Source organism: Puccinia triticina, chromosome 12A (assembly GCF_026914185.1).
Source record: "Puccinia triticina chromosome 12A, complete sequence".
Lineage (NCBI taxonomy): Eukaryota > Fungi > Basidiomycota > Pucciniomycetes > Pucciniales > Pucciniaceae > Puccinia > Puccinia triticina.
In genome coordinates this window covers 5,344,514-5,414,449 of record NC_070569.1, presented here as the reverse complement: position 1 = coordinate 5,414,449, position 69,936 = coordinate 5,344,514, and the positions used below count along the sequence as shown (strand labels likewise).

The window sequence follows — 69,936 nt, the reverse complement described above, 5'->3', positions numbered from 1 at the left end:
CGTTCCAATTCACGAAAGAGAGCAAAGCTTGGGCTTACAAATACTTACCAAAGCCTCGTAAAACCTTCCTTTGACAAACATACTTGCCAGGCCAGCCATTATTGATTTGTTATTTTTTTTCCTGTCCTGAGTATAGCACATCTTTTTCAGTTTCAGATCTGCATTGACTTGTTCAATTAAGCAATACATACTTGATAGCTAAAAATGTTACTGGAAGCTCCCTAATTGATTATCAATACACTTCTTAGCCTCCATCTTCAGTTTGTTTTTTGTTTATTTATTCTTTGCTTACCATCAAAAATCTAGGATGAAAAAATTGATTTCAATTTGGAATTCATTGGCATTGGCAAGTCAATGGTAGAATATCATTCCAGAAGGTCCCTGAGCTTACCCAAGATTATCAAAACCAATGACGCACTCCGTTGCTTTACTCGTGACTGGACCCGTCTTTGAGCCAAGATAAGCCATTGGAAAAGTCGCATTCAAGGTAGGATGCCATACATTGATGTCTTCAGGCGTGAATTCATCTGGGTGAAGTTCCAAAACAAATATGCAGTGATTTAGCTGCCGTCGAAAGACTTCAAGCTGTACATGCTGGGCTCACATATTGGACTGTCTAAATCAAGATCAGCCCCTTCTTTCTTTCTGGAGGTTGAGACTAGGATTGGAAAAGGAAATGTTTGGTTGACGTATTGAGATTTATATCGCAGTGATGATAATGCTAATCTACTTCCAACGTGCGGATCATTTCTGAAAGCAATGCTTGGTTAGAACTTTTCCGCCAAAAATTCATCTGGAATTCCACCCACAAGAAATTTTTTGAAAGTATCCTTCCCCATATACTAAATTATTTTAATGGTTCAGAATGTTTTAGTTTCAACTCTTTTCATAAGCTCTCACACTCATGGGACTTACTCAACCACACTGACGCGGAATCCGGCCTTTTTCTTTTCCCTGAGATCGTGATAATGGTGGGGATAATGTTTCAAACGTCTCCAGCTGAAGTAGCCATGTGTGAATGCCGAATGCCACTCATTCTCCGCCAGTTCAGGGAATCTAATAAAGTCAGCATTCGCCCAACTTGCAAGAAACCAAGAAGAGCTGTAAACATCAAGTGTTTTGGTTTAGTTTTCTCGAGAACCTTGTGTTAGCACCAGGAGAAACAGCAAAGAAACCTACGCGGATAATCCTGAGGCAAAATTAGCCAGCTGGAGTACACCACCTGTACGGGCTTGGGTGGCTTGAGGATTTCTGGCATCAAAGGCATCCATAATCGAGGCTGCATAGAGGAGTGCTCGATTTCCACCTCCCGATAGACTGAACGCTATGTTTGGTAGATTTCGGCCAGCAACTAAGCCATCGCGCGTCGAGTTTTTCAAAAAGTCTTGCACATTAAAGTCGGTCAGATTGACTCTTGATAAATAGTCTTCCCATGTTTTGAGGGATTGGGCAGTCTTGGATGAGACATAAGCTTGCTCCGCTGAACTTGCGGGCCACTGCGAAGCGCGGAGGGGACAAAGGTAGCATAAGTACGTGTCGTTTTGTATTTCTCGTGGGAAATTGTAAGAGATGAGATGTGGTGCCGTACTGGGTATGTGGATGAAGTTAGCACGGAAAGGTTTGCAGGGCAAGCAATCTTTTCGGGAGCATAGCTTCGAGGTTTTGGTATCGGTGTGCTGGTTGTGCCGGAGTCAGCTCCGAGGGATTCCGGGGCGAAGTTGAAGATAGTCTGTCCCCATAGTAGAGTCTTCCATGTTGAATGAATGTTGAGAAGGCGCATATCGCCGGAAAACACAAACCAGATATCGATAGATAGACAAAAAAATAATTATTAGACAGGGGCAAAGCGGAGGCTAGTACCACACGGCCGAACTTAACACAGGTGCGTGGACATTGACGAACCACCAAGAGAACACGATGAAACACCCCATATCATCAGGAAGAACCTGGGATGAAGTTTCATCTAGTTAGGCGCTGTACTACGATGTACAATCGTTGAGAAATGTATGCCAAGTAATGGTATCAGCAGCTGCGAAAGAATGCCATGTCTAGCAAATGTCTTTACCTTGTGGAGACAGACTGATCCATCGGGGACGTGGGCGGTGTTGCCCGGCAGGGCAGAGGAGAGAGCAGTTAACTTGCCCAGAAATAACCATCCGCGGAAAAATAAACAAAATGTGCCTGGTTTATCAGAATATGAATATCCAACAAATTGGCACAGGTGCCCCTTGTTTAGATCCCGGACAAGATGACACGCATAGTGAGTACTGATTGATGTATAGATTGACCGGAAAGAAAGCATCGCCTAGGGTTCGGGAATCTGCACGGCACGGGGCGGGGAAGCCGCCTGATCATCACCCTTTCAAAACAAAGGGATTGTGGCACAGAGAACTCTCCAACCGACGAACCATCAGGTGCCTCCCATTCAGACTATCAGGGGGGAACTTGAATCTGATGATCTTCAAATCTGGAGAATGGTGGTAGATGCTGGTGGTTTTCAGATCTGTGGGATGCCGATGATTGTGAATTCTTTACTATTGAAATCAAGGTATCGTTGTAAAAAGTCGGTAGCACTGAGCAGCTTGTAGTCTGTAGTAACAGTCCTGAATATATTATTTCCACAGATTGAGGGTACAATCGAACAACTTAATTTCTACTCGAGTCCCACGTTTGTCATACACCAGAACTGTTTGGATTTGAATAACATTGCTTAGAAGGGAAAGAGAAAAACTAGCCGTAGCGACTCTCAAGAATTGGTCTAGGTGGCGAGGCTTTATCAAATGAGGACGCAATGGAGGATGTGGTTGAGTAGCTTTGGGTTCAAGCTTTTCAGATGACTACATATTATCTAGTACATTAAATCCTCAACATTATCACTCGAAATCAGTTTGACTGATTTATCATCGCGAACTCTCTAACGATAAGTCACCCTGTACGATTTCAGTAGAAAAGATGTTAGAGGTGGACTGGAAACGTGTGCAATAAAAACGAGACACTGACATGGGGAAATGGGCATCCTTGTTGTGAGGGGGCTGTTCACTAAGGCTGTAGCGATCTGAAAGTTTGAAAAGCCAGATTCATGTCTAGGTGAGTAGTGATATCACATGTAAGAAGATGAACCACCGGGAGAAAGGAGACACTTACGAGCTTTGCCTGGAGGTGTAGGGGGAACAAAAGTGGATGGCGAATCTGGGGAAGCAGCCGAAGAGAGGTACAAGGATGCCAACGAGGCGCTATCATTTGACCCGGAAGTGACCGAAGTAACGGAGGGGGATGAGGATGGTGAGGGTAACCTGGATGGAGTCGTTTCCACAACCCGACACCTGTCAGTCTTGGACAAGACTCCTTGGAGAGAGGATGCACACTGACTGCATTTGTTCAGGTGCCGCAATTAATAAGCTGGCAAGGTCGGTCTGGGTGACCATTTCCAATCGAGGATACATTCGACGGAAGTCGCGCTCATGGTACGGGTTCTCAGCAGGATCCGAAGCCTTTGAGGCCGGCGTTACTTGGACCGTCTTGACAGACGCAGGTGGGGGTGATCGGAAGACCTCGTTTAGTTGCATTCCTGATGATGAAGATTCCCTAAATACCACCAAGCAATCATCACCAATCTTTCAGTTCTCGAATCTTGTGCAGAGTGTAGAATTTGAAGGGTACGTCACTCACGGGTTGATGGCCATCATTTTTCTGAACTTCTCCCAAAACGCTGTTGGTGGTTTGGTGTGATATAAGAAGGGGTCTGCAGCCGTAGGACGCTCCTGGGTGGCCGCCTTCTTGGCCTCATTGGAGACTTGACGTATGATCCGGGCCGCGCGCATGATGATTTGAGGGTAGCGACCGGTGGAATTGTGTTGTTGACTGCGGCCAAAGGGTGATGTCTAGTTGTGGTGGCCTAGTGGTTCTTGGTGTGAACCGGATGACGGGAGTGGACGCCACCGGACAATCCCCCGCTTGATCCGAAGTGTCCCCACCGGGTTATGTAGCAATGCTCCTTGGCCTGTATCACTACGGTCATGGATCTCAGTGGATCCTTTGCTTGCATTTTTTGTCGGGAATGGTTGTAGTCAAATGGGACATCTCTTATCACTAGCCATAGCTTCTACTCTTTGGTTGATACCTCATAGTGCGCAATGTCAAAACAAACTGCACTCAAAAAAAACAATTCCAGCTGCTTCTTTTTTGCCTAACATATACACCGCAACAAGCACATCAGTCATCAGAGTAACAATCAGAAAAACCACAGCAGCAGGGCATGCCTCATCGGATGAGGGCAACACCAGTCAACATCCCCATGGTTCATGATACTCTCGACGCACTCCGGCTGAATATCATTGAGACGGCTTCAAGCTCTGCGGATTATATGCACATTCACATTGGCAGCTTTAAAATCACTCTTTTACGCAGGTGTTGAACATGATAACTTCAAAAAGTCTGCGATTTGTATTGTCTGACCAAGACCCATTAGTTCAGCTAAAAACGGGCTCCACCTGGCTCCACATGTGCCAATTCAATCCCCTACATATTGAATTTACCAGCTTGCAGCTCATTGGTTAAGCATATCTGGTAATACACTTTAGGGCCTGTACCATAGCCGGGAAAAAAACAGTTTTTCCCCCGGAAATTAATTTATTTGCAAAAAAACTGTTTTCACCAAAAAAAACGTACCACAGCGCCTGTTTTTTGACATATCCGGAAAATAGTTTTCCTCGAAAATGGGTGCTTTTCAAAAACAGGTCTGACCCTGTTTTTTGGAAGCTATTTTTCCACTTCTCTGCACTGCACCAACATCCAAGCAGCATGCCCAAGTCCATCGACAATCTCATCGACCCTGTTGTCCTAATGGACACCATCCCACCACCCACATCGGAACCCAACCTGCCAACAACGCCTGCTCCAATGCCTCAATCCAAGAAATTCAAGCCCAATAAAGTCGTCCGTACTCGAGAACGACGGCTATTAATAAGAGTACACTCCCTCCTTGATGCCCGGTCCGTACCTGCCATCAAAAGTCACTCGCCCAATTCTCGATGACCGGCTTGTTCCGATCCTTGAGAGGAGTATGTACTTCCCAAGATGACCGGAACGAGCCGGTCATCAAGAGGAAGATGTACTGATCAAGATGACCGGTTCGTTCCGGTCATCAAGGAAGTATGCACTCCTCCCGATGACCGGAACGAACCCTTCCCTTGATGACCGGGTCGTTACGGTCATTTGGAGGAGTGCATATTCCCTCGATGACCGGAACGAACTGGTCATCAAGAGGAGTATCTACTCCTCAAGATGACCGGTTCGTTGCGGTCATCTTGAGGAGTACATCTTCCACTCGATGACCAGTTCGTTCCGGTCATCAAGGGAGTATGCACTCCTCCCGATGGCCGGAACGAACCGGTCATCTAGAGGTAGATATGATGACCGGTTTGTTCCGGTCATCTTTGTAATTTTAGGTATAATTCGACCAGGCAACCTTAAAGATGAATAGAAAATATGAATGACAGCTCTTTTGGACGACGACGACGGACGGACTACGACTCTGATTCTCACACACCTGAAACAATAAAAAAAATATAAGAGATAAACGATAGAAGAATAGTCAGAATGATAAAAGAAAACATTTATGAATATAACAAAAGGAGCATTGGTTCATACCTGCGTGAGCGCAGTGAAGGTGAGGATGGGGAGTTTTTTTTTTTTTTTTTTTTTGAGTGTTCGGGTGAAGGACGCGCACAGAGATTTTTGGTCTAAAAAAAAGAAAGGGATGGAAAAGAATGAGTGGGAAAGATAAAGGAAGTGTTAGTCGATTGAATTGGGATTGTTCTTGATGTTGTTGATGACGGAAAGAAATGCTTACTAGTCTCTTCTTCACGGTTATGATGATGTAAACGCGTGAAGAAGAAACTAGTCCGCGCGGGGGTTGAGGGATGTCGGTTTTGTTGATGATTGAAAATTTGGGTTAGGTTTCGATTCGGTATCTTCACGATGCATGTGAGAATTGAACATTTGCTGCGTATTCATAGTTGCTTGTCGAGTTTCAGGGGTATTCTATGTAACTCAACAGTCCCCCTCAATTCGAACATGCATCATTCAATCCAATCATGTGCCTGAATTTTGAGAAGGGGGCTTTGCCGAGGTTCTTCGTGAGGATATCAGCAATCATGTTTGAGGTATATACGTGCTTCATCTTGAAAGTGCCTTCTTGTACGTGTTCTCGGATCCAGTGGTGTTCGATAGACACGTGTTTGACGCGCCCGTGGTGAACCGGATTTTGTGCAAGGTGGATGGCGCTTAGGTTGTCGCAGATTAGCTCGAGAGGAGTTTGAACAGGAATTTTCAGTTCCTTCATCAGTTTCATTAGCCACAGCGCTTCTTGACCCGCTTCGGTGATGGCACGGTATTCAGCTTCGGTGGATGATAGCGCAACGGTGGGTTGAAGCCTACTCCGCCAGCTTACAGCGCCCTCCATGAATTTGAAGACGTATCCCGTGGTTGAACGCAATGTCGATTTGTCACCGGCCCAGTCCGCATCACTCGCCATTGTCGGAAAACACCATCCTGGATTTGCAGATAGATCTTCCCCGTGACGAGATTGATATGTGATTCGGTATGATAAGGTTGATTTGAGATATCGGAGAACATGTAGGAAAGAGTCCCAATGTTTTTGGTTGGGTTTTTCAAGGAATCTAGATAGAACCCCGACAGCAAAACTAATATCTGGACGGGTGCATATGGCAATGTACATGAGGGAACCTATTGCCTTTCGGTATTGTTGGTTTCTCAGGGTGAAAGTTTTGGATTCTTCGTCCGAGGATTTGACTAGCTTGACGTTGTATCCGAAGGGAGTGCTTGCTGGCCGGCAGTCAGTCATGTTGAATTTCTCTAGAACGCTTTGAATCATTCCTTTTTGATGTAAGCTGTAATTACCGTTGTTATTCCGTTCAATTTCGATTCCCACAGCGAATTTCGCAACACCTAGATCTTCCATGGCCCATTTGTTGTGGATTTCAGATTTGACGGTCGATATTTCATCACCGGTTATAATCATATCATCGACGTGTAAGTATATGATACTCTGCTTGTTGTCTCGAAATCGGCAAAACACGCAAGAATCGGCCTCCGTTTTGCAGAAGCCAATAGCTGTGAGGTATTTCTCCACCTCAATATGCCATAGTCTAGCAGATTGTTTGAGTCCATAGATGGATTTATGCAGACGCCAAACCTGACCTTCTTTGCCTTCGTCGAAACCTTCGGGTTGTTCCATGTATATTTCTTCCTCTAGATCACTATTGAGAAAGGCGGCCACTGCGTCCATTTGCTCAATGATCCATCCTTTCTTCGCGGCCAGAGCTACGATGAGTCGAAGGGAAGATGGTTTTCCCGTTGGGGAGAATGTTTGATCGTAATCTATGCCTTCCTCCTGGGTGTATCCTTTCGCGACAAAACGGGCCTTATATTTAGAGATACTTCCGTCTGGTAGAGTTTTGACCTTAAAAACCCATCGCCCCTTTATAACTTTCCGGTTTGTTGGGCGGGTAGTCAAGCTGTACACCTTCTTATCGCGCATCCCCTTTATTTCCTTCTCACATGCTTCGAGCCATCGACTCTTGAACGCGGATTTGAAAATGTCCTTGAATCGTTTTGGCTCGAATTTCGGGTCCGGTGAAACTGTTGTGACTTCATGATTCGGGTTGGAGGCGAGGTAAGATCGCCCAGGGAGTTGACTAATTCTGGTGGACCGTCTTTTGTAGTTTGGATTATCGGGATGGTTTATTGGAGGTTTTGGCGGGATAACGTTGATCTTGATTGGGTTGCTTGGGAGATTGCCGTTAATATTAATGATCTCATCCTCATCTGATTCGGAATCAACACGGCCTTCTTTTGGGATGTTTAAGGCTTCAGGTTCATCGGTCCTTGTGGTAATATCCTCTTCTTCGATGATAAAATTCTCCGGATCACCGTCGCCTCTCTCTGGAAACACATTCTCATCGAAAGTGACGTCGTGTACATTGATGATTCGATGGCTGTCATAGTCGAAAACCAGATAATTTCTATTGAATTCGTCAAAACCAACTAGAAAACCTTTCCTTGACGTTTGACTGAACTTGTCTTCCATTTGCGATTTCCGATTATGAATGTAAGCTAGGCATCCAAAGGTTCGAATGTATTTTAAATTCGGTTTATGTCCATACCATAATTCATAGGCGGTCTCAGGGAAACCATTCCTGGATTTGTTGAAGATCCGATTTTGGATGAAAACCGCTGCGTCGCAGGCGAGGCTCCAATAACGACTAGAAAGTCCGCTTTGCAAGAGGAGACATCTCGCCTTGGTTGATATAGTTCTCATGAAGCGTTCGACTAGGCCGTTTTGTTGAGGGGTATACGGCGCGGTGGTGTTTTTGACTATGCCGAGAGATTCGCAAAATGGAATTAAGAGGGAGTTAAGGAATTCACCTCCTCCATCGGTGGTGATCATTTTGACTTTTTGATCACAATGTCTTTCGGCACGAGTTATAAATGATTGGATTGCATGAAAAACATCCTCCTTAGTTTTTGATTTCAGAAAGAAGATAAAAACCATTCTAGTACATTCGTCGACAATCAACATAAAATAAGAGTGGTCGAATATACAAGGAACTCTGATAATGCCGCTTAAATCGATATGAATGTTGTCAAGAGGGAATTGGGAGTATGGTTTGGTTCCGGTTAGCGGGAGCTTTGTAGACTTTCCTAGTTTGCATGTGTCGCAGTTTGCATCCTCTTGATTCTCATGAGCTAGAGTCTTCTTCATGTATGCCGGGTTCAGGTGTCCTAAACGGTTATGATCTGTATTCAATGCGGAGACGTCAGCTACGTTCGAGTTTTTATCTTGATTTGAATTGTGACTGACCGGTTCAATTTTGACGACCATTAAGTTGTTGACATATCTGCCTTGGAGAAAAGTCTCATCGTCGAAAGCGACTATGAATTTCGACGGGTCGTTTGGATTGGGGACTTCTATTGCTCCTTTTTGCTTGAGAGCACCGGCTGCAATAAGATTGTTTCGGATGCTTGGAATGTACAGAGAGTCTCGTAGAGTGAACTGTTCGACGGTGACTCCTTTAATCACAACATCTCCTTGTGCTTCGACCTTGAGTTCTTCGGCGCCGGCTGTCAAGATGTTGTCGTTTTTCATTGAGTTATTCTTGATGTTGGTGAAAAAGGAGTAATCATTGAACATGTGACTGGAAGCTCCAGTATCCCAGATCGCTTCGAGCTTGGGATGGACGGTGTTCACCTCATTGCCGTAAGCCATGAATACGTAATTCTTTTTCTTCTTGACGATAGTGGGCGCGCTCGTATGGCTAGCGATGATGACGTTCTCAGTTTGATTTTCGGTTACATTAGAGTCGGTGTTGGCTTCTGTAGTCATTGTTCGTGCGACGTTGGCGCGATTCTTCGGCGCATTTAGTCCTCGCGATTCAAACCACTCGCGTTCGGCCTTCGCATTTTCCGGTCGTTTGAAACATTTGGATGCTGGATGTGGACCGTGACAGATATCAGGGGTACATTTCAATCTGGGAGGGGCGTTTTGTGAGTTCGCTCTTGATGTGTTTCCGGCCAACTTCAGGTTGCTGATTCCGTCAGTCATCTTCGAATTTGAAAACTTGAATTCATTGTTTTCGTCTTCGTATTGCTTTAGAGCGCGAATGACGCTTTGACTGGTAATCGGTTTCACGCTTCTAATGATATGTCGTACTTCGACTGAATGCGAGCTGTGCATTGAGTGGAGGAGTCGTCGTCCTAGACTTGATTCCTCGGAAGATCCGCCTCTGTTATGGAATTCGTTCTTGAGTGTGAGAAAGTTGTCGATGTGAGTTGAAATCGAGGTCTTATAGTCCTGCTTGAAGCTTTCAAGCTTGTTTTGAATCAGGAATAGATTGGCTTCATTGTCCGCTTGGTAAAACTCTTTAACCAACGTCCATAAATGTGCTGGTCCGCGTCGTGTGGATGGGACTAATCTTCCGGGTCTTGGTTGCGCTTCTGGATTTTCGGCTAGCTCTTCATCGGTGGGTTCAATCATTTCACGGATAAGGGGCACTTCTACATCGCCGAGTGCAGTTCGAAATCTAGTATAATTAGTTTGATCCATTCGTGAGAACATGAATTCGATGATACATCTTCGATTAATTTCGTTGATCTCGAGTCCGACAGTGAGGTCAGTGAATTCCGTGTCCATGAGATATCCAGATAGATAGATTGCGTCTAAAGCGCCTCCAAGTTGACTGCACCATGATGTATAGTTGTCGTTCGTGAGTTCGTCGATGCCTTTTATTTTTGTGAGCATTGATGTCATGGCGAAAGCATGAGCTTGGTCTGATCCAAGAACGAGACCTCCACGATTTAACGCATTTTTGGCTGCTGCTTTTTGAAGGTTGCGAATTTGTGTTTGTTCGGCTAGAGCTGCGTTTTGATTTTGAGGTTGAACCTGGGGTTGAGGTTGTATTTCGGCCATTGATCTCTCGCTACCATGTAATTTTAGGTATAATTCGACCAGGCAACCTTAAAGATGAATAGAAAATATGAATGACAGCTCTTTTGGACGACGACGACGGACGGACTACGACTCTGATTCTCACACACCTGAAACAATAAAAAAAAATATAAGAGATAAACGATAGAAGAATAGTCAGAATGATAAAAGAAAACATTTATGAATATAACAAAAGGAGCATTGGTTCATACCTGCGTGAGCGCAGTGAAGGTGAGGATGGGGAGTTTTTTTTTTTTTTTTTTTTTGAGTGTTCGGGTGAAGGACGCGCACAGAGATTTTTGGTCTAAAAAAAAGAAAGGGATGGAAAAGAATGAGTGGGAAAGATAAAGGAAGTGTTAGTCGATTGAATTGGGATTGTTCTTGATGTTGTTGATGACGGAAAGAAATGCTTACTAGTCTCTTCTTCACGGTTATGATGATGTAAACGCGTGAAGAAGAAACTAGTCCGCGCGGGGGTTGAGGGATGTCGGTTTTGTTGATGATTGAAAATTTGGGTTAGGTTTCGATTCGGTATCTTCACGATGCATGTGAGAATTGAACATTTGCTGCGTATTCATAGTTGCTTGTCGAGTTTCAGGGGTATTCTATGTAACTCAACAATCTTGATGAGTACACCCTCTCGACCACCGGTTCGTTCCGGTCATCTTGAGGAGTACACCCTCCTCTCGATGACTGGTTCGTTCCGGTCATCGGGAGGAGTGCATACTCCCTTGATGACCGGAACGAACTGGTCATCGAGTGGAAGATGTACTCCTCAAGATGACCGCAACAAACCGGTCATCGAGAGGAGTGGATCCTCCGGTCATCTTGAGGAGTAGATACTCCTCTTGATGACCAGTTTGTTCCGGTCATTGAGGGAATATGCACTCCTCCAAATGACCGTAACGACCCGGTCATCGAGGGAAGTGATTACTCCTGCGGTCATCGAGAGGAGTAATCACTTCCCTGGATGACCGGTTCATTTCGGCCATCTGGAGGAGTAACCAAAGGACATTGAGGGGAGCTCTCAATGATCAAACGGACCTGTCATCGAGGGGAATAGTCTCGCATCTGATCACATGGTCTTTTTATTGGGTATTGGTCAGCTGGATCTCCGATGATGTCGATGCAATGGTGATTGATTGTGGATATCCTGGAGCCATGGTGGGATGTTTGTGGTACACGTTTTTCACATTCTGTTTTTTCAGAAATGTGTTTTTCAAAAAAACGGAAAAGCGCAAAAAAAAAAACTATTTTACCTGCACCAAAAAAACAAATTTTGTATGGTACAGGCCCTTATTCTTGATTTGTCGGTATGTTACTTCTCTGCCTTTGCTCAATCACACAATTTCTTCATTTCTTTTCCCCTTTTGGATAAATCACAAGAGTCATTAATTTATACTCACAGAACAATCATGAGACTATGTAAGCACTGTGTATGATATGTGGAGTAAATTCCACTACATAAGATCTACATCTGACTACCCTGACAGCTACATACCCCGATCCTATAGATGACTGTAGAGTCATAATTCGACCTCGCTCAGCCTCCCGCAACCATGCTACACAACTTGGGGACTTACATGTGCTCGTACCTCAAGCTCGCGCGGGCCCAGGCTTGCTCACCTCAGCACCCGTTGATCAGCTCGAGGGGCTCGGATCCCCCAATATCCTGCCGTGGCAAAAACCTAACCGGCATCCTGCAAACGGCACCCCCATCCCACTTCCTCACTGCAATCCTCCCCTGGCTGCTCTCAACCTTGACTGGTACCAACCTCCATCAACCACAACTTGCAGATTTAACAATCAAACTCTCAATTCCAAAATCAATTAAATCATTTAATTTTCATCGCGCACTCAACCAACAATTCCGCTCCACCCCTCACTGTAAGTTCACACTTTGGAAGTAACTGATTCATTCTCTATTGGCCTGTCCCGAGTTTTCGAACCCTTGATCCGCCAGTGTCTTGAAGGTGTCTTTCTTCAGTAGCGTGATCCCGTTCTAAGAACTTGGATGGGACATTATGCTGGAGTTAACATCTTCTACCGCTGGTGTATCAAGGGTTGATGGCTAACCATGCGTTCTAACATACTCAGTCTTTTTTCCATCCAGATAAGTTTGTCAAGTTTCATGCTTGTTGCCACTAACAATTTCTCTCTATTTTTTTACTTTCAGAGCGTCACCGCATCCTTCCACCTGCTTTTTTGCGTGCTTTATCCCTACCTCCTTCAACCATGGTCGAACAAAGTAGCTTTGCCCCTGCCATCAACTTAGCTGCCCTCGAACTCTCTGCTGCAGCCTTCACTCAAAACTCTCAACGGATTTCCGAATCAAATAACATGCCTGCTCCCAACCGTTCTTCTACCGTTTTGGGCTCCCGCCCGCTCGCTATTGTCACCAAACCCGCTCCCAAAAAGAGCCAAAAGCGCATGCGCACTGAACCAGAAGACAATGATGATCCTCACTATCCCCAACCACTTGAGGAATTGTTGAAGATGACCATCTTCCAGCTTAGGAAAGTTGCACAGGAACACTCGAAGCACGCCATGTCAGCTGCTGATGAGCAGTTTTTCCTTGATTTCTATGGCGAACAAGAAATCCAGCTGGTGATCAAAGCAATCGAGCGTGGAGTTTTGATGTCAATGGTTAACTCCCTCTTGTAAGTTTTTTCTCCGCCGAAACTATCCAGCTGAGGATGATTTTCATTTTTGTGTGTTCTTGAAACTACAGGGGAAGGCGGTTGGCGTTTAAAGAGGCTAACCGATGGAACCGATTCCTCCAAACTGACCAGGCGCAATTAATATTTCAACAGAGTACGTTCCGCCTGAAACTTTGGAAGACTACATCTATCTGACACCCATCCCGCCAGGTGGCTTGGGAGTGAATGACAAAAATGTCATGAAGGCACTTTCTGAAGCCTATCACCAATTGTCCGACGAGGAGAAGGCTGCGCTTGTGGCAGAACCAATTGCAACTGATCTGGCCGCCGACGGAACCCCGCTACAGGAATCAAGCAAGGTGCAAGCTATGAGTGACACAGTCCCTCAGGAGTCCGCCACCCACCGCCGGGTGCGTCGGGGACTAGAAGCTGGGCTGACTGACGCCAAGCTGGCACTTGATGATTTGAGTGAAGACGAGTCTTCTGCTGTCCCCGCTCCTGGCGCTCCTGCTTCTGCTTCTACTGCCAGCCCTCCTATTCAATCGACCATGACGCGAGGGACCGTTGGCCCCAAGATTCAATGGGAAAAAGCAAACAAAGCCTTAGATTGATGGCTCATGGAAGTAAGACCGGCTGCTTCCATTGTGACCGTTGCCATATTCAACTGACAACTCCGCCAGGCCTTGAATGTTGCAAAGAGCTGCTCCTGCGAATTTGTATTCTTTGCAGTGTCAAACCATCTGGGCTCGCATAGTTTCCAGCTTGTCCGAACCACCCCTGGCGCTACTGCTATCCAGAAAGTGATCCTTGACAATGATGGGAACAACAACTATTCAGCCCGGCTTCAAGCCTACCTAACCCGTGGTAGTATCAGCCAGGTTGCTGCTGCCAAATAGGTATCAGCAAACCCAAGTAAGTTGCCTCCGCATCACTATGCCATTGCTGTCAGCTGAGATGAACTTACCACCTGTTCTCACTGCAGACTCTCTGAAGTCCCTGCTCTCGCAGCTCACCCACGCAATGTCAAAATTCACTGGCAAGTCTTTTTGCTATTAATTAAAAGACCTTCAACCATACTTATATTATTGCTTGTAGATCATGAGACAGGTGGAGTTTTGACCGAATGGCCATGGACAGAAACTGAGCACAACTTATGGACAGCAGGCTACCGGCTTCGAATCTCTGCCTCGCCTGCATTTTTCAAGGACTGGCTCATGACCCCTACACGCGGACGAAAGATTGTGGAGGTGCGCATTTTCTTGCGGGAACTACGTGAGAAACAAATCCGTCTGGTTGCAAGAGTAGCTGGCAAAGTCAAACCATGCTGGGGTCTTGGCCCTACCATCAAATGTGTCACATGCGGCCACAAGTCCCCAGCTACCCCGCCAAAAGATACAATTTTACCAAGCAAAACTAACGTGCATGGTACCCCAACCAACCCTCCATCAGGAGAGGGCCTGCAAGAAGGCACTGGAGATAGCAACACTGCTACCGAAATGTGATACTCTTGAAGATGCTTTTTCATATCTTTGCTCCTGTTATCTATGAATTACTTGCTGTTTAGACAAACACTCTTGAGTTTGTAATCGGTTCCTATGTCACCCCTGTTTTTACCTTGGATTCAATTCGCATATCTCATGCTGATTTTTTAGATCTTAATTTAAACCTATGATTAAACCAATAGATTTTAATCTGAACATAAAATATATTCTGTCTTTTAACAAGCTACTATGAACTAGCCTTGGTTCTTCTCACCCTTGGCTTTGCTTTGTCAAATACCTTGAACTGGCTGGTAAAATCCATGCAAGCTGCTTATGAGCTCAGTGTAGACGCTGAGCGACTGCAGTGGTAAAAGTGGAACAGGAGAAGAGATTGATAATTTTTTAAAAGCATATGATTACAAACAATTCAATTAAACAGTTTACACACATTCATCTTCAATTGTGTTCAGTTCCTCAGCGGTCTGATTGGATCTCTCCTTGAATCATTTTGTCTTTATAAAAATCCTGGTGTGTTGGATTAGGCAGATAGTGATGCAGATGATGATGATGTACCGAGCTCATCAAGATAACCTGATCAATCTTATTGTTAACCTTTGCAATGGTATGGTCATGATACACATTGGCGGTCAACAAACTCCATCAACTGTGACTTCTGGGTGTTTGAATTCTTGAATTAACTCTTTCTCTCAATTTTCCTGGCCATTCAAAAAGTAAAAATATGGGGAAAGCAAAAATGCCCTTGTAATACTTCATCAGGATACAAGTTTACATTTTGGCTGAACAGCCCACAAAAGGTCTGTTTAGAAAAGTGGGATCATCATCCATTGCAACTTACTTGGAAGTAAGATGAAAGCTCCATGTGTGATTCCAAGTAGGAATTCTTGGCCATGTGACTCAGAAATGAGACAATAAAAATTGAACCAAAGAGAGAAATCTAAATGATGCCCCTCTAGAGCATTGAAAACAAAAACAAAAATTCTGACCCCCACAAATCAAGAGTTTTGGGGATCATGTTTTGAAACCGTATGACTGGTTCACAAACTAATAGATAATTATAAAACCGTATGACTGGTTCACAAACTAATAGATAATTATATAACTGTGAGATTCACACTCAGACTCTCAAATTATTTGCTGCAGACAAAGTAAATGGTTGGAGTAAATATTAAATAATTTCATCAATTACTATTTACATATCATCCATTGTACTGGTTTCATTTACAAGTTACTCTATCATGGTCTGATTTACCAACTCATCAACATCATTAAGGTAATTGTTCTCATCAAATGTGTCATCATCATCACCATCGTCATTTTCAAGAGCCGTATCAGCCGCATTTCTTTCTTGAGGAACTGGATCAGGAATGCGTCTTTCTAAAGCAGCTAATAAATTTTCGTTGTTGCCGGGTATCTGGGAAACATTGATAGCAAGGGTTTCCATTTGGGTAGACCATTCACTGCGAATTGTTGCGTCATCCTGGTGGCTTGCAGTATCAGCAAGAACTTGGAGACAATATTTGTTCCACAACATCTGGAGACGACATATACCAATAAATTTTGAATGAACTAGTGACTTGGATGATAGTATGCGACTAGCTGGTGAGAGAGATTGCAAGATGGGATGATTGGTTAGTCTGGCAAATTCCCGGTCTTGCTGGATGGGACCGGAGAACTCGGCGATCAAGTTCCTTAAGCGATTGTGCTCTCCAATTGCCCATTTCATTGCTCTTCGTACCTCCCAGCCAATGCGGCGCTGCTCTTCCAGACCACGATTGAGAGATGCCAGCAGCCAAATCCCCTTTTGAGTATTTGGATCCACTGCCCATGGCTTGTTCTGATTGGTAAAAACCCCGTCATTGCAGAACGAATCTTCCAAATCCAGTTGCATTAGTTGGGTGTATTCAATTTCCCGCAGTCAAGGTTGGTCAGGGAATAAAAAACCTATGACTGTATTTCACTAAAGAATAAGACCAGAATCTGGAGAAAAACATAAACGTGAGAACAATGAAGAAAAACAGAAAGAAGATCAAAGCAAATAATGAAACCAACCCTGAATGTAAAGCAGTAAATCTAAAAATAAGGAATTTGATGGAGAATTGGGGCGAGTCTGATGATTCTGGAAGTGATGAATAAGGAAGGATTAGTTGTGGATATTGAGGAATGTTAAACACGAAATAGACAAACCCTATGGCAAGGAAAACAAGAGAAATAAGATTTGAAATAAAATAGAGCGCTGAAAGATCTGAGATATAACTGATGGAAGAAAGAAAGGAAGTTAGTGTTGATGATTTGAGGGGTCGAGATGTGAGGATGATGTATGGAAATGCTGGCTGCATTTCTCACCAAGTTGGAAGCTAGTGAAGGCTGTCCAAGTTAAAGCTTCACCGGACTTGTGCGACACACGAGAGAGGAGCGGCGTCGAGAATATCTTGATCTTTTGAGGGAGCAGCGGATCGATTTGAATCGGAGAATCAGTATTTTGATGTACTTGATTGATTCTGATGAGTTGCGGAGGGCTATCGTTCCGGGAGTACGAGGAAGGTTTAGGTTAAGATTGATGATCGTGATATGCGCAGCAGAGCCGCGAAGCGCGGAAATGAGAAAGCAAAAGCGGAGCGCGCGCGATGAGGAGTGCAAGTTTCAACACCCCCCTCAACTTGGAGAGTAATGCACCATGAAGCATTTTGTGCGAAGACGGTCGAGGGATTCGGCGTTGCTGGCTTTTGTTAATGTGTCTGCGATCATGTTGTCCGAGGGAATGAGGGTGACTGTGATCTCATTTCTATTTTTCAAGTCTCGCAGCCATTTCATTTTGATGTCTAGGTGCTTAGTTTTTGAGTTTGAGCCGAAGTTCTTGATTTTTTCATTTAGTCCTTGATTGTCAATGTGAAAGTTTGAGGGTTCTAGCGATTCGTTCCAGAGTTCTTCCACTAGGAACTTTATCCACTGATTTTCCTGGACTCCATCTGCCAACGCATTCAACTCGGCTTCGGTAGATGATAGAGTTATGTTCCGTTGCCGCTTGCTGTTCCATGCAATAGGACAGTTTTTCCAGAAACAGATGGACCCGCTCCGAGATAGACGTGTCTCTAGATCATCAGCCCATGTGGCGTCGGTATAGTGCTGAAGTGATTTTGATAGTGTTGGATTCGGTCGAAGAGTGAGATGAAGATTCTTGGTGCCTTGAATGTATTTCCAGCAGTGCAGAACCTCTTTCCAGTGGTTTATGCCGGGATCATTGTTGAAGCTGGATAAAATGGATACCGCGGGAGCCAGGTCTGGACGAGTGCGACACGACAAATAATTGAGAATTCCGGTAAATGAACGGTAGTTGACGTTTAATTTAGCAAATTCGGTTTTCTCTGCTTGAGTGGCAGGTTTGAGTTGAACTGCCACTGATAACGGCGTATTCACCGGTTTGCAGTCTTTTAGTCCAATAAGCTTCAGACCTTTCTCTATGAGTTTCTCTTGAGACAGACATATGGCGTTTTCGGATATTTTGACGTCCATTCCAAGTAGAGTGTCAGGTTTGTGTGCAGTTGAGTTTGGAAATCGAAGCAGAAATAGACTTTCAAACACGTCCACATTGCCGACTACGACCAGATCGTCAACATGAAAGAAGATGAATGAAATCTTGTCTTGATGTATGTACAGGCAAGGATCAGAAGTGGATTGCTTGTAGTTAATTTCTTCAAACCACGAGGTAAGAGTTTCGTACCAATTTGCAGGTGCTTGCTTGAGACCGTAAAGAGACTTTTTGAGACGGAGATATGGAGCTTTTCTTTTTGATCCTTCGGGAGTCTTGATGTACAGTTCTTCTTTCAAGGGTGCGTACAGGAAAGCACTCTTGACATCAAATTGACGGATGGGAAGATTCTTATCAATAGCAAACATTAAGATAACCAACATGGTTGTAAATTTACCGGTCGGTGCAAAGGTGTCGCCGTAGTCTTCTCCTTCACGCTGTAGAAATCCTTGAATACACAGACGCGCTTTCTTCCTCTCTTTAGCGGAGAGCGTAGCCGGTTTTGTTTTGAAGATCCATAGAGTGTGCAAGAATGAGTCGGGAGTGTCAAACTATCATCCCATACTTCGTGATGCTCGATTTTGGATAGTTCTTCATCAGCTGCAGTGGCCCATAGTTCCTTCTCGGTTGATTTCATTGCATTTTTGAAAGAAGACGGATCGGTAGCCAGATACGAGTATTTGACTGGTTTGACTTGAGACGTACGTTCACGGAGAGTTCGGCTGACGGCGGGTTCAGGGTTTAAACTAGCCGCAATCTCTTCGTCGCTCTCGTCTGACGTTTTTTCATCTTCAGATTGAGTGCGTTCTTCGGATACAGTTGAGTCTTCAGCATCATCTTCACCAACAGCGATGTCCCAGTCTGAATTTTTGGACAAGGGAGGAGTATAGTCCAAGAATCTGATGTTCTTTGTCTTGACAATTTTCCCGTCGTCAGCTAGAATTCTATATGACCTTAATTCGTCCTTGTATCCGATAAGTATCCCAAGTTTTCCTTTGGGTTTAAGTTTGGAGAAGGACTGCTCAGGAAGAATTAGAAATGACACTCTATTACCGATTGGATAGAAGTAATTGAGAGGAAGTGATCTATTTTTGAACAACTCAAAAGGGGATGATTTGGAGCGATGAGTTGGGATTTGATTCAAGGTTAGCGAGCTGACTTGAGCGATTTCGTTCCAGTACTTTCTGTCGAGTCCAGTATCTTGAAGAATGGTCCTCATTGATTCGAGGATGGTCCTGTTAAAGCGCTCAGCCAAACCATTTTGTTGAGGAGTGTAAGCGTCCGATGTCCGTTGTTTTATCAGATGATTTACGCAATATTCGCTCAAACTGGAGTTCAGAAATTCTGACCCTCTATCCGAATGGAATGTTGTGGGATAGTGACCGAATCTCTTAGCTTCAACATCGACCAGAAAAGAGATAGTTCTAGGAGTGTCACTTTTTAGTTTCATCGGTATGGCCGCGCAGAAACGAGTGCAGCTGTCTACGATCGTCAGGATGTATTTGTGTCCTTCATGAGATGGAGGCCAGATTGGGCCGATTAAATCAAAGTGAAGTTCCTCAAATGGTCGAGAAGCATGCTTGTGATCGGATTTGAAAGAGGCTTTGGTGATTTTTCCCACTGCACATGATTCGCAGTCGTGGACTATTTTCAAGGGAATGCCGAGTTTCTTTCTCAAACGGTGATAGCTCACGTGTCCTAATGATTTATGTAGGAATTCAGCGGACGAGAGATGACTTGAGTGCTCAGAATTTTCAAAGTCAAGGCTTGGAAGGTTTCCGATATAATTGCCTTTCATTTTGATTTCATTGTTTTTTAAGATTTCAAAAGAGTTTTTATGAAAGTTGACAACATAATCTTGAAGTAGAAGACATCGAACAGAGAGCAGGTTTACAACGATGTCGGGAACATATAGAACATGATTTAGAATTAGTTCACCGTATTTGTTTTTCAACCGTATTGATCCGATTCCTTTAATTTTAAGTTGATCATCAGACGAGCTTGTTTGTACGCATCCTAGTTCTTTGAGTTCTAGGGTATGAAACAGATGAGAATTTGAAGTCATATGAGCTGACGATCCTGAGTCGATAATGAATACATGAGGCGATTTGGATAGAGAGGTGTGAAAGCTACTGACTGAGGACTCGTTTTTCTGAGCTGCAGCGGCTTTCTTCTCGTAATAAGCGGTTCGCTTGCCGGGGTAAAGGTACCAACAATTTTCCTTAAGATGGTCGGCGTTCGGATTGTGGTATTCTTTCTTGCATCTCTTTGACTTGTCGGTGTATAGAGTGATTGGATTTGATCTTGATCCACTCCCACTAGCTCGCATTTCAGAGTTGTGTTCGTGAATACGAAGATGTTCAAATACAACGTTGATAGAAGGTTCCTTGTCTGAATGCGTGATTTGGTTGACGATGTCATTCATGTCAGCAGGGAATTTGTGAAGGACCATGTGACCGAGAGCGTCGTCTGAAAAGGTCCATCCGACTTCGATGAGCTGAGTTTGAAACGTTTTCATTGAAGTAATGAATCCTAGGACATCGTTAGGAGTATAAGGAGCTCGGAGGAACGATTGAAACACTCTCGACTTATTGGAAGCTTGAGTTGAGGCGAAGAATTTGACGATTGAGCTCCATATCAACTTCGCATTGTCCTCATTGACAGAGTCGATGACATTGGCTTGAACGGTGGACTCCAATTTTGCGACTAGGACGGCCTTGAGGTAAACGTTGTGATCAGCACTAAGAACCCGTTTTTCAGAGATAAGATCTTCCTTGAGTTTGACAACATCGAGAAAGTTGATGACTCGTTGTCTCCAGAGGGTATAATTGTCCATCGATAAGAGAGGGATACCTTCGACGGTGGTCTTGATCAAGGAGGATTGAATGGCGTCCATGGCTTTAGTCGTAGGAGCAGGTTTCTGGTCTTTAGGAGTGATAGTGGTTGATTCTCGCGGTTCTGATTTCGAATCGCCGGACATGCGAGGTTCGGTAGCAGCGTTCGACTGTTAATCGTAAAAAACCTATGACTGTATTTCACTAAAGAATAAGACCAGAATCTGGAGAAAAACATAAACGTGAGAACAATGAAGAAAAACAGAAAGAAGATCAAAGCAAATAATGAAACCAACCCTGAATGTAAAGCAGTAAATCTAAAAATAAGGAATTTGATGGAGAATTGGGGCGAGTCTGATGATTCTGGAAGTGATGAATAAGGAAGGATTAGTTGTGGATATTGAGGAATGTTAAACACGAAATAGACAAACCCTATGGCAAGGAAAACAAGAGAAATAAGATTTGAAATAAAATAGAGCGCTGAAAGATCTGAGATATAACTGATGGAAGAAAGAAAGGAAGTTAGTGTTGATGATTTGAGGGGTCGAGATGTGAGGATGATGTATGGAAATGCTGGCTGCATTTCTCACCAAGTTGGAAGCTAGTGAAGGCTGTCCAAGTTAAAGCTTCACCGGACTTGTGCAACACACGAGAGAGGAGCGGCGTCGAGAATATCTTGATCTTTTGAGGGAGCAGCGGATCGATTTGAATCGGAGAATCAGTATTTTGATGTACTTGATTGATTCTGATGAGTTGCGGAGGGCTATCGTTCCGGGAGTACGAGGAAGGTTTAGGTTAAGATTGATGATCGTGATATGCGCAGCAGAGCCGCGAAGCGCGGAAATGAGAAAGCAAAAGCGGAGCGCGCGCGATGAGGAGTGCAAGTTTCAACAGGGAAACATTGAGAAAATTCTTGGACTTGTCTATTGTACTCATTCAAAATTTTATGAAGTTGCTTGGCCCGTTTTTGTATTGCACTCAAAATTTTCTGTTGCCAGTTAGTTCCTAAAATAAAAATTAATGAGTACATGAAAATTAGCTCCTGATTAGAAAGAGACACCCACCAAGCAATGACTGTTCTCCCGGACGACACACTCGGACCAGTGGAGCCTTTTCTTCAACTAAAGCCAAGAACCGCTGTTGCATCTCAGTTTTGGTGTGCCAGATTTTGAGCAGCTGGTCTTGCTGGGTTTCTGGTATGCTGTACAAATCAAAAACTGAATTCTATTCTATAGTTTCAAACAAATAATAAAAGGTACTTACGAGTCAAGTTGATGAGAAACAGGGGATCTCCAACCTTTGTTCGCTGTGCCTCAATATCCTGCAAGAGTTTTGAAACCAGTTGTGCGCGATGAATTGCTTCTGCCACATTGAATGTATTTGCAGATCATTCTGCTTCAAGCTGATCTTCCATCCGTAGCAGCCGACCAAGCTCTTTCTCTTGCTTCTCCCGGAATGATACATTGGTTTTGAGATGATATGCCTGCTCGTTGTCCCACTGGGCTTGGAAAAATTTGTTTGTATAGTTTCCGCGGGCCGAGTCGTTGAGAACAAGTAGCTGATGAAGCTTTTCCAGGCCTTCGCAAGATGTTTTGATAGTGCTAAGCGCCATAAATAGCTTCCTATGGAGCCATTCTCCTGTTGGTCAAGACGGGAAACAAGAACATTAATTTTTACACCATAATTTTCCAAATCAAACTGCACTGCACGTACCTGTGGATTCATTCAACTCTTTGGCTAAGTACTGTGAGAGTACATGAATTGCATGTAACCTGTGCAGACGAGTAGAAACCCAAAGGGAGGGTATCAGGGGAGACAAAAAAGACCATAATCTTTCCAGTCCTTCCCCATCTGATAGTCCCCACCAGTTATTGAGCCGTGGGTTGTATTTCACTTGACACGACCATTTGTGGACGTAGGCGTGGAATACCAATGTACCAAATAACAGATTTGATTGCTTTTCAACAAAAAATTGGCGCTGTTGATTTTTCACACATTATCAGATGATTGAATCATGTCATATAATATAGAAAATCTTACCTTTTTGATATGAGTCTCTAACTGGCAGCCAATGTCATACAGGATTCCTATCTTTGACTCGGGAAAATCGGTCAATATCCTTCTAAGCAACAAGACTGGGTAATAAAGCCTAAAATATTTTCAAGAACAAATTCATTTTGTGTGAAATGCAAATTTGGTGAATTAAGTAACATTATACATACTTTTCTCCCGTTTTATATATGTTGGCATACAGCAGTGGTACATCATGTCGGCACGCACTCCCAAAAATCCCGCTGTCATCACACTTTTCCCATTTTGTTGCGTCACGGGTGTCATTGGCAACTTTGTGTGACTGCGCACATGGGTCCTAAGGGTCAAATGCAAGCACAGTGGCTTCAGTAACAGCAGGATCCAGTAGATCAATAAGTGGGGACTTACATCAATTCCGGCTACATGAACCTCAGTTTCCTCGCATAGTGTGGTGCTTGAACTGATCTTGGATGGCTGGAGGAAGATTGGCGGGTATTGGTTGTTGAATGGGGAGTCTTTACTAGCATGAGCATAGTGCCTCTGCTGATAGTTTCCATCCATTGCCAGGATGAAGTCTGGCTCTTGAGGGTTTGCTTTTTGCTCATTCTCATTGGGGCCAGAACATCGGGGACATTGATTGGCCCACTTTTGATTGGTAGAGTAGTCAAGTCCTTGCTCAAGTAATTGATCTTTTGCTAAAATAATTTTACAAAACAAGTCTGTACTGTGTGAAAATGGAACTCGCAGCTGCCTTGGTTTCTTGCTTCCTCGAGCTAACATTGGTTGTTGGTGTCGGGAATCCAGAAAGGTTGAGAGCGCTTTGACAAATGATCCAGTCGATATCGTTGATGCTTGCCACAGTGTGTGATGGAACTGGATAAGTCCAACAGAGAATGCGGTTCGTGGTTTTGTTGCCGAGCTTGCAAGGAAGCCAAAGTGTAGGAGTCGGATAACATCGGGTGTACATTGGCAGAATGGAATTTGAAACGCTGCAAATTTCTCTGTAAGAAAGAGTCAAACAAGTAATATCAATATCCATAGTCAAACAGCAATAAGAAATTTTGATTGACTGACCAGGTAGACCAATTAAGTCCACTGATTGATGATGTATCACATTGGGTGGGCAGGTGCAATTGTAGGGTACACATTCTGTGGGGAACTTGACAGTTGTCCAATTGTGGCTTGACTGCTGGCAGAATAGGTACGTGGCTGTTGCTTGGTTGACAAGGCGTTGCCATTCTTCGCTTCTCTGTTGTTGTAAGGCAGCATAGCGTTGAAGTCGGTGATATCTAGCGTGAGCAATGGCCGGGCGGTAGGCCTCTTGATCTTTGGTATGAGTTTGATCAACATCCATGGGATGTTGGTCTTCGTTGGCCACTGGAGGTGGGATGTAAGTTGGCCTATGTTTGCTTGGCGGAATCATCCCATAGTCCTCAGCGATTTGATTCAAAGCGGTGATACGGGCTGCCTCAACCTGAGGATTTGTCCGGGACCTTTGGGCTCGGAATCGTCCCCTTGTGGGTTCGTTGAGGAGCATAGAGCCTGCGGCGAGTTGAAGGTTCCGGCGAGCTCTGGCCATAGCAAACCTAGATGGGCAATGGCCGGAAGTCAAAAGCAATATTTGAGCCGAGTTATTTAGAGGGCCTGGCGGAGTGGTCAGAAATAATACGTACCTGAGTAATACCGCTGTTAGGGTCAGAAAGAATACGTACCAGTAATACCAGATAGCTATTAGGAGCTAGCTTAACAAAGCCTCTTGGGCGGAGGGTCCGGGGGACCCCGCCCGGAGGGCTCTCCGCAGGAGAGGCTTATGAGTTATGTCTTGATTTAAGCAGGAGCAGAAAGGATCTGCTACACTAAAAATCCCAACCAATATAGAAAAACTGAATACACAGAGCTGTAGGTTCTGTTCTTGCAAGGAATTTGAGCCACTTATCTATCTTGTAGCCAGAAAAACAACTCCTGGAGTCCCAAACAAGTGGAGCCTCATTTGGAAGACTTGTGCATTTTTGATCTTTTGAAAAGGTCAACAGATTGAGATAGAAAAAATCTGAGTAGACCAAAATGTAGAGAAAGAAAAGTAGCATAGGGTACAGATAGGGCATATTGGTGGAGAGGCTGGGGGAGGAGCTATAAAAATTTTAAAAACCTCTCAGCCAAATGAACTTTCTGCTCCCGCGTAAAATTTGGGATAATGCACAAGTCCCTCCCTGCGGGAGGGGCGGCTTCGCCGCCAGCCACAGCGCTCCCACCAGGGGGGACTTGTGTTAAGTTAGTATTAGGAGGTACTTGGATTTTGCCAGCGATTGAGCATCCGAGGACCTTGAGCGGATACGGATATCCGTCCGAGTGCTCAGATGAGCAACCCGCGAACTGGAAGTTCGAATACATATGTAAGTCCCCAAGTTGTGTAGCATGGTCGCGGGAGGCTGAGCGAGGTCGAATTATGACTCTACAGTCATCTATAGGATCGGGGTATGTAGCTGTCAGGGTAGTCAGATGTAGATCTCATGTAGTGGTAAATTCAGAGGCGGGTGAGGTTAGAGACATGGAACAACACAAATGATCGAGTGGTTTCTTGAAGATGTCAATTCTCTCATTATTACCGAATTCCTTGTGAGACACTGAAGGTTATTTTCCTTACGGAAACACACAATCATAACCATGTGTCTCCAACGTGATAATGGTGTCGAGATGAATGATGATGAAAAGCTTCAGATTACTGGCAGGGATGAGCACAAAAACGATCTATTTATGTAAATGATTTCCGGTGGGACCTTAGGCCTTCTTTCCCTGATAGTCGATAATCCAATGAGAGCATATGGAATAATTACAAATGTGATGGTCGGTCGAAAAGCGAAGCGAAATAAAGGATAACAAACATCAAACGGCAGAAACAATTTTCATCATGCCAAGAAAGGCCAGTCCAATGTCAAAGAAAGCAAAATCAGTAGATGATCTAGAAAAACAAATCGTGATAGCTTTTTTTCGAGTCTGAGAGAATGGGTAAGTCACTGACCCGGATCAACTTGTAGAGCCCATTGGCAGACCAGAGCATGCTGGCTCCAAAGATGGTGTAGTAGATACCTGAGCAAGTGGGAGGAAGGGTCCGTTTATCAACACGAAATATCACCTTGATACTTGCAAGATAATCACCGAGAGGACTAACCCATGTAGACTCGGGCACGAGGTAACTTCTGATGTACCAAGCGATGATCGCCCTGTCAAACCCAACGCAACAATCGATTAAAGTCAGACTTGAACGGTTCGTCCTGAGTAGGCGGGTCAAGTCACGAAATGGAGAGGGACTTCACTTGAAACATCCTCTGTTTCTCGGGGATTCGGTTGGGCACTAAATATCGACAAACAGGAGTGTGATCAGTCGGATGCTTTCATCGAACTTCCGGGTTGGACGGACGTACGATTGGTCAGGTAGTTGATCATCTTGAATCGATCGGATTCGAGTTTTTAAGCTGATACGAGTACAGGTGGATGTTGCTGAGTCGAACTGCTGCTTTCCTTCTACTTCGCGATTGATGGGGGGTCTGGGTGTGGTGTGGCCCAACCGGGTACCTCCGACTCCGAGGCGAAAGTGCCTCTGTCACACATTCTGTGACATCTTCGAGTGTCCCCTGGGGCCGGGGGCGTGGCGGACGGGCGGCCCTTTGCGCCCGGAGTCAAGACCATTGACTGGCACCACATCTACTTTCAACTCTTCCAGTCTCTCCCTCACGACGCCGCATGCATGAGCCCGCCCGGACGACAAGTGGCTCGTCATCACCCTCTCCTCAGAATAGCAACACGTCCACGGCTCATCAAATGAATTTACCGAGCCATCCACCAACCTTGGGCAAGCTGGGAACGACTGGCGATCCGATACTGGCCAAGCGACGGGCAAGAAACCTTCTCAGAGATTACTATGGTCTCGGAGGCTCGAGTGAGACCACCAGTCCTTCTGGATCAGAACCCGGTGGCTCCAACTCAGCAGGACCGGCCAACGATTCTTCACGCGCAATCCAAGCTCAGGAAAAACTCTCGATCGATTCGCCCTATTTTGATGTCGACGCTTACTTCAACAAACTCGTCGGAAACTCTTCCTTGAAGTCACTCCTCTGTACCGCAAATGAATTGATGTCCGAGATCCGTGAACTTGATGGGGAGCGGCAAAGTTTAGTCTATAATCACCATCATGAATTGGTCGAAGCAAGTGAAACGATCGATAAGGCAAGCACTTCGAATGGCCTGTAATTATTTTTTTCATCACCGAACTCTTTCCTGACAATAGCATTGCTCTCTTTACGTGATTGCATCTATCAAAAATCACAGATGAAGAGCAGCTCGCAAAGACTTGATGGTACTCTGTCTCAGTTGCAGGATTCGCTGTCGGTGATCTCTCAGCTATCTACGAGCCTGACCAGCAATCGAGCACCGAGCAACGTAAAGACCTCTGCAGATCCTAGCTCAGTTACCAAGACCACACTGACAAGCAAGTTCGAGGATGGTCTGCATATCTCCGCCTTATTGAGCTTACCTACCGTCCTCAAGGGTCTCCTGGCCTCTGAGACTAGAGCGGCGGCCGATCAACTTTGGGGTCAATGGGAGCCCGCCTTGCGGTCCTTTGAAGAGGCAGGAGTCGAGGGGGCCAAGCAGGTCGGTAATGAATGTCGAGATGTACTAAGAAATGCCAAATCATTCACTTCTTGAAAACAGCATGCTGGAATATCCTAATCTCAATGTAATAGTCAACAGCTCTCTCTCTCTCTCTCCCTTCCTCTTTTCAATAACACTGAGCATATAGATGGTTTATGGACTCTGTCCCAACTGACACAATGCCTAAACCATTGCTAGTATGTAAGAAGCAGAGCTAGCGCAGTGCCAGGGAGCTCCACTAGACTTCAGTCGAGGCACCCTTGTGAGGATTGAAGCCAAGGCTCAAGACAACCCACTTATCCAGGGCCTTTATCTGGCTTGCTTACTGAACGTGCCGCCAAAGGCAAGTGGTACTTGGGTAATCTTTCATCAGAGCTGAATTGAGGAGAGGATGAACAAGTAACCCAAACTCATGAATCTGAGACAGTCAAAGCCCTAACTAATCTTGGTCAATTGCAATAAGATAAGACAAGAGATACTAGGGGGTTTCAATATTGGCCAGATACGACTTGCATGCACTTTTGAAAGTCAGTGTTCAAGTTCATTCTTGAACACTGAGTTGCAAAAGTGCATGCAAGCCACGCTGTACAACACCCCCTAAGCCTGCTTGAATGTTTTTTTGAAATTTGGTGTTCAATAAAAGCCTTGAACACCAACTTGCAAAAGTGCATGCAAGTCATGCATGGCCAACTTTGAATCCCCCTACTAACCTGTACAAAACAGTCCCATTGCGGTAGCAGTAGGTGCTGGAGGATCCCAGTCTCCAAATCTTGGTGAGGATATATTTGGGTTGGGGACTCAAATATGTCCGGATGGGGCTGTGGAGCTTGTGGACTGCGGGTGTGCAAGGCTGGCGCGGAGCGGCACAGCATGGAGGAGGTTTGCCAAGACGGAGCGCAGGGCAATTGTACACAACACCGCGGTGGAGCTGGACTCAAACTAAGCAGGCCGGCGCGGACTGGCCAGTAGCGGTGGCAAATGGGTGAAGCCATGGCAGATGAAGTGGGTGTAGCTGGGGCAGAGGCGACAAGTGGGATCCCAATATTGCAGGCTAGACAGGGGCGGGGAAGCTAGGGCAAGAGGAGTCCAATGGTGGTCAACAACGTGCAGCAAATTTGTAATAAGGTTGTGTGAGAGTGGAGTGGACACACAGCGTGTGTGGGTGTGGGAGCACGGCTTGGCAGATTGTGTGCGTGAGAGGCAGGCGGAGTATGACGGTTTTCTCTGTCTCATGTTTTCCTTATCTACAGAGGGGGAGGGAGTCCCCCCCCCAGGATTGGAAGGATATTTTGTTATTCTTGACCCTTTTTTATAATGGAAAACGGGCTGGGGATCACACCTGTGATGACAGCAGTATTGCTGTGAGCAACACAAACAGTGAGACAAGAGTGGAACGGTGGAGGCACACCTGTGAGGAGTTGAGTGAAGATGATATGAGTTTACAAGTAGGAAACAAAAGATGATGAATGTCAGGCGCGGTGATGCCAAGAGTAAGTGTACTCTTCTAGCTACACCGGTGACTGCGCCGCAGTGCGGTGGTAAGCGCGATAAGAGCGCGGTGGAAAGGTAAAAATAACTAAAGTTATTTTTTAGGAGAAAACCCAAAAGGGTTGTAACGGAGGGGCCAGGAGCGCCTGGGGTATTTAAGTGCCCTCCAGTGATCTTACAGGGCCTGCGCACGAGATGCGCAGGGGTTTTTATAAAACCTGTGACTTCTGGGGCCCAGCTAAGGGTGTGTTTCAAACGTAAAAACGTTCCCAGGCAAGGGGATAAAATCCCAATAGAGAAAAGTGAAAGAGTGGACTTACTCAGAGAGGAAGTCCACGACAAAAGGACAAGCAAATCAAAGGAACCGAAGTTGAGGAAACGGTCAGGCTAGCGGACAAGTAGAGTAGACGAGGGCGAGGCTGGCGGTCTCGGCGAGGTGGTTGGTATGAATCTGGGGAGGCTTCTACTCGCTCAGAAGCCTCCCTTTATATATTCTTGAGGCAACCGGTGGGGTCGCCTTTATATTTTCAAATTACTCGCGGCTCTTCAACCGCGGGAAAGACTTGTTCAGACAGGAGAGGTCTAGCGTTCTATTACTCGCATCTCTCCTGTCCTTGTTAATCAACTGCGAGTAGAGTTCTCCCTCGGTCCGAGGAAGAGTTCTACTCTATGTATTGCGTTCAATTAGTTCTTCTTTGGCCGGGGGAGAAGCAGTAGTTTACTTCTTTGCTCTTCTCCTCCGGCCGTTTCCAATCAATCAGTTCTTCTGATTCTCTTTTAGAACAAGAGAACAGGAGAGTATCTGACACTCGTTCTCTTGGCTTTGAGAACGTTTTCGCTTTTCGTTCTCTTGTCATGAGAACGAGCTTTACTTCATGGTTTTATTCCTTCTCCGGCCGATACCTGCGGCCGGAGTTTGTGCACTCTCTCCTTGATTCTATCAATCGTTTCGAGGGGAGGTTTATTGCATATTCTTATGCGCGGCGCTCTGCGCCGCACGCAATGCTCACCTGTCGTAGCCGCTAAGGCTGGATGAGTATAGCGACTACTTGGCGCTCTGCGCCGCAAATAGTATGTTCAGTTTTAGTAACATGGAAAAAATAGTCAGCTGGGCTCTACCTTATTATAGTAGCCCGGCTGACAATGAATGATGACAACACAATACAAACCTGTGATGACAGCAGTATTGCTGTGAGCAATAAAAACAGTGAGAAAAGAGTAGCACGGTGGAGGCACACCTGGTGAGAGTGAGGAGAAAGGTGAGACTGAATCATAGGAACGGTGATGAGAGGAAAAGACCTGAGGCATACCAACACTGGGTTGATAAGACACCAGTAACGGTAAAATATCAATATTGTATCAATTTTTGGTATGTTATTGTTACCGTTACCAGTAATGGCAGCGCGTTACCAATATTCAGTTTGAATTTTGGATTTTTTTTCAAGCCGTTACAATATTGCCGCCAATATGAAGTCAATATTGCCGCGGTATTGAGATTTTTTTGGCTCTTTTAGCCTTTTTTTTGCTCTAATACTGCCATTACCATATCGGTAAGGGTATGGTAACACAGATAACGTTTCAATATGCGCAGCGCGCAAAAAAACTTGTTACTGCTAACGGTAACGGTCCAATTAGGTAACAGGGATTGATTTGATAAGAAATTTGGCCCAATATCGTATTGAATTGTATTGACCCAGTGTTGGGCATACCTGCAAGGAGTTGAGTGAAGATGATATAAGTTTACAAGTAGCAACGGTGGGTAGTTACGGTACAGTTAGCGGTAACGTACCAATATCGTAACGGTTTTTCTCTTGTTACCGTTACTGTTAACCGTAACGGAAGTGCGTTACAATATCGCACACCCAGGATGTATGGCATTTAACATCCGTTACAATATCTGCCCGCACGGGCAGATATTGGACTGCATATGATCCAGAGGGGGCCATTTGCCCCTCTTTATCTTGTTAACCAGTGGTTAACGCGTTACGCTACTAGTAACGCAACTAACGCACCAAAAAAATCAGGCCCGTTACAATACAGGCCCGGGGTTACAACTAGTTGTTACTAGTAGCGCTAACGCCTGAGCGCAGTAACGGCAAGTGTTACGCTACGCAGATAACGGCAGTTATCGTAGCGTATCGTAACTACCCAGCGCTGCAAGTAGGAAACAAAAGATGATGAATGAGGTACAACATGTGAAATCTAGTTGGACTAAATACATCATGGATAGGCTTCTACGGTATCATCACTAGTTCTGCTCCGCAGCAGGATGCTCCGGCGGTGGCACTGCTATGGGCCTCAATATTCTATGTGATGGTGACGGTTTTCTGGAATACCAATCCTTATATAGTAGGAGAGTGTATTTGCTTTACTTGCGGCAGTGTTTCTTTCTTTACAAGTGGAGTTGTTTCTTTTTACTTATGTTGGATTTTACTGTACTTGCAGTGGAATTACTCTACATACTTGTGATATTTATATGTTACTTTTTGGAAATCTACTACTTATCACATCTCACTACTCCAACACAGAGTGGAGCGGAGCTGCACAAATCACCCAACTTTCTATAGGATAGTATTGCAGAGGAGTGGTCTGGTCACTTTGTGACAGAGACCATTCTCTTCCACCACATTGGGGCGCAGGAATGTCCAGGCTAAATAATGTCTACAAACCTAACTGGCTAAGTACATGAATGTGCTAATAAGTAGTTTTGTAATCTTGAAACATGAGATTCTGCTGGCTGTACTCAACCCCCCCCCCCCCCCCCCCCCCCCCAAGATTTCAAAAACTACCAGCTGCCCAACTGTCCCAGTGTGCCCATCATCTTTTTTGGACCCAATCTCTTGGTGAGGACATCTGCCAGTTGTGATGCTGGTCCACAAAAACTTGATCTTGTTTTTTCTTATCAATGAACAAAGTCCCTTTCAGCTATTTTCCAATCACTTGCCACAGGGAATTAAATACTGATCAAAACCTATTTAGGTTTGCGGAAGCGCTCCACAAAAGAGAAGTGTCCGTGGTGTGAGGACCGGGAAGGACCCCTGCTGGAATGGATTCCTCCCAGTCTGTGAGACTGCATAGCCTTTCAAATGATGTTGAATATCTCCCGGCCAGTGAGGTATTGGAACCTTGTTGACAAACCGGTAGGAAACCTCCCAAGTCCTGTCCAAAAAGATTATAGAGCCTTGTCAGATGTGTAGGATTTCTCCTGGCCAACCAGTTTTTGGAACCTGGTTGGCCAGTTGCAAGGAATCCACCAAGTGCTGGTCGTCCTAACTTAACACAAGTCCCCCCTGGTGGGAGGCTTGCTGTGTATCACTGGCTGGCAGCAAATCCGCCTCTCCTGCAGGAAGGGTTTGAGTGGCTTTGTAAATCTAGTGGCCAACAAGATTATAGGTCCTCATTGACCGGAATGGACTTCACCCAGCCAGTGGGATGATGTCAGCCTGTAGGTAACTAACCGTGTCTGAGAGGGTTGTTACTATCAAGATGATGGTGTAAGATGCCAAGGATGGGCCAATGGGTTCGTGGTAAGACCTGTAAAAGGTTTCACTCTATCAGTAATCTTGACTGAGAGGCTTGCTCAATTAAGGCGCATCCAGATCAACACAGGGTGTTAATAGGCATCCAAGGAATAACTCAACTTGGGTTCATGGTTTTACCTACAGAAAGGTAAGGGTAATCAAGAGTTGAGAGTATTCCTGAATTGAATGATGGGTGAGAATGAAAGCACTGTTTAACTATAGTATGGGTTAAACTTTGCTGTAATAATATTCTGAGGGATAAACAGTCCTGGGGGGCGTGTTTATATAGAGGGAAATGAGCAGGAGGGAACATGAGGCGCTTGGAGGCGCTTCAGGACCAGGGGGGAACTGGAAGCGCTCAAGGGAAGCAGATCCTCATGAGGATCAACATTGGAAATGATCAGGGCAGTGTAATGATCAGTGCTGATCCTGGATCAGTAGCTGTGCACACTAGCTGATCATAACCAATCATTGATTCCATTCAGTGCTCTTTGAATTGGATTACATCATGTATTGTTTATGTATTTATATCATAACCAATATGTTATGTAAATAGGTACTGAGGCGTAACAGGGGATAAATGAGTGATACCTGTCTTGGGGTATTTCACGTGTACAGTAATATTACAATGTATTGTAATCTTACTGTTTTGCACGTAAATTAACTCTCATAACAACAGTACATTATGGTAACTATATTTAACTATGGTTATCTGTAATGTAATGTATAACAAGAGTACATTCTTAAGCTTGTATCTAATGATGTACATATGTAATAAAGGTGTAAAAGGAATGTACTATGAATAATGTGAACAATTGCAGGTACTTGGTACGTGTAAGGTACTGTGACATGTACTCTGTGGCTGACAGATGATGAATTCTTTTTAAATGTGTGGTGCAACCTTGCCAATGGTGGGCCAGCTAGGCTAACTGTGGGAGCGGCGCTAAAAGCAAGAGGATAAAACTGAGAAGCACATGTCATTGGAAGTTTAGAAATGAGGATCAATTTCATGAGAAAAAAATAACAGAAAAGTAGCTGTGTATAGGAACTAGATATGATGATTGCATAAAGCAACAACAGAATGAAGATGTGATCACATTTTATGCTTGCAATTCAAGATTCAGTATTCATGGTGTTCAAAGTTGGTTTATGCATGTATGAATCATAGACTCATAAAGCCTTTTTGGTGGGATTACATAATCATACTTGAGAGATCCCCTGCAAAAAAGATTTTAGGATTTTTGCCTCATATATCAACTTTGAACAACAGAATTCCAAGAATTGTAAGTTGCAGATTGTAACAAATTTAGCTTTGTCTCATTTGTCTACTTGGGTTGTTTGGTTCATTTTTTTCATCTTGAATTTCTAAAACCTTCCTTTTTGGCCTTCTTGAGACACCCGTAGGGTCATTCCCAAGATCTTCATGATGACTATTCTGAGTGCTGGAGGGATCTTCAGGGGATTTATGGAAATCTAGAGAGCTTTGGGAGTGATCAGAGGAAATATTGGTAGATTTTTGGTGGATATGAGGGTGTATAATTGGGGTTTGCTGGCCAGGAGAGTATTCAATGTTTTTCAAAATATCCTGAGTAATGCCTTGAACATGAACTAGATTTTGATTGATAGCAAAGGGTTTGGAATTTTTAAGGTATGATTTTAGCCTTTAGGATGCAAATTTAGACAATCAGAAAGATAAGGAAATAAGTTTACATACAATTTTGCAGAGCAGCTTGAGAATTCAAGGATTCATTGGGGTGAAAAGAAGCTTGAGGTCCTCTGTGAGATGTGGAAGAACTAGGATGATGTTGTGCCAAGATAGGCTGATGGTAATCTTCAATTGGTATCTGTTGGGGAGGGTCAAAAGTTTCTGGAAATTTTGAATATTTCATTTTCAAGGGAGTGTGTTTTGGAAAACCTGTGAGCATACCCTGCATGACTCTTCTAGGGAATAATCATCAATTTTTTAAAAAAAACATACCATGGTGTCTATTTGGTGCAACTGAGTATTGTGTACTTTCTTGGTACTGTTTGTAGTTTGGGTGGCCAGATGCTGTCTGATATTCTAGTAAAGATTTTCCTGGACCTCCTGGAGAACTACCTGTCAACTTGTGCTGATTAATATTCAATATTTCGTGGCCTAAATACACCAAAATTGATTTTTTTAGATTAATGACCTCATTAAAGACAAAAATGGTTCAATAGGTTAAGAAAGAACATGAGAACAAAGGAAACTTTACCAACTTTTTGGTGGTTGGGCTGGTGACTTATTCAGTTGATTGAAACTTGGGGAATGATGTGGCTGATTACCAGGATAGTTTCTTCTGGATAATTGAAGATAGGAAATTGGTAATCTTCCTAAAATGACATCATATTCTACTTGGAGACCTAAATTCCAAATTTGGAATTTATTGTGCGTGGGAAGAGATAAGCAGATGAGAGACCATAGAATTCAAAAAAATTAAGGAAAAAATATCACCAATCAAGTACCAAGATAATTCACATACCCTTATACAGATGATTGGGTGAATTATTCCATAAGTGATTGTGAAGATAATTGAGAGTATCTTGATGATACAAGAGAATGGTTGGGAAGCCATCTGTTTCAGAACCCTGGTTTTGTTGCTTTGAAAAAGCATCATGATACTCTTTAAACCAATTCTCAAGTCCATCACCAACTAAATTTGGGGTAATTTTTTGAACAAAGGGAAATTCATGTTTTGTGAATGGACAGAGTGATTCTCAACACAGGGAAAAACTTCAATAGAGAAAAATATTGGAACTGGAAAACATACAATTGATTGGGTATTTCTTAGCCTCTGTTAGGGGTATTATGTTATATGAATCCTGGGCCATATTTTCTGCAAAATAGGATTTTGAAGTTCCTGGAACAGGTGGACCTTCTTGAAGAAGCTTCAAAAGTGTATAATAGACACAATTCCTAACTTAATTTTGAAAGATGTTGAAATATATCCAAGAACCTTGTCAACATAGTCTACTGAGAAGAGAATGAATGTCTGTGCAAAAAGTGATCAGAATGATTAAAGAAAATCATATCATTACATTGAATTTGTTGGTACTGTTCCAATAGCTGTTTCTGAGTGATTAAATCAGGATTATTAAGCACATTTTGTTGTTCTCCTGAATTCATGTTATTTTGGCCCTCTTGAGGTGGACCAGACAAACTGATGGCTATCTGATAAGCTCTTGGGGGAACTGATTTTAGACTTAGTTGAGGTGGCAAATTCATTTGGACTATATGTTAGATTTGTGGATGAAGAAAGTCAAAATTTGAGCACCATGATTAGCATTTTTTGGAAGATTACATACAATTTGGATTTGATGTAGTTGCTTGGTTATTTTCTGATGGAAGCCTTTTGGGATAGTGTGTAGGATTACCTTGAATCATCTGATGGCTTCCTTGGGCAACTCGGTTATAGAAAGTTTTGTGTGAGGATGATTGCAATTTTTATGTGAAAAGTAAAATGAGTGATATCCTGAGATGAAACCATCCCATGTTCAGTAGTGAAGGTACATACCATTTTGTGTATGTGTTGAGGATGCAACAAATTGGTTGTTACTTTGAGTAGATGTAGATGGATTTGGAAGTGTGGCTGCTCTTTTCAATGAGGAGGGGCTATGGGTTCCCCTTAGCTGAAGATTAAAATTTGTATCAGTTGGCAAACTGTGCTGACCAGTAGGCCTTGTTTGGTAACTTGGATTGGTTGGATGAACTACAATTAAATAGTCAAAAGTTTGCAATGATTTTGAGATGTAATATTTTCAAGAATATGATTGTGAGTGTAAAGGAAAATTAAATCAAAATTCATTCCAAGAGGGTCAGGGGCATACCATTTGATGGCTTGTTTGGAGCTTGATGCAAATTTATGATGTTTTGAGTTTGCTGGCCTTCAGGTGATATACAAGATCCGGCTGGTTTTGTCATAAGAAAACTAGGTTGCACATTCAAATGTGAGTAGAGCTTCTGATACACATCTTGGATCTCAGAACTGGTGAGACTGCCTAAATAAGATTTGAGCAGTCCAATGTGTGGGCCAAAGCGGATTTGCAAAATGCTGTGAATACTTTGGTCTGGCAAACCCATTTTGAAAGAGCTAAGGAGAAACCACATACCAGCTTGTCGCATAGATGGGGGATAATTGGTATTTTGAACTGGCTGAGCTGGATTACCATTTGCGGGGGTAGCTGGGGCTCTGGCATGCTCAGCAGTGAGATCTCTTTCAGTTAAAACAGCAAGTGGAACCTGAACCTTGAATATTTGACCATCCTCAGTCAATGTAATTCCTGTAAAAAAATCACAGGTTTTTTATGGCAAAGGATTTCAATGTTTGTATATGAGTACAAAGTACAAGGAAAAGAAAATAAACAATGCATGGTTTCAGAATTGGAAGCTTCCTACCCTTCTTCAAATTGGTTTGGTGCTGTGTTTGAGCCCCACTGCCAATAGGATGGACAGCCTGGGTTGCTAAAGAAGGCACCTGAGGAAGAGTAACAGCGGGACGGGATGACCTCTGCTGTCGATAAAATGGTTTATGGGCTTAAGTTGTCCAAGGCAGCCAAATGAAGATGAAGAAATAGATATGTTGAGTATATGAGTTTGGATAACTCAGGAATAGTGGTGCAAGGAATTCAAATTGTTAGTCACTTGCCTGGCTGTGATGGTGAGTTTGCAGGCAGGTCAGCAACTGGATTGGTATTGAGTGAAGGTGGAGTTGGGGGATCATTGATTTGACCACGGTCAACAGGTTGGGCAATATTGACAGTTTGGGTGGGAGTCCCAACATGAGAAGATGTGATTGGGCTGCTTTGGATAGAGGTCGCTGGAGGACCTGCAATCTCCTGCTGGAATCGGGGGACAGCTGTTTCTTGACCGGCTGAGCTTCCAGGAAAAGCTTGTGAGTGGCTGGCGGACAGGACAGAGCCTAGCTGGTAGCTGGCAGGGAGGAGAGCGGAGGAAGTACCAGGAGGGCTTTCCTGGTAACCAGCTGGGGTTGCCGAGGCCGCTGCACGTGCGTGATACACAACCCGCTGTGGAGGGGCTGGTACGTGGGTCAAGTGCCTAACCGGAATATTGTAAGCTCCATCGGTCTGGCGCTTGTCGGCAGTCATCATTTGAGTCTGACTGGTAAAAATTCCAGATTGTATTTTGGATGCTTGAGGAGGAGCAAGCGGCCGCTGGGAACCGGCCACGGGACGATCGCCCGAGCTGGTAGACCCACCTAAACAGATCGAAGAGGCAAAGGTGACATAAGTACATGTTGATTGGCCCGCCTGAGTGCTAAGCGGACAGCCAGCATTTAGAAAGATTCCTACCGGAGCGGGCCGCTTGAAGTTCCGGCCGAGCCGCCGAACTATGCCCAGCTTGTTCTCCTGATTCATGGATTATCGTGGCTTCATCAACCCTTCCTTTAAGATTTGCAGATACGGGGAAGACGAGACCAACAACTAGAAGTAACAGAAATTGTCGAAGCATTTCTGATGGAGATATGCCAGATGATTGTTGAACTGAAGTTCGTTGATGCAGCAAGAGCTTCTTGCCCCTTTTCATAGGGACGGTCTGTCCCAAACCCAATCACCAGATGGAAACATGACTTCATGTTTGGTAAACAGTGACCCCCGCAGATTAAGCTTAGAGCAATGACTTGGACTATAACATAGGTGTGTACTGCGAATTTCGTGGCCCTATCGACATCAACTGTAACTTTCTGTCCAAGCATCAGTATCTTGTGCACGCCATACTGGGAGAGCCACAATCAGTGAGCTGTCGGGTAGCAGAATGTTACATATAATAAGAGCATCTGCATCGGTGCGGGAGTAAGTCCGGTAGTAGCAGATTAGCTTACTACCGGATTATCGCTAATCTTGGCCGTCAACCACATCGGTGAGTGCCAGTTCGATGTGTAAGTATGGTGTATGCACCTGCAGCTTATGTCAGCTGTGTTTGGTGCATACATTTGAGTGGGGAGCAGTGCCCGCATGCATGGGAATATGCATGCGAGGCTTACTCCCAGGATTAGCAAGGAGTAAAGTTACTCCTCCTTAGTCCAAATCGTACACAGCGGGGGTACTTCCTGCCCCGCCCGTTTGTGGAACCAACAAGAGGAGGGTAATCCGTGGAGCCGACGAGGATCGGCTCGGTAACCCCTTGGTAAGCTTGTCGGTTCCACAAAACGCTATTTTTCCACGTGGAACCGATGGGCTTCACACTTTTCCCCGTCGGTTCCACGATGTGCCTTCCTGGCACGCGTGGAGATCACGTCGGTTCCACGGCATTTTTTTTTTTTTTTTTACTTCCAGCCAAGACCACCTCAGGCTGGTCCTGAGGTTTTGAAAGTCCGACAAAACTCGATTTTGAAGAGAGGAAAAAAAAACTTGAAAAAAAAAACTCAAGAAAAAAACCTATCGCAAACACGATTGCAAACCATCGTTTAGGGGGTTGATATCGTGTAAAAAAGCGGGATACAGGAATGTGAAATGGCTGCATTGTGTAGCACTCCCTCTCACCCAGGCTCCCTGTGGTTGGTGTGGGTTCGAGTCCCAATTATTACAATTTTTGTCGGGCTCCTCCCGCTATATTTTTCAGCCCCGCCTACGTAGCCACGTGGATTCCACGGGTACACATCTGTAAGTATCCGTGGAATCCTCGGGGCCATCACGAGGTGCCCCCGTGATCCACTTGGTGGAGGTCACGTGAACGTGTGGACCAGCAGCTGCTGGTCCGACCTTGCGCAGGGGCACTATGGGGAATCCACGAGGATTCCTCGAGATATCCTCATGGAAGGACTCCCCGGGTGTACTCCGACACCCGGGGAGTACCTCCACGGGGACATCACTCGGAATCCACGATGAACCCGTGCAGCGGGCGGACCAGCGGCTCCTGGTCCACACGCCCACGTGCTCACCACCAATTTGATCCAGGGGGTATCCACGGGATCACCTCGACGAATCCACGGAAGCCTTGGGCTTTCTGTGGGCACAGCAAGGAATCCTCGTGATACAAACAAGAGACCCGGGCCAAATGGTCAGCTCCAAGTGGATCCTTGGTGGGCTTCACAGCACCCTGAGCTTGTCCGTGATATCCACTCGCGGAGGAAGGGGCACCATACTCAATCCATCGGATATCATGTCATAAATTTGTACCGCCAGGGTCCCAAGCTGCTGCATTGCAATCACTTGCCCATGCAACATGAGAAAAAATAACAATCACAAAAAGAGGAAAGCATGCAGAGAGAGAGAGCAACAGGGTGAAAAAAACAAGAATGAAGGATATTACAGAGGAAAAAGGCTGTCAGCCCCCCAGGAAAGAGAAGAAGAGCGAGACGCACAGCCAGCCGCAAGCTCGGCTTGCCCACCATCACAGCAGCACACACAATCTGGGCAAGCCCGGCCACTTGTTGTGGGCATTCCCACCGTAGTCGTTGTTGACAAGCTCCATTTCCACCTGGTGGTTGAGGCTGGCCTCATTCAGCTTGGCCAGGGACGCATCAACCTGGCAGCAGTACCTGACCACCGAGCCAAGCAAGCTGTGGAGCGCAAGGCCGAGCTCGGTGTGCTTGGCGTCCTCGTCAGGGCCGTGGTGGTCAAGAGCCTTGTAGGCGCTGATCAGCAGCTGGTGATGGTTGGCGTGGGGCGTAGGACTGAGGAGAGCAGTGCTGCCCACAAGGGACAAGCTTGCACGTGTTGGCGGACGGGCTGCTGCTGCTGAGCGGGTGAGGGTATCGCTTAGCTTGGCCAATGAGAGCTGCCGATGGCCCAGGACCAGCTGGGATTGGAGCAGCTTCGAGGAGGCGCCCAAGCTCGAGGAGCGGTTGTTGGCGTGTTGGCTGGGTGAGGAGGCTTTGTCTTGGTATGTGCTCCTCAGCAGTTGCGCAAACGGCTTCAGCTGGGGGACCCCCCTCCAGAAGCACCTCCTCTCAACGTCCGGTCTTGCTTGCCTATCAGTGTGGAGCAGGGCGAGCTGAGGATGAGGCTGCTTGGATGGGCGCTGATCCGGGAGGCAGCGCGAGCCAAATGGAGGTGGATGTCCTGATGATCTGTGTGTGTGTGTGTGTGTTGAAATGGATGAGTCAGTTGGCTAGTGTGAGTGGCTTTTGAGACGACACCACTAACTTTCTAATGTCCATTTGCTTGTCCGACTCCTTGAGCCGGCCGAATCCGCCTTGCGCGGCGGCATAGACTGGGTGTTTGTGTATGAGGTGGTGGAAGTCTGGTCGGCTGGGATTGGCAGGATTCCCCGGGCGAGCCAGAAAATGGCTGTGGGAGTGGGTAACGCTGGGGGCTGCTGCTGCTGCTGGCTGGGTGTGTGATCCGGGCGTGCTGGCAGTGGAGGTGATGGTGGTGCTGGTTGAGTCGGGGGTAATCAGGGCTTTACCTTGCCACAAGGGGACTTGTTTTTTTTTTTTTTTTGGATAAAGCAAAGGAAACCTAACCAGGTGGAGCTGTTTGACAGTGATGAGACCCACAATGCACCATGGCCGCGCTACAAGCATATGTAAAAGCATAAGCGGAGAAGCTGTGGAATCAGAATCACAGAATTTGACAAGTGTGGCTTCCACGGCACACAAAAGCTACTCTTGTGGACTCCACCGTAAATAAATTGACTCGCGGGGAGTCCACTGAAGTTTTCTTGTCGGAGCCACGAGGATCCGAGACCCCTGTCCATTTCCGACGGGGAGCCCACAATTGCCGGGGGCACGGTGAATTCCACGTCGGTTTCACCAATCTGGTGTCACCCGTCGGATCCACACTGCCTCGCGGTAAGAAGTACCCCCGCCGTGGAGGAGGAGTTTAGTCCGACTAAATCGGACCCGATGCGGTTGCCGAGGGGGATTAGCTACGCTAATCCCTCCTTAATCCGCGACCGATGCGGATGCTCTAACGCGTCTGATCAAGGGAGGATTTCGAACTGTGACCCGGGTGAACGACCTCGGAGGCCGGTGGTTATAACCGGGCCGACAAGCACATAACTCACTCGCTTGCCAAGTCCCTCATGGCTGTTGGCCGATGGCTTGCCGGAGGGACTTGCAAACTTGAACACTTTTCAGATGTTTTTCACTGTCATTTTTTTACCTCCAAACTGTCACATTTTTGCCAAATTCGGATGCAAGTATCCCATCTGCCTGAATCTCCTTTTCATACATCTATTTTTCTTCTTTGTAAACACCCATTCCCTAGCTTTTGACTAATTTTTTGAAGTTGGAAGAGAATACGTCTTTTTTGATTAAGCACGGACAGTTGGATGGTATTGGGGCTTGGGGAAACCTGAGAATATTTGTAAAATCAAGATGAGGAGAGGGGGTACATCCTCAAGATTATATCAGAATGACCGCAAGACACAGGGTCTGGTAAAAAAACTCTCGATGTTTGTGTGGTGTGCATGGACACAGTTGACGAATCAGAATTGACCCGACAAAATTCAAAAAAGGCTCATCGGATACCAGGAAAGTCCCTGCGGGCAAGCCACTGGAATTTGTTCTTGTGGGACTTGTGTCAAGTTAGGTCAAAGCCAACTTGATATTGTAGAAAATTGAAAAAATTCAGCCACACAGCTTGAATGTTGAATCAGCATTTTTCAGCTATTGGAGCTTTGGGCGGATTGAAATGCAGGACTGGTCCTCCAATCTACCACAATCAAAAGATATCGTTTGAACTATGTGTATGTTCCTTCCTCTAGAATTTCTTGAACATGCCGCAAAGTTAAGAGAGTAATACATGACAGAAATAAACCAAAAAGGTGTGGGAAGGAAGATTACTGAGTTAGGCCCCATACAAGTCTTTCAATAACCGGTAAACCAGCGAAGAGGGATGTCCACCTCTACAAAAAAAGCATGGGAAATGTTAGTCAGTTATCTTGAGGGGGCAAAGGGGAAGAAGAGATAGACTCAACAAGTTAGTGATAAACAGGCTGATTAAGTTAGCAGGTACGTGATCGTAGTAGGGGTTTATGACTTCGATCGGGGCAGGAGTAGGCTGGTTGGATGACTTGAAAAGCTGGCTTGAATGAGCCTGAGGCTCTTGCAGCTCGTCAACGGCCAAGACTTCGTCTGGAGTGTTGATATCCAGGGTGGACCATTCATCACCGGCGCTCAGGTAGACGGGCGCAAACTTGAACATGCCGCATATTACGACGACGGGCACGTTGTGGACTTTGGCAGCCAAGGCGAGCCCCAAGGAGCCAGACTTGGCGAGGATCGAACCGTCGGCAAAGACGATGTGACAGCCAATGATCAGCTTGGTGCAGCGCGAGATCAGGCCGAAGGTCGAGCCATCAGAGATCACGATGTTCGGGATCTTCGGACTCGAATTCGTCAGCTTCTTTGATAGCTTTCGGCCCGTAAAGTGTGGCGCCGTCTCCGAGATGATCACCGTGAACTTGCGCTTGTTCTTGGCTGCTGCTTGAAGGAAACTCGTGACTGTTCGTGAATTATCCAAGGTCATGATCACTTCCCTTTTCGTTTCACCGAATGTTGATCGGATACAAGAAAAAAGAAGAAACATAAGTTAGTGGTCCCAAGCTGTCCTCGGTTTGAGATAATAGAAGAAAATGAGATACCCTGAATGAATGTGTTCCGAAGCCTGGGCGGCAACTCCTTCTTGGACGAGGTCTAATTCATCGTAGAGCTCTTGGACAGCCTCGATGAAGATTGGCTTCAAGCTCAAGGAATTCGAGTTGAACTCGCGTTCTTCGTTGAGCAGATCATTCGGTACTTTCTCATCCTCATCCAACAATTCGTTCGTCATCGGCTTCTGGCCCAGCAGTCTCGATACGCTTTCTTCGACTATGCCTGTGTTCCGAGGCGTACTGCAATGTGAGGAGGACGTGGTTGATCGGTAATGTGAATCGTTGCGCTTGTTGTTTTTCAGCCGGTCTGAATGCGCCTCAAGATGTGCTTCCAGAGCACTCGCATATCTATCGCATCATATAACATCAATCCGGGCTGTTAACTTGAGGATGTGTTGATCTATGCCTTTAACCTGTGGATGACTAACTCTTCCTTTAACAGAATAATGACCCGTTTGACCATATTGCCGATCACGAATTCTGGTAATAGAGGTAAGGCAGATTCACCCCAGCATGCCCCTTACGGATGGTATGCCGAATAGAATGACTGACCTCTCGGAGCCATTTCTGATAGGAAGTCGCCCACTTCGACAAGATGGCCACATAGTTGATCGAAGGAAGTGAACTTCGCACTCGCGATTACTTCCCGTAGGAGTTTGATAGTCTCCGAGCCAGTCGCATGAGAGCCTAGGATCTGTCTGGAGCTCGCTCAGAAATAAATAAGCTGTTTGTCTTCAGTCTGTCTGAGGATTACTCGAGACTAGCCACTCTGACCTGTTCTGGAGTTTGTAAGCAAACGACTCGATTCGTTTGAGGATTTGCGCTTTCGAGATCTCGTGTGTGAACCGTTTGATAGCCATTCCTGCTGAGTTCTGGAGTGTTGATGCTGTCTCGAACGAAAAATATTGAAAAACCTTGAGAGCTGGCCGTGACGGAGTCGACTGGGTTCTGCGTTTTACCGAATTCGGTAAGAAACTCAGCCCTGAAACCCGAGCTTGTTACATCACCGCCTTCACCACAAACCAAGCACCACCACGACCACGACCACCAACAACCATCGAACACCTCCAACAGACAACCTTCCAACAATGGCAATGGCACTGGCGATGATCCAGAACGTCCCGCAATACATCTCATCCTTTCGAGTTTGTCAAGATCTCCTCTCACTGACGAAATCACCTGAACTCTCAATTCTCCACCTCTCAACAATCCCTGCCAGTCAACAGCTGAAGCTATTTCCTCTGCTTTCTTTTGGTATAATGATAGGAGCAGCGCTTATCAGCCATTCGACCGTTCTCAGAATTCTTTGATTACCAGAGGATCTCACGTCCAAATGACTTGAATGCAGCGACTTCAGTAAGTCAACAAACAATCAATCCGAACCGAAAACATATCATCTCTGATTGATTCTGAGACGACTTTGTGATCTGTAGAGAATCACCTACAACACTCGACATTTCAGTGGAAACTACGCCCTCATCGTCGCGGCTTTGGCAGTCTATAGTCTCCTAACAAATCCCTTGTTGTTGATATCGATCGGTTTCTTGGTCGGAGGTTTCGGATGTATTCAGCGTTTCGGTGAGCACGATCGATTCCCTGGAAAATGAACGACGTGTCAAACAACCGATTAACTTCCTTTTTTTCTGTCTTCTTTCGATCGACGTTCCACTCCTGATTTTTCGCCGCTCTGTTCTCTTCAATAGGCCCCGATCCGAATATGCCTACCGAAGGCCAAATGGTTACTCAAAAATCGATGTACATCACATTGTTTGTCATCGGTATTCCGATGCTCTGGATTGCGGCCCCAATCGCAACTGCCATGTGTAAGTTCTTGCATTCTCTCGCGACCAAACATATCAGCTAGTGAATCTTTTTTTTTTTTTTTCCTACCACAGGGCTCGTGGGATCATCCGCAGTAACAGTTCTGGGACATGCGTCATTTCTTGAACCCAGTGTTGTCAGTCCTCCGTTTCACACTTCAGACTCCGTTTTCCACAGCCACAGAGCCTATTGATGGCAGCGTCGTATCACTAACTACTGTTTTTTACCGATCTATCCTCCCCTTCTTATGCCCTCATCATCATCACAGGAATCAGAATATTCATCTGTCCAACAAGTGTAAAAATTCATTGGACCTGGAGTCATACTCCTTTAACTCTGCTTGTGTTGATATTCTCTCTTTCACATAGAAATCATAATTTTCTTTACCAATTCATTCATAGGTGTCAATAGTTTTTAGCATGGTAGTTTTGGATAAGTCTCAATCATGTAGTCTTTGAACCTTGGTTTGTAGTGCCTTCTAGTCTGAAGCATTGTTTGGCTTGCCTTTGCATGCTCAATCGACCACATTCTTCCATGCTCGACATGCTGGCTAGCTTTGTGCAGGAGAAATACGAAAAATGGGGTAAAATGAATCCGGTGATTCTTTAATTTCAGCATCGACCTTTGTTTGGAACCCGGTTTCAATACAGGAGCAGATAGCAAAAACAAGAATAACGATCAATCACATAACATGGACGATAGAAATTGGAATGCAAGAAACCTCGAAGCGAGGTCGACTGGGATGACACCATAAATAAAAATCTTTTGGGTGAGCGGGCGAATTAATCATAACATAATAAAACGATACAGAACCCAAGAAGACACAAGTCCGTAATACGAGCAGGAGCGGGGTCAAGGAGTGTTCAAATGTGAGCAAAGCGGTTGGACGAGGGTGATCATTCTGGGAGAAAGTATTCGACTTCCGTGGTCGGGAAGTCCCTTTGGAGGCCAGCATTGATCGCAGGCAGGCCGACGATTCTGATAAGCAAGACGAAGGTAACGCGTTCCCAACGGTTAGCCCAGCTAGCGATGAACTCGCCGGTGGTCTGGCCGAGATGGACGTCGAGCATGAGTTTGTGGATGCCCTCGATCATCGTCTTGCTAATGGCGTCGATCGTCTTGAACATCTCCGAAAGGTTCTCATAGACCTGGGAGAGGATCTTGATGGTGACGGTGAGGCCGAGACAGTGCTGTTTGAAAAGCTCGCCTAGATGGGCCTGGTTCGGGTCATTTTGGTCAAACCGCTCGGCCATGTATGGCTCCCGTAAATCTTCCGTGAGTGCCACTAAACATGTCCCTGAGAGCCAGGTGGACATCGCCTTCAGTGATCTGACCCTCTCCGATGCCGGTCGTTGGACTCGTGTCAGCAATCGTCTCAAATCCCGCAGGTTTTCAAACATTCTTTATGGATCAATCAAAGAAAAAAAGAAAGAAAAAACTAAGACTGCTTCAGTATACAGACTCAACTTGTTAGGTAAAAATGAACTGATGGCGGTAGGAGGCAGTGAAAAGACTAACTCTTTCGCACAGACCACCGTCTTGGTGTTGAGACGGCCACCAAAAGCGCCCTCTCTGAGATCACAGATTGCGTTATTGACCAGATGCAAATTATCCGTGAAGCTGAGTTGAATTGAGTTGATTTCGTGTATGGTTCGCAGGCGAGCTTGTTCGACCAGCTGGCTTGGCCACCATCTGACTCGAGCCAGCTCCAGGCTGTCTGGACTATCTCTGGGAAGCCAGTAGTCGACTACCTCTCTGAGTTGGTAGAGATGCCCTCCGACGCCGATGAACGAGCTCGTGATATTCTCGAATTTGGTGTGCACGGTTTGGGGGTCTTGGCGTTCGAAAGTTGTGTCGCCGTTGAGGTAAGCCGGGGGTAGAGGTATAAGCTTGGCCTTGCCGAGGGGGACCTGGACTGACTGGCCCAGGTTGGGGTCGAGGTCCAACGAGGGCCCACCGTATTCGTCCTCGAGTAGGTGTTCGGACCAGCCAGGCTGCAAGGAATCCTGGGCGAACGAGGGGAGTATTATCGGCGGGGTCGCGTTGGCTGCCGATCGGATAAATCGTTCGAGGTTAGATTGTGAGCTCGAGCTCTCGGCTGCCCAGGTCCTCTGACAGTATTCCTCGGCGGATCTCTCGTGCCGCTTGATCCATTGCTGGGCGTGGCTCTCGAATGGCTGGAACATCGCAGCCGATTATCGTAAGCTGTGCGTGCACGGTAGCGATTGTCGATGGTAAGCTGGGTGTGCACGGTGGGGTGAGGATCATCCAACGAATCAGTTTGAACTTTGATTACTTTCGGTTGATATGAGGATATCAGGGTAGATGAATTCGGTCGGCCCAGGCGAGGTGAGATATTTATGTACAACTATGCAATTTCGACCTTTGTTTGTTCGCCTTTGAGGTCGTTCCGTCGATATGCAACCGACTCGATAAGACCCAATCACTTGACCTTTATATGTATGCGAAGTAGGGCGGCTGAGGATGCGTGTGTGTATGCGGGCGGGGCCGACCCCTGGCTCTCAGGCCGGTACTCAGAATTGTTGAGTAGCCTGTCTGAGTAGATGGGCTGCCCCCGGTGAGGCCGCCCCGGGGCACCCGGACCCCCAGGTCCGCCTGTAGCCTCCGCAAAACAGTCAAAGAGAATTCCTTCGCCTGCGCCAAAGGAAGGAAAGCTGGAATCCGGGGAAAAGGAAGGGAGAAGAACCAGAAGAAAAATTATAGAAGTTCGAAAAAGAGAGCACCTCCACCGCCAATCGTCTCAAAATCCGTAAGGGCGAGACTGTAAATCTTGAGGTCGCTGGTTTGATCCCGGCTCGGGGGACCAAATGTGGGACTCCTGTCCGTACTAGGCGGTGGCAGTCTTTTGAGGGGATGGTTGCTGGTCGAGCTGCCCTTGGGGTTGGTGGTCCGTGAGGATGAGCGCAGAAAAAGGGATCTGAGATAGCTTGTGGTTGGGGTGGCTTTGAGATGTTCGCCGGGGGTTTGGATCCTCGGTGGCGGTTGTTTTGTTTTGAGAGGTTGGGGAAATGTGATCTTAATGATGAGGAAGAAAGGGATCTGGGAAACTTTGGATGAAGGTGATTGGCGAGCTGAGCTCAAAGGTTTGAACTCTGAAGATTTGATCTATAAACTCAGGATGGACCGTATTCTGGGGATCGGAATGCCATGGCCACCCATCATCCTAGTTCAAGCTGAACTTGGACTCCGGGTGACATGTCCGCGCGCTAAACGCGCGTGCACACACAACAGACAATAGAAACAGGAAAAGAGAACACAACACAAAGAAACAAGGAAGGCACAGTGAGATGAGTCAGAAAGAAAAGAGGCAGAGAGAAGAAGGAAAGGAAAGGAAAGAGAAGACAGGAAACACTCAAGACAGGCAAAACAAACAGAAGGGAAAGAAACCAGAAACAAACCAGGGAATAAACCCACAGCAGGTGCTGTGTTAGGACCAAGAAAACTGAAGAGGGCTGGGGACTGAGAAGGAGGGGAGATGGAAAGATGGAAAGATGGAAAAGGAGGGGGGGGGGATCTTGAAGGGGGAGCCAGTTGGAGGTTGGAAGGTGATGAGGAGGGGTGAGAGGGGATCTTGAGGTTTTGGATTCTTGATGCCTTGATGAGTCTTGATGATCCTGGCGGCGGCCATGATCCTGACTAGCTGGCCACAAGAGGGGCCACCACACTGCACATCAAGCGGGGTACATACCACTCAATGACCGGCCATCAAGTGGGATGTACACTCCGGTGACCAGCCATTGAGTGGTGGTGTAGGCCGGTCATTGAGCAAAGTACACACCCCGCTCAATGGCCGGCCATCATGATCACCCCGCTTGATGCCCGGCCATTGAGCGGGGTGTGTGATGTCATCAAGTGGGGTGTTTACTCCACTTGTTGGTGAGCTTAAATAAGCCTCTCCAAGGAGGCGCAAAGCGTCTCCAAAGGAGAGGCTTAGGACTAAAGTTGGATTCTTGGCCTGAGGCTGACAAGGTTTTTTGAAGAAAATGAGCAATTTTGTATTTACATTTATTTTATGATTAGCTCTACAGTTTTACTCCAAGTACCAGCTGACCATGTTGTAGCCCTTGATCTCAGCTATCTTGTACATATTTTTTCAAGTATTCTCAACAAAAATTGGCTGCTCAGCAGCCATTCTTGCCAGGGCTGTTTCTGAGCAATGTGTTGGACCCATCCTGCTACTTGCTGGTCAAGATTGGACAGTTTCTCACGATTTTGGCTCACCAGACCTCCCAAGGCAGTTTTTTTACATCACAATTACTTCCAAGGGATGAGGATACCACTTTGATGGGATACATGGTAAAATGTACAAGAAGGAGCTGATTCTAATGGTGCTGGAGGCTGTGAAGAAATCTGAGGGGTATGTGGTGATATGTGGATTAGAAGGATTTTTTGGCCATTTGGCTGGGCAGCCTCAGGCCAAATGTCGGACATTAGGCACAAGTCCCTCCCGCAAGCAGGAGGGTGCTCGCGCCCTGCGAGCACAAGGAGGGACTTGTGTTAAGTTTGACTCGTTGGCCGGTCATTGAGTGCACATCCCACTCAATGGGTGGTCACTGGGTGGAGTGTGCGCCCCACTTGATGGCCATTGAGGGTGTGTACCCCACTCAATGACTGGAGCGGGGTGTGTACCTTGCTTGACGGCCGTTCATTGAGTGGGATGTGTATCCCGCTCAATGTCCGGTCATCAAGCGGGGTGTGTACATACTCTCCTCGATGTCCGGTTGTCAAGCGGGGTGTGTACTCCGCTTGATCATGACCGGCCGTTGAGAGCGGTGTGTACCCCACTCAATGACCGGCCATCTGCACCCCACTCAATGACCAGCCATCAAGTGGGATGTGGATGTTGATGGCCGGCCATCAAGCTGACAATGATGGGTACCCGTCTGGGACACGGGTACCCTGTGGTTTTTCAGCCAAAATCCCATACCCAGACCCGTACCGAGCTTAACAAAGCCTCTCTGGAGGAGGGCCCTGCAGGGTCTCTGTCTCACAGAGAGGCTTGCCCCCAAGCGGCGAGGTTTGGCGTGAATCCTGACGGGCCTGAGGCTCGGCCAACCCCCTAATTTCATTAAATCCTTTGTTACACATCAATCACTGCTGGGATAGGCCCATGAGTGGCATGGCCTTGAAGCCTAGCTTCTTGCGCAGGCAGCCAGCCATCCACCATCCATCAAGCCCCTTGTAGAGCTGCTGGACATGCTTTCAAAAACCATGCCAAGCTTGTCCCAGCGAGCAGAGCGTTTTTTTGTTCAACTCCTGTACACATTTTATGTGTGGCCTGAATACCGAATGTAGTTCAATGTTCAATTCAAACAATATACATACTTCATGTACTTATTAGAAGTAATTGAAACTTTCATGTACTTATCCAATAGTATGGTGTAAGATCAATCCTGGAATCATGATTCCATGACTTTACATCCTTGTAGCTTTAAGGCCATTCAAGGCATCAACATGTGGCCTATGTAGTCTTGAAGGCCAGATGCAGACCTTCAATTTGGCACCTGGGCGGCCCATTTGGCCACCAGGATGCTATAGAAAAGTGGTGCCAAACTTTCACACCAGCCAAATGGGTGAAAGCTGTACTCAGGACTCACACCAAATTTCGCCGCTTAGTCCCAAGTCCCTCCTTCGGAGGCTCGCGCTTCGCGCGAGGGGCCCCTGCCCGCCCCTCAGAAGAGGGAATGACTAAGTTCGGACCCGTACATGGCACACACGGACGGGTACTGGGGAGCAGTGACGGGTACCCGTCAAGCAGTGCCGGGTACCACCCAACGGGCACCCGTTGGCCATCTCTAACTTTGGTGGTAATTTGTCAGTGAATGTATTAGGAAAATCTGTTAAGAAAGAGGTTAACTTGTCAAGGGATAACAGGAAAACATATCAGAAGAAAATCTTACAATTAGACTATCTGTCAGAGTTAGACTACTACTAGTTTGTTGACAAGCCAATTTTACTGTAACTAGTTAGATAGGATAAATTGGGAGATGAGTGTTGAATTAGTTTGTTCTGGTTCTTTCTGAGGGAGGAAAAAGTGGGCTCTTCTCTTTGATCACAATCAAGACCATCTTTTGGGGGCTCTTGTCAAGTTCAGAGATGATGCTTTCATCATGTTAGCTTGTGTAATAGCACTTACAAGTCTCAATTTTGTTTATGAGTGCTTGCACATTCTTCAATTTTTGAAAAGATTATTAAATTTCAATGGATAGTGATAGAGAAAATCTGAGTATGCCAAATTGCAGGGATTCTGAGCTAGCATAAGGTACACGTGGGGAAGACCTTTGAAGAGGCTGGGGGGTATAAATAATCTGAAAAACACCAAGTTAAATGAACTTTGTGCTTCTGCTTAAAATTTGTGATAATACACATTTACCTCCCTTTGCCACCAGCCACAGCAAGCCTCACCAGGGGGACTTGTCTTGAGTTAGCTTCCATAGAGCTTTGAGCTTTGAGTATCAGTCTTGCTTCCCTGCTATTTTAGTGGTCCCTCATGTTCCAAATCAAGAAGCCCAGGAGTTCTTTTGATGAGTAAATTGATGACCTGCACTGCATAGTACCAGTGAGTCATATATGATCAAACAAGTAATCAATTTGAGTGAATGTTGCCAATTAATGGAAATACCATTGCAATTATGTTTTCCAGGGTCTCTGAGGTAGTAGGTCCCAGGGATCAGCATTCCCGTATCCTGCTACCGACTCACCATTTGCTGGACTTGAAAGGCTCTAAATCCGTTACAATTGTTATGCAAACTTTTGCTCAAGACAGCGACTACTCATGCATACATAACTCAATATTTGCCAGGAACCCGGATCCACTCACAACTCTAGTCCTCTAGTCATCTTCCAAATTCCACGTAAACTGTGTAAGTACATGTCTGTCAGGTTCCGCCAGACACAGCTCCCTTTCGCGGAGTCCGATTTGAATTGAGTCCGCCCTGTTAATGTGATACTTGGTCTGTCTTTTTTATACTATGGAGTAGTGTGCTAGGGGCAAATGATCCGGTCGAGATGCTTGGGCCCATCATTGCACGCCTGACCGCGTGTTAGTGATTACTTGCTTGCTGGTAGACACCCTACGAACCATGGAGCTTGTTGATGGGGTAAATTCGAGAACGGGCTAACAGGATGAACGCGACTTGAGACACTTAGACTCATCAGAATTAAACGGCTGACTTCCAGATCCAATTCACGTACATTGCTCGCTTCGAGGGTAATCCGTTTCCAGGTGCAATCTTTCACTATTCTCGACCTCTCCTTACATTCCGGCTGGTTGCATCTGGAGTACATATACCTACCCTTATCAACTCAGGTTGGCCTACACCTCATTGTTGTGCCTCACCACTGCAGTTTCTTGATTCTTCACGCCGGCCTCAGCAGCCGACCCATCGTTGAACTTTCGAGCTTATCAACAGCAGTCTGTCCCAAAACCTCACGCACTTCTACCAACTGCACCAGTCCATCAAGGCCCTACTCCGTATTCCGCTCGCGATTCATCTCTGGCGACGCACGCAAAAAAACTGAAGATGGAAACCTTTTCAATGTCACCTATCCCTTGCATCTTTTCCCTCGGAAGCGAGCGGCCCTTACGAAGAGTGCGTTACTTCAAGTTCAACAAAAGGCCGAGATATTTGCTGATGCTTTTGCCGCTCTCTGCACAGGAAAATTCTCAGGGCGATTATCTGGATCAAATCAATCAGCATCACATATCTGTCGTGCGTTACAATTCATTCCCGGACAGAAATCTGAGAGCACCAGAAAACTTAACTCAAACATTGATTTTTGTCCAGTATGACCCAAAAAAAGATGCTGTGTTTTATCAAGAAAGTCCAGCCTTCGAAATGTCTGGGTTTTATTCTGACGAAGAGATCGATGATACCCAAATTCTGCCTTCACAGAGTTCCAAACTATCGATGGTAAGCTGATATTTGTGCATTGATATGAAGATTGCGCTCTGATTTTCTGATTTTGCTTTCCTGAACAGCCCATAGCTGCCGATATTGGTGTTCGGGCGGATGCTTGTCTTCCATGCTTCCCTTGTGACGTCAAGCTTCCAGTCAAGGTGCGAATATTATTCATCGCGAAGATACATTCATTTCTTTCTCAAAAGCTGACATACGCTACAATTAGAATGATAATCCCCCTTTAGCATCCCTCCCAGCGAGATCTACGCGGAAGAGGAGTCTGACAAACATGTTCAAAGCGAGGCCTGAGGCTGTAACTGCCGCGCAAAAGTTTGAATTGAATCTGCCAAATAATGCGCCTCCAGTCAAAAACCCTTCGTCACATACCTTTTCCACCTCGAATGAAAGTGACCCACCGAATCCCCCGTCAATCGACATCGATGAACAAGCCTATTATCTCGAGAGAATCGTTCTCGTTGAACCAAGTTTGGGGGATTTACCCAGCTCCATATGCCAACGGCTCGATTTTTGCCCACCGGAGGAAGAGATTTTCTACGAAAACGAGTTGATGAGCGGTCCTTCGTTCTCATCTGCCTCGCAAGCGCTTCGTTTTTTACATCGACACAACGAGCCACACGAAGCATCTGGAACCTCAACGTCAAAGGCCAGCTATCTATCACAGGCCCGAAAGAAGCTTAAAAACAAATCAATCAACCGATCAATCGTCGTTGGTTGCCAGCCCCGAAAGAAAGGCATAACTCTCCAGGAAGAAAATGAATGCTTCCAGAAGATTTGGAAGCATCAACAAAATCGCATTGAGGCGCATCAAAGGATGAAATCTCAATTAGAACTGATCTCGGAAGAGGTGGAAAATCTTGAAATCTTGGAATAATGTATGCCTTGTTGATTGACTAGATAAAAACCGGCTCTAGATGAGCCTTTAATTGTATCATAGTGAATCTATCAGCCAGAAATCCTCACTGGCTAACATGAAGACGATAATTTAAACTAAGAAATATGTTTTGGTTCACAACCAATCATTGTTGGGGTACCTTGAACACATCTAGCAGCATTGAAAAAGCTCGGATATTTATTTATTGTAATGTAAAATTGAAAACGTGAGCCACTAAACAATGTGTGTCTGTGTCATGCTAAAATTACATACAAGCCCAGGCAAAACTCTTCGACACGTTCTCTCTGTCTACGGTAACCCGTGCACCGGGGGAGAAATTAACAAAGTTTCTCGCAAAATTTGAGCTTGCAAGAATGTCAATGCTGCTTTTTCCTAACTATTGATCCCAAATTGAATCACATGTTAGAACTTGCCACAGTGTGTTATCATTTTTTTTCTTGTATCACCATGTACACGAATGGATTCAAATATGGTGAATGTAGTTTTCAAGATTGAAATTTTCTCACTTTAACTGTGCTTTTCCATGATAAAATTCCTAAGAGCATCCAAGGTGAAAGTTAAACACGGAGTGAACTGTGGGTTTACATCTGCCCAATCAAGTGAAAATAAACTTGACAATTAACGGTTTAACATTAAGCGGACCGACGCGCCCACCAAAAAAAAATTGGCAGCATCTCGCCCCCCCCCCCCCCCCCCCAACTTTCCAATTAACTACAGGTCTCGATTGTCCTGGATCGCTTGGCTCCTTAAGCAATTGGCGCCGAGCAGGAGCCAAGCGATGACCTTAAATTGTGTACAAGCCGTGTCCTTTTATACTGTGGCCCAAATCCTCATCTCATCAACGCTTTTTTTATCTTTCCCTCCTATTTCCGGTTGTGAAGCCTTCCGGCTCAGGAAGTCGCTCCTTGCATTCCGCTTATAAAGGTAAGACCCTCGGCCTTATCTATTCCTGTATCCGCCGCTATTGGTCCTTGCTTCATTCATTGTTATGCCAACTTCGGCACCTTGTGTACTCATATGCCGCTCTCGGCCGTATCGTTGCCTGCTGCAAATGACTAATTTCCTCCTATATCGACAATTCCGGGATACTGAGAGCGTGTCCCGGGATACCAAGTTCCTCCGTGTATCGCCATTTTGAGGACGGTTGCAAAACCCGGGAAGATGAGACAGTGTGCGCCCTACATTTTTTCCTTTTCCCCCTTTCGCTAGCGGCCCACATTGACTTTGTCTTTTATGGGACTGTTGAGGTATTCATTGCCCACAACAGACCACTCCCCACGGCAAATTTTTACTGCTCAAACATCCATAAAATGGCCGATACTCATGCCACAACGTATTATCTTCATCCACGTTGACCAGACGGCTTCCCCAACAGTCAGCGCTTCCATACCACTTTCCCAACTACAACACATCCCTACCCAAGATGATTTCATTACCTATCTTTATTCCCCAGCAGGACCTATATCTTCAATGCCGTCTTCACACATATGTGATCCTCTCAAAAAATTCTCCTTCGCCGATCCAGCGAGAATCCTATTTTTGGGAGCTCCTGGCTTTCTTTCAATGGCACCCTCAACTTAACATCTATTACCAAAACTTCATTTTTTGCGGAAATAATTGTGGAGGTTGATTGCTGGGCTATTACTCCTGATGCCCTCTACTCAACCTATGTCCGCCCAAGCATTGCCGGCCGCTTGTGCATTGACAATATAGGAAACAAGATCCAAGCTTTTCCGCCGGCTACTGGCCCTGTGAGACAACGAAATAATTACCTACAGGCATAATCTTCTTTGCTGATACTCTTTCCACAATGCAGCATGGCCCTCGCTTCATATTACACTTTGGGCCCCGTGTCGACCCCGGCATTAAGAGTGGCCTACTCATTAGGAATGTGGTTCTTTTCTATGGATACATTGCTGGGGAAATCGGACGCACCATACACGTTGTTGTGAGATATTTCTGTACAACACATTTCCAGGCAAATTGACCCATATGTATCCCTATCATCCTACTCTCGCAGGTCGACTCCATTGAGCTATTTCACAACTTCCAAGCTCCTCATCAGTACAATCTACAGTCCCGGTGCCTCAAATTGAGTTAATATGTTACCAGCTGCTCAACCTTCCTCCTTCATTGATATTTGATTGTCTCTATGTTTCAACCGTTAAGCTTTTACCTTTGTGGATTCAGTTATTTCACATTGCCCACGCCCCCATTGCTACAATCTACCATCGCGCTGCCCCAACTTAGATCATACCAACTCTTCTTTGTCAGTTTTTCGCCGCGAGTTGCTTCAACTCTTGTAGAACTGTTCCCGTAATGATATGCGAGTATAGCGGAACTTTTTACATAAAGGGTGCAATTGACATGGAAGTAATGGTCACGGGGCGGCGGAGCCGCCCTTGAACCCTAGTCATAATTAAGCAGATTGACAGAGACAAAAGGGTGCACAAGATGTTTGCTGCTAGAATTTTATGGAATTTGACATCTTTTAAACAAATAGTAGGGACTGGCCTGAATCCTTGAATCCATTTCTAGTTCTAGGCTCTAGTTTGTTTGCCTCATTGGTACAAATATTTTCCCAAGCTCAACATTCAAACAAATAACTTAAACAAAAGTTTGTCTTGGAGAAAGCCTATTCACCCCAGGCAAATCGGGGTCATGACAGCCATAAAGGTTGAATGGCCCTGCATGTTACATAAAAAAAATCATGCGCCCTGTGTGACACACCATTTGCAGGACTGGCTGTGTATGCAAGGTGAGGTGGACAGGTCTGTGAAACCCTCTGCACAGTCACTGTGCATGTGACATGTTGAAAGTGTGAACTGCATGTCAGGATCTGGAAAGATTTTCATGTACACCTGACAGGACTTCCATGACCTGACAGGCGTACAGGACCACATAACCTGTATAATTCTCATGACACCAATTTGCCCAGGGTGATTGGCCTATCACATTGGTGAACCATATAAATTTAAGCTACAAATGATACAGGGTGCAGGAGGTTTTGGGTTCTGGGGTTCTGGATCATAAGATGGTAGATTGCAGGATGGGGACACTGTAAAAAAAACTCAAGAAACTGATGCAAGTTTACATGCAACATTACAAAGGTACCTTTGTAATATTGTATGTCAACTGGCAGCAGTTTCTTGAATTTTTTTCACAGTGGGAGACAGTCAGGATCTCAAGCCTCTCAAACCTTGAGAATATGGGTACTTTCAAGCTATGCACATATGAGAGCCCGGGCTACGGCTCATAACCAGTTCTCCAATGAACAAGCAAAAAGAATGTAGGTGGGGTGGGGTGGTTGATTTGAGAGGGGGCTTGTTCCAGCCAGGATATCAATTAGAGATTTCATCTGGTACCTACTACCCGTCAGCAGGTACCTGGCACCTGTGGGTGGGTACCTGCCCACGGGTTCTGGTCTCCAGAATCCTGGAATTTGAGGCGGGTACCTGCCTAAAACCAGGGGCCTGCAGCAGGGGCAGAGGGTATAAATGTTGTCCTCTCTAATTCCCGACCACCCAGCTTAACCATCTAGCACAGTCACCACCACCATGGCTGGTAGCACTGCAGCAGGAAGAAGTGCTGACCACCTTCATCACCTTCTTCCTCTGACATCAGCACCAAGACCTATACCCACAGATCTAAACAGTGTTCACAGGCACCATGATCAAGTCGCCTTCAACCTATCAATTCACTCAGAGGTCATTCAACTTGCATATTCCAATGGGAAAACTTTAGACACCAACCTTGATAGCACAAGCACTCAGAATTCAAAGGCATCCAAAATTCACAATGAAGAAGAGCTTTGTAAGTTTACTTTTATCTTATTCACTCCATTTTTGTAGACTAGTCTGATAATTGACCTACCTTCCATCTTTGCATATCTAGAAAAAGCACGCAAGGTCCATCAAAATAAATCAAGTTCAGCCTGTGGATCTTTCAAACCACCACTATTGTCCAAGCTACTGGAAAAAAAAAAACGGCCGCAAGATGATAGCCTACCTGCGTAAAACATAAGCTTCCTGAATGGCCAATGACCTGCCTATGCTTAGTACTTAGTAATTCCAATTAATTTTCCAGACGCAGAATCAAAATCAATTGACCAATATACAATTCATCAACATCAAGGCCCCAATTATAAACGCTATTTTGAGATTATTTTGAGATTATTTTGAAATCGTTTTGAAATCAAAACCAACTTTGTTTTGACTTCTTTTCATTTCAAAATAATCTCAAAACTCTTCAAACACACCCAGGAGGGGTGTTTGAGATTTCAGAAATCCAACATTTGAGGAATTAAACTTTTGAAATGGCAGTACGCCTGTATGGTTGCCAGGCCACTACTCCCCATTCAAATTTCTGTACTGGGTCGGCGGAGGTTGCAAATGGGTACATGTATACCACCAATTCTAGTCGGACCGGCATGTCCGACGACTCCTCTAGCCAACCTAGTTCTGGGATATGGCGGTCCAACAAGAGGTTGGACTTGCCTGTCCGAGCAGATGGGCCAATTGGTGATGGCCATGTCCAAGAACTGCTTGGACAGGCCGCTCCAAGGACTTGTTGGACCTACTGGTCCAAACTGGTGCCGGTACATAGTTTGACCTGCTTGCCGGGGTCTTTGGCAAGCAAGGAACATTGTAGTATGTACTCACGGGCCAGCGGAGCATCCGGTTCAAGCTCCGGTCCTGGAGCTGTATTCCAGCTGTCCTGGCCCGTGTCACAGATATCTTGCCCCTGCCTACCCACTCTGGCAGGCTACTCGGTCAGGGATGCACAAATGTTTATATGTGCACCCTGTTGTTTGAAGCTTGCCTGAGAGATTTTTGAAATCAAAAATCTTTCATTTTGTTTTTGTTTTCGTTTCAAAATTGTTTTCAAATACTTTCGAAATAAAACTCGAAATTTCGTTTATAATTGGGGCCCAAAACTCTCCAAACATGCATCTGGTTGCCTTAAGAAACAAATTGATGCAGATAAGATCCAAAAACTAGACACCATGGGAGTGTTGGGAACGGTGTGGTGATCAATTCTGGCACATGTGTCAAATTGTCCACGGAGCAATCAGTGCAAAGAGCCAATGGTGCGGAGCACAGACAACGCGGAACGGAGTGGAGCGGAGCACACAACTGAAGACAGCGGCGCGCGGAGCTTGACGGCGGAACTAGACTTGAACTGAGCAGGCCAGCGCGGGCTGGCTAGCCGATGTGGTGAATGGGGGAAGCTGTGGCAGCCAAGGCAGGCGTAGCTGGGGCAGAGGTGGCGTGTGAGATACTGACATCATAGGCTAGACAGGGGTGTGGAAGCTAGGGAGAGGAGTTCAACGGTGGTCAAAGACAAGCTGCGGAGACAAAATGGGTTAGCGTGAGAGCGGAGCTTGGTGGATGAAATGTGTGCATGTGCATAGCGCTTGGTGGAGGACAAGCGTGCATGTGTGAAAAGAGCTGGTGGATGGCATGGGTGGGAGGCTGGCAGAGGATATCTTTTAGTTCTCTTTCTTTTCTCTATAAAACCACGTTGGGGGTACCAGGAAAAGTAAATTGTCACCAGACATCAGGTGACATCAAGAAACAATGACTGTGACTTTGTTCCTGCTCTGGTGCTACCACAACCAGGCTACAATGGCCCCTTTGTTTCCTACAGGGGGATGTGCATGCGGCCAGCTGTGCAGCTGGTGGGTAGCTCATTGGACTTAGGCTGATGTCACCTGTAGTCTAGTGACAGTTTATTTTTCCTGGTGGGGAGGGATGATTCTGCCTCATACTCCCCACAGACTCTCTTTTGCGGTTTTACTTTCCTTTGCAGACTTTTGTGCTTCTTTTACTTTGCGTACATTGTGGAGTGGAGTTTTACATTAATGCAGACTTGCTTTATGTGTTACGGTTGTGCTTTGCAGAGGTTTGTGCTTGCTTTACAGCTGTTTTCCTGTTTTTTTGTGGAGTTTTGTGGCGGAGTTATCTTCTTTGTGCGGCGGAGCTTTATTTCACAGTTTACTTTTTGCAGAGCTTTATTACTTTACGTGATTTACTTTATTTAACCCGCTCAGAGCCCTACAACGTTGGCGGAGCTGCGTAGCAGAGTTCTCCTGGATAATCTTGCAGAGGAGTGGCGCGGACACTTTTGCAATGGTACCAATTTCTTCTTCTACAACATGTGAAATTGATCTGCACAAGGTATGTAAGATTTTATGCCCTCCTTATCCAACTGTGCTGCAGCTGAACTTGAATATCCCAGAGGTCCCTCATCTCTGTGTGATATATGCAGTAGGAGCTTGCCCGTTTTTGGCTCTCTGTGAAGACGCTCATCAGGCCATCATACACCCAGTTGTTATGAAACATTTACCTGCATGCGGGCAAACATCAAAGATATCACAATGCTGTATACTGTGGTGCAGGAGGGGTTGATGCAGCCACTTGAGGTTAGTTTTTCTGTGAAATGTCCTCTTTTTCATTTGATACTGTTTCATTTTTTTGAAATGAACTGTTTCAAAATGGAAGCACAAAGGTGAAATGTACTTAGGTGTTGATACTTGGAAGTTGCCAAATGGATACAATATCTTAGGAGTCGTGATATAATATCTCTTGGTTGCAGGTGACACCGGTGGTACCAGTGGTTTTGAATTAGATTCAATGCCCCTTGAATTTGTTAGATGAGAACAAAGTCATACTGGTGCATATCTGGCTGATATAGTCTGTCTCATCATTGAAAATTTGGCGTGCAGAACAAGGCAAGAATTGAAGCACCCCAAGTTACTCTTCCCCGCTTTTTTGGATTGGTTGTATCTTTTTTTTAGGATTGACTGTACATTTGCTGCACAGATCTGTGTAATTGTGACAAATAATGCCTCAAAAAAATCAGACAATGATAGAGCAAATCAACAAATGCGAGTGGCATCACCTTAAGGGTGAGGCACATTGGATTTGTTGTGTCACACATATCATGAATTTGATTGTGCAAGTCATCTTGCAACTGTTTGGAAGGTATAAGAAGAACAAGAACAGTACAAAGGCAACAGCAAACAATCCTACCCCAAGCCGTCTCCGCTATGTTTCACTCTAGCACAATTTTCCGGCCAGGACATTGCTGCAGGGGCAACAAAAGTCCGGTGTAGACCCCGGTGGTCCCTACTGGCATGTAGGCTTTCACCGGGCTTGGTGTTTGGGTCTTGGTGGAGAGCTCTTTTGGAAAAACCTCTCGAGGTTTCGTAGATCATCAGGTGTGATCGCGCCCAAGGGTCAGCCTCTTGGGTCGCGGGATTGTGATCTGAAGAGAGACTCTCCTGCTGCAGAGAGGAAACAAGGGGCTGCTGTCACAACAGCCAAGAGATAAGGGGGGGTAGTGCTACACCACTAAATCAGGGAGAAGCCTGAGCCTACGCGAGCCCCCTTAATTCAATACTTAGTTTTGAAATCAAACCTTGCAGACCGCAAACATTTGCAGAGATAGTCATAGAACCATCGTGAGGTGAAAACCAAAATGAAAACTGTAATCTGTGCAAAGCCCGATGCATAATTAAATACTGAAAACAACTTGAAAAAGGACCTCCCCTAGGTCCGCCGGGACATCTATCACCACCTGGTTGCGCACATCTTGACCAGACCGGATACCTCGTGACAAGGCGTCTGCTGTGTTGTCCTTTGACGCCACCCTCTTTGCAACCCCATTGTCGATGAGGATATTTTGAATCTTCATCCATTCACTGTTTGTGTGGATTTCTCTAGACCTCTTATTGTTGATGCCGCTCTCAGTAGTGGTATTTTCTGTCCACACCACTAGGGTTTTCCCTTGTTGCGACCGTAGCTTTGTAAGCATGAGTAAACCCAGAAGGACCACCACCGTTTCTAGATAAGAGATGCGCTTTGGGTTGCTCCTTTGGTCATGAAGTTTAAATTGTGCCCAGCGTCGTCCAATCAGTATACCTATGCCAAAAGACGTTGACACGTTGCCTACCCACCCTATGTTGACTGGAGGTCCGTAGTTGATGATCCGCGTATACTCGAAATTCTCCAGAGTGTCTTTCCAGACAGCCAAGTCTTTCAACACGTCTTTTGGAGGGTGCCTAATCGCTTTCCTGTACTGCCACGACATCAACCAACGGTACAGTGAGTCCAGATGGCATTTCAAGTGCGGCAGCAGGTATGCCACGTGATTTAGCCTCCCCGCTAGCACTTCCACTTCTTTGTATCTGAAAAGGTTCTGTTCAATCAGGAAAGGTGACATTTGTTCAAGTCTTTTCTTCACTTTCCTGTCTGGCAAGTGGACTGTTTTGTTGGCTCCGTTCCAGACAAAACCGATGAATTTCTGTTCTGCCAAAAAAGGCAAGAATTTTTTTTCATTTGTCAAAACCCCAAGTTGTTTTGCTTTCTGGATTACTTCATGCATGTCTGTGTTACTGCCAAGCGCCCTGACAAAGAGATTATTGTTGACACACCGGAAAACAGTTACTAGATTGAAATGCGCCTTCATTATTGATTTCCAAGGGTCTGCTGGTTGGCCAAAAGACCCGCAGCTGGCGAACCCCCCAAAAGTTATCCGTGTGTCTAGTAAGAAATTCCCCTTGAAATCATTTACCAATAGGTATTTCCATTGGTCCATTCTGGTGGGAATATGCCGGTAGGCTTTTTCCCAATCAAACAGAGCAAGTTCTAGCTTGCCGGGCTACTCCGCAAAGAATCTTGAGACTGTGTTGAAATTGTCCCAGGTTGTGTCGAACTTCAATTTGTCTACAAACGAGTTAACTGATTTTACTCTATCGTCGTTTTGCGGGTAAGACAGGTCGTTAATCGGCCGTATTGCTCCGTCATTGTTCACTACTGCTCCAAGTGGGTTTGATAGAAAGAAGCCTAGTTTGCAAGATACCTGTCAGCCTTAGAGTCAACTCAGCTGACCTAAAGTCTGCCTTTTTTCTACTTTTTACATATGAATTACTTCATATCTTTTTCATCTTTAGAGATAACATTGTTTTGACTTCATATTCTGTTTCCTCATGCAAATTTAACCCTAGTTACAACTTACCAATTCTTTGTAACTATACTCCTTCCCTGAGTTCTTGAGTTGTGGCGCGCATGCGCAGTTGTGACGTGTCAGCGCTACCAGGCGCGCCAAACCACATGTACATATGTAAATTACATAAGCAAACTGTGAAAATTTTCGTAGTCAGGATCCCCCTTGCCTGAGGCGGATCTACAGACTTCAGCACACCAGAACCACACCCCAGATAACCCCAGGATCACCACCAAAGAGTTTACAACACTCCCAGTATACCTACCATCACAGGCGCCTAGGATATTGACAGTAAGTAACCTCTTTCACTGAACCTTGTTTATCTCAGAGGGACAACTCTGTGTCTTGCTTGATCTTCTCTTCTTTGCTGGCCTTTGCCTCATTCTTGATCACAGGGCTGTCCCTCCTTAACATCATTCTTTTTCTGTGGTTTTTGCAAGAAACAAACCACATAGGTTTCCCTTTAAAGAACCTTGAATATCCAGAAGGAAGCTAAAAAATTAAAAGAGTTCACAATACTAAGATGCATTTCTTGATTAGATAGGTCAATCTGGCATGTCCAGAGACTGAGAGAACAAAAGAAATGAAAGAAACAAGAATTACCTAAGAGCGGATCAATGCCGGCTCTGGTATGAGATAAAGAACAAATTGTTGTTGATAGGGATGACTGCGGTGCAGCTAGAATCACGATTTCGTGATTTGGACAGAGAAGTCTGGATAAGATAGCTGCTTTTGCAGTCAGTGATTGATCTTCCTACAAGGAAGTCTGGTAAGGAGTGATTCTCTTACTGAAGATCAAACGGCGGAGCGCTTAAAACAAGCCGATTCGACTGGCGAGACTTCCGGAGCTGATGGCGTCTGTTTCATCATTAAGCTCACGGTAAGTTCTCTGCTTTAGTCTTATAGGCTCTGCAGCGAGGTACTTACCACCTGAGGTGGATTGAGTTATCCTATTGCTGAGGCTGGAACCTTTAGGTTCTGAGTTGGCGTTGGTCGCAAGCGAGCTGTGGAGAAGAACAATTTCTGTCAGCACTGCTTGACCTAGCTAGGACGATACAACATACTTCATACCTTGAATTGGGTAGAGCTTGTTTGTATCGCTTAGGCACTTTGTCTTGTGTCGACGTGGCTAGAAAGGAGCGGAGGATTAGCGTTAGCATAATCCAGCCGCCTGGGAGCAACATGCATATGCATGTGCCTGAGGGTCGCGTAGACTCACCGATCCCCCTCGCGGGGTTAGGGTTGAGTTCCTTCCGCTTCCTTAGCTCTGGGACTGAGCCCGAGTCTTGACAAAAATTGTGGCTGGATTAAACTTGTCTAATCCAGGATCCCTCCACGTTTCTTTGGTGAGAGGAGGCTGTAGCACTCTCTAGCACAGCTTGGCAGCACTCTTCTGAAGAGGTAGCATTGCCAGTGGATGTGCATTCCCACCAGAATAACCTTGAATATCTGCTTATCTTGATCCTGTTGAGCTAGACTGGGCTGAGGGCAGCGGACACGGTGTGGTGAGCGGACGAGGTTCGTGGAAGGATAAGATTCATTACACGACAGGATAGTGAAAACACAAGTGGAAAGGAAAGGAGAAAAGAGACGGGAGAGAAGAGAGAGAAAAGATGAAAAGACCCACCTGAGGACAGCGGACACGGTGTGGTGAGCGGACGAGGTTCGTGGAAGGATGAGGAGAGTTTCCTTCCACGTCCGCTGCCTCAGGTACACTACATACAACCTGTGACATGTAAGTGAACTGAGAAGGAAATGTGTAAAGCACAGAAACAGAAAACAAGAAACCTGAGTGAAACTCAACAGATCCTGCTCAGTTTCTCTCTCTCTTATATTTGTATTTTCTTTATCCAAAGAAATCCAAATATTCCCCCCTTCTTTCTTGTGTCCTGCTGTCACTATAGAGACTCAGGCTCACAAGAGGTTCCAGATTGCCTCCTTACCCCGACAGACTAACTCTAACAGAGTCTCAGCCTGTGTTCCTTCATGTCACCTGCCCCCAGTTGACATGAATTTTTTCCTGGTTGCTGTGAGCCTGAGCCTCTATAGTGGCTACAGGATACAAGAAAAGTGGGGGGCACTGGTTGTATTTCTTGGGATAAAGAACTACAAACAGAGAGAAGAGAGAAAAAGAAAGAAAGAGAAAGAGACAGAGAATATAATGATCTGGAGGGGGTCTATCTACTCCTTGTAGGAGGATCCTCAAAAGTCTACTTGAATCACCTAGAAAAGTGATAAGGACAGCTGTGCCAGACCAACAAGGGCTACAGCCTCCGCGCGCACCAAGGAGACGGTGGGGGGACACAGAATAGTAATACTAATCTGCTCTGATTTTTAGACTGAGTCTAGGATTAACAGAGTAACCTTTGATCTTGAGAATGGTGGAGATGAAAGCAATGAAGAGAAGCAATCAAGAGGCACAGAGAATCACTCTGGATAATCAAGGTTCAAATGAAGAGTATACTTACTGTCAATATCCTAGGCGCCTGTGACGGTAGGAGTACTGGGAGCGTGGTATCCTCTTGTAAGGTGATCCTGGGTTATCTACGGCGTGGTTCTGGGTGGTCTAAAGTCTGTAGATCCTCCTCAGGCAAGGGGGATCCTGACTTCGAAAATTTTCACAGTTTGCTTATGTAATTACATATGTACATGTGGTTTGGCGCGCCTGGTAGCGCTGACACGTCACAACTGCGCATGCGCGCCACAACTCAAGAACTCAGGGAAGGAGTAGAGTTACAAAGAATTGGTAAGTTGTAACTAGGGTTAAAATTGCATGAGGAAACAGAATATGAAGTCAGAACAAGGATATCTCTTAAGATGGAAAAGATATAAAGCAATTCATATGTAAAAGTAGATAAAAGGCAGACTTTAGGTCAGCTGTGATGACTCTAAGGCTGACAGTTGCATATTGCTGAAAAACGGAGCCAAAACTTATTTTGCCTTTGCCAAGTCTTTTCCAACCAACCTTTCATTAATCAGGACTTGATATGAGAAGGTGTTCTGTCGCACAATCATATTGCAGCGGAAGCCTGTAAGAAACTTGTGTTCTTCTATAATGTAATCTACGTTCGCCTTGTGTTGTAAAATCCACTCGGCAAATTCGTGGAAGTTGTAAAAATCCTTATAGGTTCAATAGAAATTACAATGGTTTGAAGTACATTTAGAAAAGGTTTGAGTCCATTCGTTTGAATACTCATAACCCGTATAGTTTCCGTCTTTCTTGTCGGATCTAGACCGCTTAAATGGCTTCTTCCTGCCAGTCCTTGTCGAAGATCGTCAACGGGAGAGGACCCCTAAATTTGCGGATATTCTTGTCAAAGTATGGAGTGAATCCTACCTCAAAATGTTTTGGAAGAGAACCCTTTATAAAGACTACGGTTGTTTTCTCATTTGACCGCTTTGCCACGGAGGCAGGAGGACCAGGTATGTCTGTAGATTTGGATCGCAGAATGTCCGGTTTAACCACGTTCAAAAGGGTACCGGAAGCTGTAACTGTTGCTTGATCACTGATTGAATTCGACTCTTCCAAGGTTGCCAACGTTTTATAAATTCTATAAAAATAGTCCGCTTCGACCTTATTCCCTTTCGCTACCGCCTCCGCGAATTCCTCCCACATGATCTCTTTGTCCGTCTTCACGACTGAGACCGGCTGGTTTACAAGAGGGCTATCAGGAGTTTGAAACTCTATGGAAGGGTTTGGGACGGCCTTAGCTGGCTCTTTCGTCACTGTGACATCGTCTTTTCCGATCTTTACCCTTGGTACATTTGACAGTATTGCTTTATACTTCGCCGCTACAGACTGCTCATTATTATCGGCACTGGTGGCAGGAATTTCTGAACAATCCATAAAGATGGCATAGTTAATAAGTTGTAATCACCTCTATCCCATTGGGGATAATATCTATATATCTGCCTCTCAACAACTTAGAGGGCTAACCTTTGAAATTATTGCTGCTGGATACAAAAAAAACAATAACAACTTGCTGGAGACTGAGCTGCTAGATGATGATAAGATTTTACTGGAGAGAGAAATGTTTTATGGGATGAGTGATGAGGATGGAATGTACCAATATACTTCTGGATATTGCAAAGAAAAATTCACTAAGGTATTAAGCCTGCTGTAAGGGTCACGTGGACCCTCACTGAGATGTGACTAAGAAGTGGGACACGGGAACGAGGGCGGTACGCCAGGAGAGTTTCTAGGTCCAAACTCTGGGTGTTGAATTGCTCAAGCTAGCCGGGAGAGAGGAAAAGCTCTCTGCCGGACTAGGGAAGCGGAGGTTCAGACTATGTATACGGTGCGCGGGGGTTACGTAATCTCGTAACCCTTCGTGTGGAGACCCAATGTTGAGAGGGGCTTCACAGTCTCCCCTCCTATGTGAAAAGGGAAGGAAGGCGGAAAAGAATGTAGATGACAATCTGGGCTGAGTCGGAATGAACGAGGAAAGGGGGACCAATATCGATGGGCGTGAGGAAAAACAGTCGTAAGAGAAGGGGAACGGAAACGGGGGTAGAGAGGGCGGGAGCGGAAGGGGGGGCCTGTTGGGATGGGAAAAACATGGTGATGAAGTCTTGTCTTCTCGATCGGTGGTCCGCATGATTTGACTTGGTAGGATTGCGTGTCGTGTATGTCTTTCAATCTTCCTCGGTCTGGGACACATGAGGACTGGGGTTCAGGGATGGAGAGAATTGGGCATAAAATGAAAGCAGGAACCGTTGAGTGTAGTGGAAGGAGAATGGAATTATTGGTCTCGACTATTGATGGAGCCCTTGGTGGCAGTGGTCGATGGATCTTTAGCTGTTGACGTGGGCCTGTGTGGGTAATGACGCGTAAGCGTCGCCCAGCGTGAAACTCATGGAGCTTTCGGGTGGGGAAATGCGCAGCAGGGGCAGTGAAGGGGACAGTGGAAAATGGCACATACTCCGTGGTCCCGTCGCTGTCCACGGGGAACCACTTATCAAGGATTGACTCCACCTTGTTATTGATTGCGTGCACATCCATAAGGTCGGAGGTGTCGGTAGGTTCTTCTGGGAGCAGACAGGCTTCGTCATCTGATTTCGGGGCAAGCTGGTCCTCTATCTTGATTTCATTGAGAGGTTGATCGCCGTACGCCAAGGCCGTCGCTTCAAGTTGCCCGTCGATCGCCGAGACAAGAGAGACTTGGGAGTGTTCAAAGGGCGGGGCTTCATCCATGCCCGCCACTCCTGCTGGTTTGCCAGTAGGTCTGCCCGCCGCTGTGGGATTCGTCGGCTTTTGATTCGCATTTGACCAGGCCCGTGGGGCCACATAGTTCAGTGGCTTTGGCGGCACTTGAAATGCTGGTGGAATGTAAACTCTAGATCGGTCGGGAGGGCCAGGACAAGCCCCTGCGGGGTTGCCGCAGTGCTTCTTGCAAAAATGGCACTTTCCTACCGAATCAAGATAGGCGTGCATCTTCCAAAGGTATAAATCAGGTTCGAGGCGGTTCGAGCCCAGTGGCGTGGCGACGGAACGGTAAGAGGGTTGACAGTTGCGAGGGAGATCGATGTAAAATCCATTGATTCGGTTCTCAAAGGCGCCGTATTTGAACGGCTTTTGGAGGAGAAGTTGGAAGTCACAAACTTTGCTTTGAAGAACGTGGGGCAATCCAAGAACAACGAATTCCGCCAGATCAAGGTCATCGAAGACATCTTTCTCAAAGTTGACAAGCGATTGAAGGGTGCGGGCCCGGCTGCTATATTGAAGGAATGATTCCGACCCGGACATTTCGAGACGAACAATTGATCGGCGAAGGTCAGCTCGCCAGTCTTCTGGGAGACAGAACTCGAAGAGCCGGTCACGAAATTCTTCCCACGATTTTCCAGCAAACTTCGGGCTTTCGACTCGATAGAAGGCAGTGAGGTTGGTGTCAGAGATCAGGGAACCAAGGATGAGACGTTTGTCGTCGGCGTGAGTGACCGCCTTGGTATCAAAGAAGATAGTGACGGCTTGGATCCAGGTAAGAAAAATCTCGGCGTTCTGAAGAGGTCCATTAAATTGTGGCCCGTCGGACGTCCTGAATTTGGGCAAGTCTACTTGGCCCGGGTGCGGAGTCGGGGCCACTTCCTGCTTTATGCCACCAGTCAATGCCGCCTTTTCAAGAGCTTTGATCCGTTCACGATTGATCTTGCGCTTTTCGGCAAAGCGGTCTGCCTCGGCTTTCCTTTGTTCGGCGTCAAGACGTCTTTGTTCCGCATCAATGCGTCGTTGTTCTTCGGCTTGCTTCTGTGCCGCCTGGAACTGAAGTGCCGTGTTCTTCTGGATTGTGAGGATTGCCTTCAGAGAATCAGTGATGGAGAGGTCCTCTTCAACCTCTTCTGGTTGGTTAACGGCCGGGTTGGAACCCGGATTCATCGTACATTCCGTCGGGGGATCAGGGACAGTTGGGTCGTAGTTTGGATGATCAGACGGTGTTTCTGGTCGGCTGTTTGATGGAGCTTGTTCGATTTCCAATAGCGCTTGGGCAATCGCAGCGTTGTTCAATGCTGCAAGAGCGTCTAAGCGAGCCCGTCGACGAGCGGCACGGAGGATTTCCTCGGGATCAGAGATAGGTAGCAGGGGTCCCGAATTCGAGTTTCTCGTGGTCATCAACCACTGTGGGAAAACAGACCCTGATTTTCGATGACGAAAGGGGTCGAAAGGAGAGGTTCTAGAGGTCACGAAGTCGGCGTTGGAGGAAAACTGAAAAAAAAGGGGGGAGTCGAGGGCAGAGAGCGAGGCAGAGGTCGAGGCTCGAAGAGCAAAGCGAAAGCGAGGACAGAGAACGATAGCGAGGGCAAAGGCGAGGTCAGAAGGAGCTGACTGGATACTGAACCAGAGAGCTTGCGAAGTCGATGAGTCTGAGCGAGGTCGATGATGAGACCAAGAAGGTCGGTTTGTTTGGAACAAGAAAAAAAAAGTGTAAGGGTCACGTGGACCCTCACTGAGATGTGACTAAGAAGTGGGACACGGGAA

General features: G+C 45.8%; 10 protein-coding genes across 10 annotated transcripts in view; 4 read left to right on the top strand and 6 right to left on the bottom strand.

Annotated features, from left to right (window-relative positions):
* PtA15_12A528 (uncharacterized protein) overlaps window positions 1-1,780 on the bottom strand; it is a gene marked incomplete at both ends in the record, with an annotated part of 6,605 nt that extends 4,825 nt beyond the window's left edge. Inside the window, 9 exons of the mRNA XM_053162146.1 lie at window positions 49-126; window positions 192-221; window positions 293-302; window positions 392-527; window positions 605-750; window positions 810-842; window positions 916-1,101; window positions 1,180-1,496; window positions 1,589-1,780. Of these exons, the coding sequence (XP_053026093.1) occupies window positions 49-126; window positions 192-221; window positions 293-302; window positions 392-527; window positions 605-750; window positions 810-842; window positions 916-1,101; window positions 1,180-1,496; window positions 1,589-1,780 (1,128 nt within the window). The remainder of the gene's footprint in view (window positions 1-48; window positions 127-191; window positions 222-292; window positions 303-391; window positions 528-604; window positions 751-809; window positions 843-915; window positions 1,102-1,179; window positions 1,497-1,588) is intronic.
* A 1,134-nt stretch (window positions 1,781-2,914) lies between these two features.
* On the bottom strand, window positions 2,915-3,821 carry PtA15_12A527 (uncharacterized protein; the record flags this gene model as incomplete). The annotated part of the gene is made up of 5 exons (XM_053162145.1): window positions 2,915-2,930; window positions 3,001-3,055; window positions 3,145-3,293; window positions 3,370-3,585; window positions 3,670-3,821. The coding sequence occupies 5 exons, from the start codon at window positions 3,819-3,821 to the stop codon at window positions 2,915-2,917; spliced, it is 588 nt and encodes a 195-aa protein (XP_053026092.1).
* Window positions 3,822-12,742: 8,921 nt separating this feature from the next.
* PtA15_12A526 (uncharacterized protein) lies at window positions 12,743-14,063 on the top strand (the record flags this gene model as incomplete). Its single annotated transcript, XM_053162144.1, has 4 exons — window positions 12,743-13,167; window positions 13,239-13,321; window positions 13,378-13,577; window positions 13,848-14,063. The coding sequence occupies 4 exons, from the start codon at window positions 12,743-12,745 to the stop codon at window positions 14,061-14,063; spliced, it is 924 nt and encodes a 307-aa protein (XP_053026091.1).
* An 11,944-nt stretch (window positions 14,064-26,007) lies between these two features.
* On the bottom strand, window positions 26,008-26,504 carry PtA15_12A525 (uncharacterized protein; the record flags this gene model as incomplete). Its single annotated transcript, XM_053162143.1, has 5 exons — window positions 26,008-26,019; window positions 26,080-26,147; window positions 26,230-26,281; window positions 26,375-26,412; window positions 26,483-26,504. 5 exons carry the CDS (start codon window positions 26,502-26,504, stop codon window positions 26,008-26,010), a joined length of 192 nt encoding a protein of 63 aa, XP_053026090.1.
* Window positions 26,505-26,801: 297 nt separating this feature from the next.
* On the top strand, window positions 26,802-27,764 carry PtA15_12A524 (uncharacterized protein; the record flags this gene model as incomplete). Its single annotated transcript, XM_053162142.1, has 2 exons — window positions 26,802-27,284; window positions 27,387-27,764. The coding sequence occupies 2 exons, from the start codon at window positions 26,802-26,804 to the stop codon at window positions 27,762-27,764; spliced, it is 861 nt and encodes a 286-aa protein (XP_053026089.1).
* A 9,614-nt stretch (window positions 27,765-37,378) lies between these two features.
* On the bottom strand, window positions 37,379-38,210 carry PtA15_12A523 (uncharacterized protein; the record flags this gene model as incomplete). The annotated part of the gene is made up of 2 exons (XM_053162141.1): window positions 37,379-37,956; window positions 38,051-38,210. The coding sequence occupies 2 exons, from the start codon at window positions 38,208-38,210 to the stop codon at window positions 37,379-37,381; spliced, it is 738 nt and encodes a 245-aa protein (XP_053026088.1).
* Window positions 38,211-42,493: 4,283 nt separating this feature from the next.
* Window positions 42,494-44,158, bottom strand: PtA15_12A522 (uncharacterized protein; the record flags this gene model as incomplete). Its single annotated transcript, XM_053162140.1, has 4 exons — window positions 42,494-42,551; window positions 42,624-43,149; window positions 43,851-43,996; window positions 44,073-44,158. 4 exons carry the CDS (start codon window positions 44,156-44,158, stop codon window positions 42,494-42,496), a joined length of 816 nt encoding a protein of 271 aa, XP_053026087.1.
* Window positions 44,159-44,386: 228 nt separating this feature from the next.
* PtA15_12A521 (uncharacterized protein) lies at window positions 44,387-45,420 on the top strand (the record flags this gene model as incomplete). The annotated part of the gene is made up of 6 exons (XM_053162139.1): window positions 44,387-44,443; window positions 44,565-44,654; window positions 44,732-44,876; window positions 45,002-45,121; window positions 45,194-45,255; window positions 45,388-45,420. 6 exons carry the CDS (start codon window positions 44,387-44,389, stop codon window positions 45,418-45,420), a joined length of 507 nt encoding a protein of 168 aa, XP_053026086.1.
* A 595-nt stretch (window positions 45,421-46,015) lies between these two features.
* On the bottom strand, window positions 46,016-47,305 carry PtA15_12A520 (uncharacterized protein; the record flags this gene model as incomplete). The annotated part of the gene is made up of 2 exons (XM_053162138.1): window positions 46,016-46,520; window positions 46,638-47,305. 2 exons carry the CDS (start codon window positions 47,303-47,305, stop codon window positions 46,016-46,018), a joined length of 1,173 nt encoding a protein of 390 aa, XP_053026085.1.
* A 5,358-nt stretch (window positions 47,306-52,663) lies between these two features.
* Window positions 52,664-53,933, top strand: PtA15_12A519 (uncharacterized protein; the record flags this gene model as incomplete). Its single annotated transcript, XM_053162136.1, has 5 exons — window positions 52,664-52,732; window positions 52,799-52,852; window positions 52,928-53,053; window positions 53,122-53,199; window positions 53,268-53,933. The coding sequence occupies 5 exons, from the start codon at window positions 52,664-52,666 to the stop codon at window positions 53,931-53,933; spliced, it is 993 nt and encodes a 330-aa protein (XP_053026084.1).
* Between the last annotated feature and the right edge of the window lie 16,003 nt (window positions 53,934-69,936).